The sequence below is a fragment of the Brachyhypopomus gauderio genome, unplaced genomic scaffold, assembly GCF_052324685.1.
Source record: "Brachyhypopomus gauderio isolate BG-103 unplaced genomic scaffold, BGAUD_0.2 sc57, whole genome shotgun sequence".
Taxonomy (NCBI): Eukaryota; Metazoa; Chordata; class Actinopteri; order Gymnotiformes; family Hypopomidae; genus Brachyhypopomus; species Brachyhypopomus gauderio.
The window spans coordinates 1,275,812-1,336,759 of NW_027506880.1; the positions used below are offsets into that span (position 1 = coordinate 1,275,812).

Genomic DNA, 60,948 nt, shown 5'->3' on the forward strand with positions numbered 1-60,948 from the left:
TTTGGGACATCTGACTGGCCATAGACGCCTTCCTGTCAGCTAGCATCTGCAAATGATAATCAAGAACATCATTAGTGGGAGAGAATACAAGATAAAGAAGTGATATGAACAGATGTGAACATTGCTCTACGCTGTAAAGGTTCTCTGAGTGGCTGTACACTGTTCTGGTGCTGTAGTGTGTCTCCATGGCGCTGTAGTCACCTGACCTGTTGCTGTTGGGTCTTTAGCTGTTCCAGCATTCTCTGAAACTCTTCCTCTTTCGCTTGAGCTTCAGCCATTGTCGCCTGGTTCTGCTCGTCATACGCTAAGGCAACTACAGCCAAGATCAAGTTGATGAGGTAGAAGGATCCCAGGAATATGATGACAATGAAAAAGGTCATGTACGCCTTCCCAGCAGCACGAAGAGTCTAAAGAAAATGCACACAAGTGACTGCTAGAATTACCCCTTTTATACCTCATGATCAGGTTAATTACTGAACCTATCATATAATGTTATAATTACAGCAACATGTGAACTGTAATAATGATAGGCTATATTATTTTTTGGGAGGAATTTTTCTTGGACTCAGTATTTCACAGTCTACTCTGTGGTTGCATGTATTTACACACAATCATTGCACAGCTCAACAGGCACTGCATTTTAAATATATATTAGTACAGATATTAACAAAGTACGTAATATATAGAAAGTCCATATGCATTTTTAGAATCGTTATATCAAAATCACTTTATTGAATTCAAAATAAATGTAAAATTAGTCTTAAACCCATGAAACACAGAGACTAGTGTGTTAAACCCACAGAACACAGAGACTCTAATAAATAGGATCTTGTTGGGAGAGGACAGTTGGTTAACACATGGACTTGAGGTACAGACCATCTGGTAGAGGTTCTCCCAGTAGTCCTGGGTCATGAGCCTGAAGAGGGACAAGAATGCCCAGGCAAAGTTGTCGTAGTTGGTGTAGCCGTAATTAGGGTTCCTCCCGGCCTTTATACATGTGTAGCTTTCAGGGCACTTCCTGTCAAATCAGCAGCAATGGAGAATGCATCTGAACCCTGACCTACACTTGATTACTATTTATCATTTCTTCTTTAGCCTGGTGTTAAATTGTAACATTCCAAAAGAATAGTTGTTCATTTTAATCAGGTTGCAAATGTTATATTAATTTATCAAATCGCATTTCGAAATCTGCATTTGGATGGTAAACTCACCCAGCATCAGAGCTGTTGCCACATAGCAAGGCATCCAAACTGCCATCGAGAAAATATTGATTTTCTGCAAAAACAGGGATAATCATGTAGAAAGCACCTGATACACTGTTCAGTAAAACATGCATTACGGCAAAGCTGTTTTAGTAACCACAATAAGAAAAACCTGTTCAACACTTGAACCTGAAGTCACCTTCATTTTCAATGTAGGCTATGAAGTCAAAAGTGGTATTGTAGTCAGAGGTGGCATCGTAGTCCAGGGTGTTGTTGGGGATAGGCCAGCGTATGCACTTGTGCCGCAGGTTCCCCATGAACAGCTGCAGGCCGATAAGGGTGAACACAGCTAGCGCAAAGACGGTCAGGATAACCACATCACCCATCTGCTTCACTGACTGGATCAGAGCTCGGACAATAGTTTTCAGTCCTGAGAGGATGGGAAGAGGAGTGGGTGGTTGTGGTGAGGGTTATATGACATACTGGGAGGTGGACATAAAAGTGGGCATGCGGTGGTGGGGTTGGCGCATGAGGAATCCAGTTTTAATCGGTTAAGGTTTGAAATGAATGGCAAACTGTAGAGGAGGATGGAAGAGGATGTAGGAGGAGGAAGGGAATGATGGGACACGGAGTACGTTGGTGGGTCAGGAGGAGTTTGAAGTTTCTACCGCTTTTTCCCTGACTGCCACGTTATAAGAAACCAAAAAGGCAGATATGGAACGTACCAGGAATAATGGTGACTGTCTTCAGAGCTCGGAGCACTCGGAACGTCCTGAGTGCTGACACATTGCCAAGATCAACAAACTCTGTGACATACCTAAAAGCAGCAGATGCACAAATATTCGTTGAAATCCAACAAAGTAGCCTAATGATGAGATGCAACTCATACAACACACTCGACACCCGACAACGAGGCACATCAACAGACACCAGGTGCTCCAACCCCAGATTAACTCTTTGCTCCTGTTTATTCATCCACATCTAATTTCTTTCATATTATAACAGGGGAAATTAGGTGTCATGGTGGATATTTGTAACAAATACATGTGGAGACAGAAACATTGGTGCAACCACTCCGCCTACTACTTCTAGCAGCACCACTGACTGACTAACATTTACATTTACATAGAAAGCAACATAACCAACATAACAGCATTTGGAAAGTGTGTTGTTTTAGTTTATGTAATTGCACTGGGGCCGTTGCTGATGTGACCATGCTTTAATGGGTGGTATATTTAGGGTGGTATATCTGTCTACCACGTCAGTAAAATGGAGGCGTTAGCTGACTATCATCGAGAAGGTGTCTGAATAGTATTACCACCTGTTAACAGTTTTCATTTACACAAATAGCGGAAAAGACTGAATTCCCAAGATAAATCACATTTATCTCCAGGTCAGAGCTCTGAAGACTAAACTCACCAAAGTTTGTGTGCAAAATCCACCTTCTTGCCGACTAACTCAAGATTTAATTAGAGTAAGATGGATACATATACAGGCAAAGTGATCGGCTGAAAGACTCACGCCATGACGATCACTATGAAATCCAGCCAGTTCCATGGATCACGAAGGAATGTAAAGGATCCAATGCAAAAGCCTCTGGCCAACATCTTGACTATTGTTTCAAATGTATATATAGCAGTAAAGACATACCTAGAAACAGATGGACAACAGATATTATCAGTACATGTGTGCTATGAAAAATATAATATTAATAATAATAATGTAGAAAGGGAACACACTGTGTTTATAGATGCAACATCCAGCTCAGGTGTAGCAACTCTAGTGACCTGAACATTTTAACGGGAGTTAATTTAAGCCTGGCATTAATAAACTATGCAGGCTGTTCTGGTTGTATTTGCAGCATGGCCCCAGATCTTGCTGCAGTTTACTTTGCACATCTGTTTAGAAACTTTCCCCTGGTGCAGTGTGAAACCTTAAGCATCTTCTGTTTAAAAGGAAAGTGAACTAAGTGAATTAAGTTAAAAAGCTACACCTGGTGTAATGGAGAGAGCTACACTAGGTGTAAAGGTGGGAGTTACACCTGGTGAAATGGTGAGAGCTACACCTGGTGAAATGGTGACCGCTACACCTGGTGTAATGGAGAATGCTACACCTGGTGTAAAGGTGAGAGCTACACCTGGTGTAATGGTGAGCACTATACCTGGTGTAAAGGTGAGAGCTACACCTGGTGAAATGGTGAGTGCTACATCTGGTGTAATAGTGAGAGCTGCACCTGGTGTAATACATCTGGTATAATAGTGAGAGCTGCACCTGGTGAAATGGTGAGTGCTACATCTGGTGTAATAGTGAGAGCTGCACCTGGTGAAATGGTGAGTGCTACATCTGGTGTAATAGTGAGAGCTGCACCTGGTGAAATGGTGAGTGCTACATCTGGTGTAATAGTGAGAGCTGCACCCGGTGTAATTTTGAGTGCTACACCTGGTGTAATAGTGAGAGCTGCACCTGGTGTAATGGTGAGTACTACATCTGGTATATTAGTGAGAGCTGCACCTGGTGAAATGGTGAGTGCTACATCTGGTGTAATAGTGAGAGCTGCACCTGGTGAAATGGTGAGTGCTACATCTGGTGTAATAGTGAGAGCTGCACCCGGTGTAATTTTGAGTGCTACACCTGGTGTAATAGTGAAAGCTATACCTAGTGTAATGGTGAGAGTTACACCTGGTGTAATGGTGAGAGCTACACTTGGTGTAATGGTGAGAGCTACACCTGGTGTAATAGTGAGATCTATGCCTGGTGTAATAGTGAAAGCTATACCTAGTGTAATGGTGAGAGTTACACCTGGTGTAATGGTGAGAGCTACACCTGGTGTAATGGTGAGAGTTACACCTGGTGTAATGGTGAGAGTTACACCCGGTGTAATTTTGAGTGCTACACCTGGTGTAATAGTGAGATCTATGCCTGGTGTAATAGTGAAAGCTATACCTAGTGTAATGGTGAGAGTTACACCTGGTGTAATGGTGAGAGTTACACCTGGTGTAATGGTGAGAGCTACACTTGGTGTAATGGTGAGAGCTACACCTGGTGTAATGGTGAGAGTTACACCTGGTGTAATGGTGAGTGCTACACCTGGTGTAATGGTGAGTGCTACACCTGTCATTTCTCATTTTGTGAGGGATGTGTAAATCAGCACTTACTCCACGATGCCGCTCCAGGAGGGCGGCTCACTCAGAGTCATCAGTATGCAGTTGGAGAAGATGGTAAACATGATCATGAAATTAAACGATGTAATAAAGGGTCAAGGACACACATGAGTACAAATGAATATTATTTACATAAATAAGAGTCTTAAAATTATATTTAAAAGAGAAAACAAAGCTGTTTTGTGAAAAAGGATATGAATTGACAAGAACTCGAATGGCTGCCCTTCTGATAGGATTAAATGCGCTGAAAATGAAGAAAGCTGGATCTGCATTGAACCTGCTGATTGCATTTCCCTTGTCAATCACAATAAATGTCTGCAAAAATAATTATATAGTCAAATAAACAAAAACAGACTGGTGAAAAACATATATTTTAAAGCATGCCTGTAGCTGATTTCAAGGTCTGTAGACTTCAGAATGCTTTAGTTTTCTTGGGTACTAACTTTCTGTGCTTTGTAGAAAGGGTCGAGATCCTCCAGAGGGATGCTGAGCATATCTTCAGGTGGCTCTCCATAGATCATTGGCAGGTTCTTCCCTGCCTCCAGATCAGAGCTGGGCTCTGCTGGTTCAGTCTCCGCCTCTTCATCCTCCACTACATCCTTCTTGCTTTTCTGAAGTTCAGCGAGTCTCTCGATCTCCGCCAACGAGTCCGAGGTAAAGCGATGGAAGACTTCAGGGCCTGAAGGAGGGACAAGGCGAGCCATCCTCGCCTCGTGGAGAGATATCACCTCAGAGCGGGGTCTCTATCTGAAGCTGGGGGCAGAGCAAGATCCTAGCATGTCAGAGACAAACATGACCAAGAGATTTGACAGGAAAGCAAACACTGTCACAAAGAGCAACACATTGCCCAGCTGGGGCCCGAAAGTGAGACTTAATCCTGCACTACACCTTTTACTCAAAGGACAAGAGCCACCACAGAGAAATGTCCCCAGCAACTTATAGTGTTTTATTGTACCTAATTTAAGTTCTGGAATATAATAGGTGCTATTTTAATGTTGTAGATGTTCATTTACAGTTTTTGACGACTGCTAACGTGCATTTGTCCAATCTGTAGTCACATTTTCAAAACTCCAAACACAGTGAACACAACATCAGTTTTCAGTGGCTATACTATTAGTTCAATTTATGCTGTTATGGCACAAAATGCAGTCATTTTACATGTTTTTATAATGCTTAAATTTTCTATACACACAAGGTTATCCAATAACAAAATTCTGGATCGTTTTTGTCTTATTTACAATTGCTTGTACACAGCATGCCAAAAATGAAAACCTAAGGTTCAAAACCTTAAATATCGTATAAAATGCCAAGTTCTGCTAAAACAAAGGCAGCTGAAAAGTTATTACTGTTGTACACATTTTTTGCACATATAGATCAATGAAATGAAGTACAGTAATGTACCAGGTCAGAGAGGAGCAATTATAACAATTTGTCCTGCAATCTCAAGTGCTGGTTTGGTCCTTCACAAATGCCAGATTGGTCCCTATAACAGTGACCTCCTTCTTTCATTTTTGAATAAACTCTACCAACAACTGGTTCCAGAAGCAGAAATGGAACAGGTGGGAGGAAACACCAGGACATTTGTGATGGGACAATGTAGCATTCTGTCATTCTCATGTCATCACAAACTGGTTTATAGACCATCCAAGAGTGATGTCCCTTTTCCTCCCACCCTACTCGCCTTTCCTCAACCCCACTAAGGAACTTTTTTCAGTCTGGAGGTGGAAGGTGTATGATCATCGGCCCCATGACCAAATGTCCCTCCTGGATGCAATGGATCCCGGCTGCAGAGACATTTCAGCCGAAGACTGCCAGGGGTGAATAAGACATACCAAGCTTTTCTTTCCCAGGTCCATGGCAAGGGCCAACATCAGATGTGATGTGGATGAAAACATGTAGCCAACTGCTGAAGGCCATTTAGATTAGACCTAACAAGACTGTTCAGTTTTGTATTCTGTTTTCCCCCTTGTGTGGCTTTTTTTGTATATGTGTATTTTTACACATATGGGACCATGGCTAATTATGTTTACAATTTTTATGTTCTAATTATGTTTAAAATTTACAGTAATGTCCCTAATACAGTAAAATATAACCTTTACTGCAAAACTGTTACTGACTCCTTTTTTGTCTAATCTACATTCCATATAGTACCTAACAGTAAATATCACTCATTGTGTAGACAGTATGTTGCCAAAAATGCACACATTTGAAAAAAAAAGTCCAAATAGAGCGGATTACAGTAAAAATGAACTGACTAAGAAAACAACAGATGTTACTGTAAAATGTCTGTTGTTTGCTGGGAGAGGGTAAAATATTACATGTAATACTGTTTCTGTATTGCCATCAAATGTTAGTTTTTTTACAGTGGTTGTGCAGTGATTGACTATGTTCATCTCGAAAAGAGAATATGTGCTACTGTTTGAAAGAATGATTGGATACTGAACCAGGTTTGCTGTGTTTTAACAAAGTTGTTTGCATTGTGAAATGCAGAGTTGTTATTTAGTTAAGAAAATGCACTTTTGAACACGATATTAACTATTTGGCTATTTGTGTGAGGTCAATGTGTTGCTGTGTTTAGAGTTTTGACAATGTATCACAAGTATTGGGACGTTAGCAGTCGTCAAAAACTGTAATCCTTGGGTTACTACTATGCAGTGTTCTAGTCTTTGTGTTCAAATTCAATAAAAAATATATCTAACAGTTACCCTGGTGATTTCAGCAATTATAAAAGGTCCATGACTGCCTTTTAAAACAGCATCCATGGGTTTAATGGGTTTAACAGGGACGCACAGGGTGAGTCTTAGCCAAATATGGCAAAGTCAACATCACAGTCAGGCAGGGTTGACTGCTATAAAAGGATTATGCCCGTCCTTTCTACTAATACAGACAACATAGTGATCGATCCTGTTTATGTCATCTACGGTGTCTTATTTGCTGTTAACAAATGCCTTGAAGCACAGTTTGGACTTCTGTAGAACTAAGAACAATAGCATTACCTATAGGTCATAAGAAAAATATGATCTAGCCCCAAGCTATAGATTTGCCAATATGGCATGTATTCATGTATTTACATGCATTGCCCCTTTGATTAGAGTCCCATCATTCAGTACCATCTGAAGCAGATAGAAAGTTATTAAAAGTAACACGCTGACTCTGAATATTAGAATACATGCTGGACCCAAGCATAGCTGTGAGCACCTTTGTAACACATAAGCACTGGCCCCAGGCTGCCTCTCCAGCCATAGCACTCTGGCATTTATTGTGCTATATTAAGTGTTTCACTCCTCTTACATTTCAGCATACACCAATGAAACACTCGAGGTCTGAAAAAATATTTCTACATAACATGCATGGATTCTAATATGTGTTTATGGGAAACCTTTGGAAGCTTAATTTCTCTGTAAAATAAAAAAAACTGAGTTGTAAATATGAGACAGAGGCATTTAAAGAATGGATTGTCTGCCTTCCAAGACCCTATCACACTGTTCTGCAACACCCCTTGGTCCAGTCTCTGACCACACAGACCAATATAAAGAGTTGATATATTGCTGTGAGCTTGGACAGGGAACGCAGCACACACGGCAACACACATGTCACACCTTCCTGAGGTTCCACAACTTGCCGGGGCCCTCATGACTACTAGGGCTGAGGTTACCGGGCATCTACTGTCAAATCACTTTAAAGGTATTTGTGTTAACAGCCCATTAAACACAAATGTAGCCTGTGCTCCTTCAGAATCTCTATGACTTAGATTGCTTTTAGTTCTTTCAGGAGCGGTATATCAGCACTACACTGAACAATACCAAAGTATTTTACTGTAATTTCTGACACAATAAAGTTCATAAAAGGAAAATCATATTCTGAATTTGAGAAATTCATAGCCTGTGCTGAAGAATTTCACTGACACAGGGACAGTTTCAGATGCATGCGTAAAACCTGGCGTCCAGGGTCTGAAGGCACAATGCCGTCCACACCCAGACAAGCAGGGATGCCTACATGTTCGTTCTCTTGCCTCGTATACCCACAACCCCCTACCCATACAGCAACCTGACGCCATAAGCCATCATGCTGTGGCCACAGGCCTCCTGTCTGAACCAACCCTCCCACACCACCAAGTAACATTTTAAAAGCCCCTTGATTCTTCCTTGACGATCTCCTGCTCTATCTGCTTCATCAGTGCCAGCTGGCGAGATCCCCTCTCTGGTGTCTTGTGCCTCCCCCACATTCAGATGCCATTTTCCCAGCACTATTAGACTTTACCATGCCATTCTTGGAAGGACATCTAGGTTCTCTTTGCTGCATGGGCTAGATAAGCCTGACTGGAGACCAGAGGCCTCACTCTCCCACCATCTTAAAATAAACGTCCTGCCAACGGCTTTAACATCTTTTTAATACCTTAATGATTTATTGCAGGCAGTTCTGTTTATTGGGTACATTGGAAACATGATGGGATTATTCTAATACATCAAATTAAATCCTCTGCTAATCATTCTGCTCAAGTTAAACATCTCAGAAGTTGTGGGATTTGTGGATGTTCTAAAAACAGTGTCCTTAATTCTAATTGTGGGAAGGGTTGTCAGGTTGCTAACTGCAGATGTGGCAACATAAGAAGTGGTGATGCCCTTTTCATATATTACATCTTACAGATGTCTTACTGATGTCACACTATTAAATTAAATGCAAATCATATGGTTGTTCTTTTTGAAAACTAAGGAGAGATCTCCTTTTGCCACCATGCCCTTTTAAATGTGTCAGCCCTGTGAATTTTTGCCTAGAGCCCCAACAGTCTCTAGAATGGCCACTGCATTTGGTGGAGTTTGTGTGCTCCCAGTTCCTCACAGGGTCACATGCCATGCCTCTGTTTGCTCTCTCAGTGTTCAGTGTTCGCCTCTATGTGGAACCGCCAAAACAAACAACCCCTCCACCCCCGGGGAATTTAGTCACATAAAACAATGAAAACACAGCATGTGGTTTAATTGTTGGTGTAATAATTGAGTTTCTATAAATCCATGGGTATTACAAAACTGAATCGCTGTGACCAAATCATATGTGCTGAAAAAGCTGATTATTGGTTTATTGTTAGTCATTTGTCCCTGTTATGTTGCGTACACATATTTAGACATTGACTTGAATATTGGTAGGTCCACATAGACTTATAATGCATGACTACTGCATTAAAAGTAGAATGGTACTTAGAATATTAATTCCATGTCATTCATAACCATTTTTAAATAAATTACTCTGGACTGAAGCTATAAGATGAAGAGTATAAATATTTTAAAGCAAAGCATAATCTTCATGGTTTAACATGTTTCGTCAGTAAGTGCCGAAAAAAAACATTTGCACTATCTATAAACCCTGAAATAGCAGTCCCTTCCTGAACATGTATCCAGACAACCGAGAGGATGTAAACATCACCCCTTAGATCATGTGTCACTGCCAGTATCCAGATGGTAATCAGTCCGATTACTGAATTTTACTTTGGAATGAAATATAGCGCTATATGGTAAGTTGTGATGGAAACAACTTTTCGTCTGATCTAAACTTTGAGCACCCAAATGTCTGTTCTGGCCAAGCTGCAAGATGGCTAAACATTTTAAGACAATGAAAACCCATTTTACACCACTTTTTTATTGTCTCTATATAAATATTTCATTGAGTCACACCTGTTGTGAAACAGCAAGCATTGCAGAGTACCTACGATAGACCATACTCAGTGTAGTGTTTCAGGCGTAAAACAAGCTTTTAAAACCTTTTTTAAGGTTTTAACCATCAGGATGAAATTAACTGTAACATGTATGTCACCTAAATGGCGTGTTGTCACGTAGGGCAACGCCCCTCTCGTGGCTGCCACTCTGGGTTCCCTCGTGTCTGTGTTCCGTGCCTGTTTACCCTGCCCCGCTCGTTGTCTCTGAGATTCCCTGACTGTCCGCCACGCCCCTGTCATAATCATCCCCACCTGTTCCTAGTTTAGTTCAGTGTTCATATAGTCCCTGTATTTCCCCAGTCTGGTTGTCGGTTGTTTTGGATGTCTGACCGTTTATGTGTTTCTCAGTTTCGTGTTGCCCTGCTGTCGTTTGTTGCTGCCTGTATCGTTATCGCCCTGGCCCTGTCCTGCCCCCCTGTGTCCCGTGTCATGCCGTTCCCCAGGTCCCATGTCCTGTTCTGCCCGGTCCTGTCCCTCTGGTCTGTCCTGTGTCTGCTGTTCCTGTCCCTCGTCATGTGCCGTAGTTCCCTGTCCTGTCCTAGTCGGTGTCCCTGTCCTGTCTGCCCTTGCGTGCCCCGGAGTGGCACGCTTTGAGGGGGGGTTATGTCACGTAGGGCAACGCCCCCTCTCGTGGCTGCCACTCTGGGTTCCCTCGTGTCTGTGTTCCGTGCCTGTTTACCCTGCCCCGCTCGTTGTCTCTGAGATTCCCTGACTGTCCGCCACGCCCCTGTCATAATCATCCCCACCTGTTCCTAGTTTAGTTCAGTGTTCATATAGTCCCTGTATTTCCCCAGTCTGGTTGTCGGTTGTTTTGGATGTCTGACCGTTTATGTGTTTCTCAGTTTCGTGTTGCCCTGCTGTCGTTTGTTGCTGCCTGTATCGTTATCGCCCTGGCCCTGTCCTGCCCCCCTGTGTCCCGTGTCATGCCGTGCCCCAGGTCCCATGTCCTGTTCTGCCCGGTCCTGTCCCTCTGGTCTGTCCTGTGTCTGCTGTTCCTGTCCCTCGCCATGTGCCGTAGTTCCCTGTCCTGTCCTAGTCGGTGTCCCTGTCCTGTCTGCCCTTGCGTGCCCCGGAGTGGCACGCTTTGAGGGGGGGTTATGTCACGTAGGGCAACGCCCCCTCTCGTGGCTGCCACTCTGGGTTCCCTCGTGTCTGTGTTCCGTGCCTGTTTACCCTGCCCCGCTCGTTGTCTCTGAGATTCCCTGACTGTCCGCCACGCCCCTGTCATAATCATCCCCACCTGTTCCTAGTTTAGTTCAGTGTTCATATAGTCCCTGTATTTCCCCAGTCTGGTTGTCGGTTGTTTTGGATGTCTGACCGTTTATGTGTTTCTCAGTTTCGTGTTGCCCTGCTGTCGTTTGTTGCTGCCTGTATCGTTATCGCCCTGGCCCTGTCCTGCCCCCCTGTGTCCCGTGTCATGCCGTGCCCCAGGTCCCATGTCCTGTTCTGCCCGGTCCTGTCCCTCTGGTCTGTCCTGTGTCTGCTGTTCCTGTCCCTCGCCATGTGCCGTAGTTCCCTGTCCTGTCCTAGTCGGTGTCCCTGTCCTGTCTGCCCTTGCGTGCCCCGGAGTGGCACGCTTTGAGGGGGGGTTATGTCACGTAGGGCAACGCCCCCTCTCGTGGCTGCCACTCTGGGTTCCCTCGTGTCTGTGTTCCGTGCCTGTTTACCCTGCCCCGCTCGTTGTCTCTGAGATTCCCTGACTGTCCGCCACGCCCCTGTCATAATCATCCCCACCTGTTCCTAGTTTAGTTCAGTGTTCATATAGTCCCTGTATTTCCCCAGTCTGGTTGTCGGTTGTTTTGGATGTCTGACCGTTTATGTGTTTCTCAGTTTCGTGTTGCCCTGCTGTCGTTTGTTGCTGCCTGTATCGTTATGCCCCTGTACCTGTCCAACCTTGATGGCTCTCCTGTTATGACCCCTGCCTGCCACTACGATGACGAATATGGAATGCCCTGCAATAAATCTCGCTCTTCTCAGCGATTGTGTCCGTCTCCTCGCTCCGTGGCGCGAGCCACGTTACACGTGTAAAGGGCAAATTGGAGTCTGTTCATTCACAGGCATTGTGTAATAGGTATTTAATGGACTTTCGTGAAACGTACGTAATTACATTTATTTTAGCCATATCCTGCCCGATTTGTAAGTATAACGATTTTACAAAGCAACGGTGAGGTGCGGTTGGTAACGCACAAGTGGCAGACTCATTGAATTTGAGCGTATAAATATATAAATAAAATGCGAGATATCGGTCTGATTCTTAAGTAACTAGCTCTAGTACCCGTAACCCTCACCGCTGTTACTTCACTGCCGATTACTTCATATAGCCTATAACCTACTACTATTTTCCGTTATTTTTCAAGATGTAAATATGGGTCCTACCAACTAACAAGCCAAATACACGCGAATCGTTTTCATTGGTAATATATAAATAATTATATAGGAGCCACATATTAAAGCCACATCTGGGCAAGTATGCTATGCCCAGATCACATCTTTAACCTAACCATAGCATGGTTGAAATTGCACGTTGTTCTGGATATGTATGCTTGCGAAATGTAAATGAATTTATGCTGGAATGGTACGTGAGATTATTTTTTATGTCACATAATCTACCAGTGCCTACTTCTAGGAAATCTTGAAAATCAATAATCTAAAATGAATAATCTGTGTGTGTGTGTGTGTGTGTGTGTGTGTGTGTGTGTGTGTGTGTGTGTGTGTGTGTGTGTGTGTGTGTGTGTGCGCGCGTGTGTGTGTGTGTGTGTGTGTGTGTGATCCTATATATTGGTTATAGGCCTATCATGCATATCAAATATATCTGAATATACCAGGTGAGTGTACTGTGGAGGTAATCAGTTGCCATAATAATCCACTTCCATAGACACTATTCGGTAGTTCTGATGTAGTTCCTGAAACTCAACCTGTTTCACATACAAAAATACAATTTTAACCAGATAATCCACACATGGGAATCTCCTCTAATACAGTCTTGCACACAAACTCTGACCACTTTACATCTATAATTCAGCCAGATTAGGTACTGAATTTCTGTTGTATTAAACTTCCAAGCCATTTATTTTGAGTGTAGGTGGTGGAGTGAAATCATAAAGAGTCTGATTTTTGTCAGATTATTCTGTCACACAGACAAAAGCGACATAGCAAAGAATCGTTATCAGCAGTAAGTTTGGACAGTTTTAGGCCTTTTTAAGGCAGTATACAAAAGATCATTTAGCACTTCATGTGTCCACTTTGGCAATATACTTCCAGTATACAGATATGTGAACAAATGTAATTTTGGTTGTGAAAAATATTATTTGTAGATAATATATTAGCAGATTAGGTGAAGCTAGCTAGTTACTTTCAATAGTACGATTCTGAGCAGTATGTTTCTACTGTCTTATATGCATTTTACCAATCACAGTGATCATCAGTTATACCACCTCGTAACTGGTAAAAAAAATACATCTTATCTTTAGCATTTAATTCATCCATCCATCCATCCATCCATCCATTCATCCATACATTTTCATCCCCCCTTATCCAGGTCCGGGTTGGTGGGTGGGGGGGTAGTATGTCTACTCCCGGATGACTGTATTCCGCACCTTATCTCTAAGAGAGACCCTAGACACACTGTGGAGAAAATTAAAAACTTCGGCTGCATTCTCAGTCTTTTGGTCAGTACCCAGAGCTCATGACCGTAGGTGAGAGTTGGAATGTAGATTGACCAGTAAATCGAGAGCTTTGCCTTCTGGCACAGCTCTCTCTGCACCACCATGGTCCGATACCATGTCCACAACACTGCAGCCACCACATCGAGCCATCTGTCAACCTCTTGTTCCTTCCTTCCCTCACTTGTGAACAAGAACCCGAGATACTTGAACTCAACTGTGTGAGTGTATGTGTGTGATTGTATGTGTGTGGGTGTGAGTGAAGGTGTGTGAGTTTATGCATGTAAGTGTAGGTGCGTGGGTTTGTATAAAAGTGCTTACAATGTCTTTCATGTCATGTGCAACTGTAATGTAACATTTGATCCAGCAAGATGAGAAATGTTTTCTCTGTGTGTGTGTGTGTGTGTGTGTGTGTGTGTGTGTGTGTGTGTGTGTGTGTGTGTGTGTGTGTGTGTGTGTGTGAGTGTGTGTGTGTGTGTGTGTAATATAGATATATATCCTACCTTCTTACCTTATGATTCAACAAAAAGTACAGAAACGTCACAGTGAAGTCCTGTACCTGCATGTTAATCTGACATATTGCTTGTAGTACACTTTCCATTGCATGTTACCGTAGGTTTTTTTTCTCTTGCACATAGACAACATGTCCACCAGATGGCGCTATCAGTTATGACTGAAACATGGATTTTGACAGTAGCACCAGTTCAAAGTAACGGGTAACACTTAACATTGAGTGTTGACTAACTAACGTGAAGTAATGCATTAGTTAACATGAAAAACACATGAAATAACACATTAACAATAAATAACTAATGTTAAGCAAACATAACAGTTGCGGCTCCTGTTTTGGCTCTTTGTTGCTTGCACCTTTTTAGAGCTTTAGTGTTTTAGTTTGGAGCCAAAGGGACTAAAGAGCTAAAAACAGTATGGACACACTTCAGTTCCTATGCTGATAGATTCTGGATATTTCCAATTTACCCATTACTTATGTAGGTAAATCAGTACAATGTAATATATTCCTTTAAGGTCTAACCCCCTTTTGCCCAAGGAGAAGGCCAACAATGGCCTATAAAGTGACACTTTTGCTTCATTACAGCTCTGGCCTTTGTTGACTTCCTCTCCTTTGAGGGGAAATCCCTATTACAAGTGATGATATAGATCAGCTCAAATGACGTGTTAGATGGGCCCTTGCTGGGATAGACCAAACGTCAAGAACACGACGTCAGGAACACGACGTCAGGAACACGACGTCAGGAACACGACGTCAAGAACAAAACTTGCTAAAAAGGGACTATAATATGATGCAGTTTCCTTTTTTAAAACAGGGCAGACTGAAGGTAAAAGGTTGAAATTTTAAGAGTGCAAGCATGAGAAATAACTGCTGCTAAATCAAATTGGATTTTATGTGGCAGCTCACCAAGACAGTCACTAAAACTGGATACATTGCACTGGCTGCCAAGACTGGGTATGTTTGTGTTCCTGAAGTGTGACACGCCCTTCCATCTTATAAATGCCAAAGTTTGAAATCAGCGACAAAGTAACGATTGAAATAATAAAGTCTGTAAGCATAGTATGTTCCAAACATGTTCCAGACTGCAAATCTATGAAAGTGTGCCATTGGTCAGGTGGAGGTGCGATGTATAGAATCTGGTTATACAGTATATGGTAACCTGGGTAATGACTAGCACGAAGACCAGAAAGTAAGTGAAATGGTCCCTACAGCTGGCTGAATATTGTTGCAGGTTTGTGTTTAATAATTCACATTTCATTAGCCCACTGACTGGTCTCGCTTAAAAGGGTCTCCAGAACCGTGGATGGACCAGTGTCATTAAATTAGGCTTTTAGATGGAAATAGTGCTTTTTAGCACTGTTGCTTCTCGGTTCTGTGTTTGATTCCTGGTTGTTCTGTGTGGAGTTTGCATGTTCTCCCTGTGCTTGTGTGGGGTTTTCCCTGGGTTTTTCCCAATCCAAAGACATGTGTGTTAGGTTGATTGGCCACTCTAAATTGTGTGTGTGTGTGTGTGTGTGTGTGTGTGTGTGTGTGTGTGTGTGTGTGTGTGTGTGTGTGTTGGCCACGTGATGGACTGGTGACCTGCCCATGGTGTACCCTGAATGGTACCCTGAATTGTTACCTAAGTAACCATTAAAGAGCCCCCTGAGTACAAGGTAATGGCTTGATAAATGCTCCTTATCAAAGAAGTACTGTGTGTTATGGTGGATCACTGTATTGTTGTACCTGTAGGGGTGCTAGAGGAGTATGGGTAGCCCAGAAACAAAAGAGGTCATGTTACCTACTTGGTGCAGGAACCAAGTTGGGAAGTGGGTACTCATACAGTAGACGCAACCCATTTAGAAACAGTAGTGGCACAGTGCTTGTGTACATGAGAGATGTGGTGGAGAAAGAGAAGGTGCAATGGTATATGCAACCTAACCAGGCACAAAGGGTTTATGGTCTGATCCTCCACGAGAATGGAAAAAGATGAGTCAAGAGTTCCACTGACCCACCAGACATGGGAGTCAAACTGGGGACATACAGAATAGACAGACAGAGCTTCAGCAGCTGAGTCACAAGGAATGAGTGGCACTGACGTTGGCACTGAGTGGCACTGACGTTGGCACTGAGTGGCACTGATATCACTTCTGTTGAAGTCAAAGTGAGACGAAAAACAAGAGGGGAAGAGGCACAGGGCAGGAAACTATGAAATAATAGAGGGTGAACAGCCTCCCACAGAAATCCAGAGAGATGAAATACTCTCACAGGGAACAAGAAGCAAGGAGGTTAACATGTTGCACACACGAAAACTTCACAAAGGGCAACCTTTGCGAAACCATTATATTAGCAGGTGGCCTTGTAGACATTAATGCTGCTGACTGCTAGTTCCTTTATAGTGCATGTTCTGCCCCTGGTGGAACCGTGGCAGTGCTGCAGATTGCATATCTGCCTTCACCATTTGTAGGGCAAATAGATTATTTGGCTTCTGGAACTGGGGGAGCTCTGTCTCAAATATAAGCTTCACCACCAAAGCTTCATCCTTGTGTGTTCAGGTCCTTGTGAGTACTGCGGAAAGTCATTGTGATGTGGGGAAATCATGTGGGGATTTTTATGGCTGTGAAGAATGGAGACATTTGCCGGGGGGTACTCTTCATCCAACTCTTGTACTGGCAAACCACCACAACTTAGAATTTCTTAGGTCTGCAAAAGGTTTAAACCATAGACAAGCACAATGGTTCTGTTTTTCTCATTTCAGTTTCACAGTCACATACTATCCTGGCTCCAAAAACAAGAAACCAGATGCAGTCTCACGGAGCTAGGAAAGGAACCTAATGAACAGGTCAGTGATCCCATTACTTACCCAGCACTTATTGTAGCTTCCATTATATTAATGATAATGGATGAACACAGAGAGATAAATCAATCTGTCTCTGCCAAAATGCCCTCCTAATGAGGAATTCATTCCTCCTTTTGTGAGACAAAGAGTGAGTAAATTCAGCAGATACATTTATGAATTTATCAAAACCTATAATATATGTGCACATTATTGGCAGCTCCTAGCAGGGTGTTCAGAGCCATTACAGATTCACTAACATCTGAGGTCACAGCTCACTATTGACTTTATCACAGACCTCCCAAACTCATAAGAATTCACCCCCATTTCAATAATAATTGACAATTTAAAGACTGGATACTGAATCCTGTGATTAAATCAAGATCTGTTCCATCACATATTCTGGTTTTCTGTAATACTAGAAGGTGTCTCCAATTTACTTCTCATGTGTGGAAGGCTTTATGTGCTCAAGCTAAACCTGAGTGGATGTACATGTGAGGTTTCAAAGGTCTGTTTGCAGGCTGCCTATACAAGCAAACTGGCAATGTGAAATTTTCTTGTAAAATCTATTGCCCCTTTCAAGGTCTTAAAGTAAGTCACATCTGTTCCTTGTAGAATACAGCTTATAGTTTTGTATTGTGCATCACCAACTTTCCATGTTTCCCTACTGAAGCCATCATTTGCCTCCTCTCAGGTGGGAACTCAGGCTCTACCACAAATATAGTGATCACATTCCGGGATTCCCGGCACCACTCTGGCCGTATGTGCTACATGATCGACTGTGGAGGGGGCAGAAACTAGCCTGATTTTACCAAATGGTCCTCATTATCAGCTTTATTTGTAATTTATTTAATCTGTTTAATTTTGCCTGTTTGGTCATGCCTTGAAATCATCAGTGACTTTTCGTGTTTGTTTTGAGTCCAGTGTTGAGTCTTTGTTTTGGATTTCGGTTAATGAACTTCACTCTTTGATTTTGTACTGTTTCTCTGCTTGGATTCTTGTATTGTCACTGATCTTGCCTGTTTTCAGCTATATTATAATAAATAATATTAATATCAATTACTATATATCATATACTGTATACTGGCCATTGTGGAACTGAAAATGAATGATAATTACACTAATGCTCATCGTCACTGACCTCATCAAGCACATCAGACATCTAATATTAGTGAAGATTATTATTCTTAGCTGTAACCCACCCATGTAGCTACTTTCATATGAGATAAATGAGATGGCAGTCAATCCTGCCAAGCACCAAGGTGTAGTGTCTATACTGCTAACTGCTAACTTAGCTAGATAGCGCGTTAGTTAGATAATGTACAGAGGTACTAAGAACTCAATCAGTTAGACAGTGAGTGAAAATGTCTCTTCATGACCAGCCTGCTATGATGTCTGGAAAACATTTATTTTATTTAGCACAAAATTATATAAAAATTAAATGAATATAAATGCCTTCCAGCCTATCAATTGTTTTGCTGGTAGACACAGTATGCATACAGAAAGTTAGGCTACACACTAAACATGCATGAGATTGGAGGGAAGGCCTTTGGAGTTCACAGAAAGGACAGGAGGAGGTGGACTCCTTCAGCAGGAGTTAGAAACAAAACAAAACTGTAATATCTAGAAATGTTATGTGGCAACGGTCAAGTCTTACCCTACAGACTATCGCTCTGATCCAGCAGGCTATTAAAACAGGGCAAACCTGTGTATAATTCTGGGTTGCATATTTAGTATATCTGGTGAAGAGTTGACTACTGATTGGTGTCTGATTGGTGATTGGATGCCTCTAAGTTTATTTCCCCCAAAAGATTGTAATCATACTGTGACCCGAAACTGGTGCTTCTTGGTTGATCTTTTATTTTTTTGTATTTAAATTGTTTTGTTTTGTTTGTTCCGCCATTAATAAACATAACTCTAAAAAACCTCCTCTCAAAAAAAGGCTTCAGTGAGCATCGTCTCATTAATTTATTTTAGCGTTATGGTGTATTGGTAGGAAAAACCCAAGAAAAAAGAGTATAATTGAGCAAATAAATGTTCAGATGTGAGCTGGCAGAAAAATGTGACCTACCTTGAAGTACAGAAGATCAGCGTTGTAGACTAGCAATAATCCAGAGTCCAAACAGCAATAGTCCACAACCAACACAGGAGATTAGTATCACCAGCACGACCGTAAATCTTTTTGCCTGCCTCAAAAGAAAAGAACTTGTACTTAAGGAAAGGTACTTGTATTTAAGCTCATAGACACAGGAGTACTTGTAGTAATCAGAAATCAAACCAAGAACAGCATACAGAGATTCACTTCAGTGAGGTAATAAGATTGGATTTCTGGTATTCGACACCCAGCAGAATCGCACACTGAAGAGTCCTCAAAGTCCACCCTCTCCTCAGCAAGAGAAAACTTATCATTAGCAAAGGCTTCTATTCCTGACTTCACTCATAACAAGCCTCGGCAATGTTCTCATTTGACGACGTCTAAGCAAATCACGGACTCGTAAAGCAACAAGTTTCAGTACAGGGACATCAAGGCCATATATGAGAAGTATACAGGAGCCTCACAAGCAGGCAAGCACCTCTCATAAAGCCTTAGATGCATCTACCATCAAGGATGGCAGTGCCAAAGTGTTCCACATGCTTATGATAAGATTAAAATCCTTGTTGTTAGTATAACAGCACTCTGTTAGTCTTGAATGAAGAACATGTTTGTTTCAGGCATAAACTGCCCATGCCCCCCTAATCTGATGATTCAGCACTCTGTGTTCTATCTGTAGAACTACTGCCCTCTCTGAATCCATGTTTTACTTGTCATGTTGTGTTGTAAAAGAAGATTTCCCTAGAATTAGTAGGACTTACGACAACCGGAAGTAGCTGGCTAAGCTCCAACTGCACCCAAGCAGCCCTATTCTTATACTTAGCCCTGTTCCTATTATCACACACACACACATGCATGCATGCACGCACACACACACACACACACACACACACACACACACACAAACATGCACACACACACACACACATACACACACCCTGATTTCCCCTCCTTGCACCACTTCCCTCTTCCTCACACACACCTCGGCCCTTCAAATATCTTCCCTCCTCTGACTACAATTGACTCTTGTCTCGTTATGTGGGATCCGTGTCCGAGCTTGTAGAGGAATTGGACTGGACAAAAAGGAGGATTACTGCACTTCAACAAACTAAAGAACCATACAATTCTGGTGCCAAATCTGCCCTGTAGGAGGTGAGTAACATTTTATTGTACATTGTGATCGACCTCACCATTGGCATTCCATTAATATTCATAATTGTTCAGGTAGTGGTGTGGTAGGGTGGGAGACCATCTTCCGGCAGAATGAATTCCTTTTACCTCCAAACCACAAATAGAAAGTGTCAAGGAAGTATTGTAAAACTTGAGCCGGGCAAAACACCCCGTGCCTGGATGGATTAAAACAGTTATGAGAAATCATCCGTGCCATGGGTGGATAATTTAGCTGGGTGGACAGAACCACGTATCTCTTATTTCGGCTGTGTATATCCAAGTGAAGGGTTATTCTAGAACATACGCCTGCGCTTGACCGCAGCGTGTGTCCTGGGTGGACACGGAGATTATGCAATCAACTTTAGCAGCTTAGACTAAAATGTACAAATAGAATGCGATATGTCTACAAAACCAAAGAAAATAAATAAACCCACAACCACACTGCCACCACCATTTAATACAAACACGTCTAAGTAGGGAACAAAAAAGTATTCCTGGCCTCAAATTACGATGAAGAGGAATTTATTAGAGAAGCTCCCCAATTAAACTATGAGTATGATCTCCTGCCAAAACAGATCCAAAAGAAGATTTCTGATCATGAGTGCAAGCGGAACATGACCACTGAGGATGACACGTAAACTCATTGTTGGTCACGTAAAGGTTTTATCAACACATTCCATAAAAAGCTCAATGTGTACATACAGAGATGTAATCAGCAAAGCACTGATGTGCCCTCTAGGTGACATATACCAAACAACAGCAAGACGAAGGGCACTCGTTAAACATTTTGAGATAGTGTGGACCGATGAGGCAGACCGAAGAGGCAGGCCTCAGAAGCAATGACTTTAAACGTTTAGTGAACACCCTAGTAGCTAACATCATCCTGGAACATGCTGCTGTCATTAACCTTCACACTGCCAAACTATATGACAGCTCGTTGAAAGACACTGTGACTCGTATTTGTGACTTGGAGGCCGCCAAGAAAAGAAGGATAAAACAACTTCCCAGCAAGGGCTCAGAAAAAGGGCCCTCACATGAGTGAGTGTCTTTACAGGAAAAAGAGAGGACACTGAAAAAGAGTGTAGCATGCGTGTTCAACTCGTATGACAGCACCAGGGTTCATGCGTGTTCAACTCGTATGACAGCACCAGGGTTCATGTGTGTTCAATATGTATGACAGCACCAGGGTTCATGCGTGTTCGGCATGTACAACAGTACCAGCGTTCATGTGTGTTCAGCATGTATGACAACACCAGGGTTCTTGTGAGTTTGACATGTACGACAGCATGAGGGTTCTGCTGGAAATGGACCTACCACATGACGGTAAACCCGTGGTATTGTCCGAACCTGAACAAGGACACCCTGCAGACACAGGAGTATGGTAAGAGGCCTGTGGAATACTTTTTGAAAACGTAAGACCATTTGGCACAAGGCCTCCGTGTACTACATACTGTGGCTGCTACTGCTGTTGTGGTATAGGACACTGAAAGAATCATTCACCATATTTCGACGCCACATTCTAGTCATCGGATCAATGATGAAAGACATTTCTCAGTACATCTGCCACAAAACACATGACATCTCAGAGGCCTTGCAACTATGGAAACATTTTGACCTGCTCCTGATCCATCACTAAGGTCTTACTGCATCAAGTGTCTCTCCCAAATTCAGCACAGACGCTGGAGGAACCAACAACTATCTTCACACAGTCATGCTGCTGGCCTGATTTAGCACCTGCTTCCTTGGAGCAGGGGTCACATGTTCTTGTTAACCCATGCTCCAAACCGAGTTATGGCTTACATCTATGTGGCTGTGCCACGTGCGCTTGCCATCTGCAGTTCCCCCAGAGCCCTCTCTCCCATGCTCCACGGCTCCAGCAGGATTCACTAATGTACCCTGTACACTGCTTTGGCATGAGCTCAGTGACCTTGGTGACCTTGCTGACCTTGGTGTGGTCCAGGTGTCTGTTTCAGGTGAAGACAAGGCATTTCGGGCATGGACACGATTATCAAATGCCCACAGGGGTTCGCCCTGCCTAAATCCTGTCTCACTTTTCTCATGTAACATTTTCATCAAGTGTCTGATGTTGCATGAAGGGGGGGGGGGGGGGGGGGAGAACACTGAAAAGTGCTTTTGCATTATGGACATATGAAAAACAACAAATACGATCCCATATTCATTTTTAATTTGTGAACAACATAATGTGGCAATAAAAATAACTAAACATGATGCTCCCCACCTCCTACTGACCATTTTCAGTCTGCAAATTGATTTCGCACATGTGCCTGCATGTGGGCCAGTGAAATAAATATTGTAATCATTGTTCAATATTCTGTTATTGATCAATTTTCAAAATGGCCAGAGAGCTAGGGAAAAATGAAAACAGTAGTAAAAGGTTTGGCAAAGGAAATCATCCTGAGAATAGCAGCATTACTAAAGAGCAACCCTGCCCTGTCCTCATGTCAAACGTTACGCAGCAGCTAAGAGTCGCGGAGAGAGAGAGAGAGAGAGAGAGAGAGAGAGAGAGAGAGAGAGAGAGAGAGAGAGAGATGAAGAGGATGATGGCAGAGGAAGAGGAAGCTTTTTAATGTCCATACTTCAGTAACAAGAAACAAGGTCTGACTGTCTGAGGAGAGAACTCCGATAAGCACAGTGCGTAATGTTTAAAGATATTAGCGATACTCAAAGTCAATAAAGCAAGTGATCGTTGGTCGTGCAGTCAGGCTTTAAATGTGTAGAGCAAGCTAGTCAAGGCTATAGCACAGCACTGAGGGCATGGACCTAAATGGAGGAGAGATGATGAGAAATTAATGAATGAGAGGTCAGCCTCCCAGAACACTAAATAAACACACTGACTGAAACTGAGTACTGACTGGATGTTCCACGCTCTTCATCACCATGAATCCTCAGGTGTCGTAGAGCACACTAATCACTAAAGAAAAGAGAGAGCAGTGTGACTCAAGAAATGGAAAAGAAACAGATGACTTGTGTCTGCTGACCTCTGTGAAAGATGCAGGACCCCCAGTGCCACTGCAAAACTGTCCCATTTGTAGTTTTGATTGGAAATTTTGATTGGCTATGGGTAAAGTATCAACCAGGCCCAATACTAGATAGTGATTTAGATACAGTTTTCTCTGATTATATTTCAAGTGCTTTTTGAAAACTCACTAATGCTCAAGACAATGTTGCTACTTGTCTCCCCTTACCAACAGGAAAACCAAAGCACCAGGTGGAGACAAGGTGTTCATCAAGGAAATTCGGCAAGGCCCTTTGTAAACTTTCCCACTGCTGTTGCAATAGGATGCCTCTTGGGATGCATGCTAGTAGATTCAAGGGGCCCCAATTTGGACATGCTGTTAGAGAGGGGTTTTTTTGCTTTTCTCTCTCTCTCCCCCATCTCCATCATTCAAATCTGACACTAAGCTCACCCGATGCTGCCCAAGATCTGGTGAAACGGCAGAGCTGGGAGTGGTGGAGAGAAATCTCAGTGGTACAAAAGGTAGGAACATTAGGAATATTTCCCACAAGACTTGGGTTTTTGCCCTGGAGGAATTTTACTAGAGGGTAATGTAAGAATAAAAGTCTTATTGTTACGATAAAACTGTTAATTAAGAATAGAATGTGTTTGTTTCAGACATGGACTGCTCCCCCCCCCCCCCCCCCCCAACCACACTCCACCACACTCCTCCACACTTCACCCAAGTCTAATAATTCATCACTCTGTTATCTGTAGAACCAACGTTCACATTGCACTTTTTATAAAAGACGATTTCTCTTGTCTCTTACAAGTACTTATGACAGCCGGAAGCAGTTGGCTAATCTCCAGCTGCTCCCAAACAGCACTCTTCCGTATCACCCCATGACTTTCTCACACCCTGATTTCCCCTCCCTGCACTACATCCCTCTTCCTCACACACACCTCAGCCCTACAAATACCTTCCCTCTACTGCTAATAAACTAGAGCTGCTCTGACTACAATTGACTCTGGTCTTTGATTTGAGGTCCCTGTCAGAGCTCGTAGAGGGATAAGACTGGACAGAAAAGTGGACTGCTACACTTGAACAAACTAAAGAATATTAAAATTCTGGGGCTCCATCTGGGGATCGGCAGCTAGAGGTGAGTAACATTTTATTTTACTATACTTTTTGTTGTCCACCTCTCAACTGTCGATACATTAGTTTTCGTTAGTTTTGTAACTGTTTGGATAGATCCGTGGTGGAAAGAATATGTCTATCTCCAAACCATAAATAGGATGCCTCAAACATCCTTGGTGGGAGATCTTTTGAACCATTTTCATGGTGGAAAGAATGTGTCTATCTACGCATCATAGGGTGGGAGATCCTCTTCCGGTGGAACGAATTCTTTTTATCTCCAAACCACAAATAGAAAGTTTCATTCTATGGGGGAGGATTTCTTTTGCAATTTACATTTGTGCACAAATCCCACTTGTTCTCTTTGATCTTTCAAATTGGGGGAAGTATTGTAAATCCGGACTCAGACAGAACACCGCATGCCTGCAGGGATTACAAATAGTTACTGGAAATAATCTACAAGGTGTGGGTAATTTAGCACCTTCCTTTCTCTGGTGCACCTGTTTGACCACAGTACACATGATTGCATCCACCGCACAAAGTGCCACTCCTAGTACCATGCAAATAGTATCTTTTGTCAAGCTATTTCAGTGGGCCACAAACACTTCCCCAATCATCACACATCAAAAACCTCCATCATCAACCATAGGCCAAAGAACTCAACATATAGTTCACAAAACATCAAGAGTGAATATTTGGATCACTGTAGAGACACTATGCCACACAAGCTTCAGCAATTAAAGAACCTGCATTCACCTTGGGCAACATTTACCAGATCTTGTCAGGCTAATACCAATTACATTTGCTCATCTCATACATTGAAAGTACTAATATATTGGTGCAGTATCTCTGAAAAAAAACAAGAAATTGGAAACAAGAGATTCCTCACAGCTTTGATAGTTATTTGGGTCGTTCTCCTCCCCTGTTCCCACTGGTCAACCAATGGTGATTGTAGATAATCTTAGAACTGCATCTAAAGATTTATTTCAGTTATGTCACAAGTTTGGGTGTCAGTTATCCAACACCTCCACAACACCCAGAAAAAAGAGATTTTAAAATGTTTTAAGTTTTAAGATATCAGTCAACCCAGAATGTGAGAAGAGTTAGATTTCTGTTGATTTTTGTTGATGCCAGTTAGGTTGGCTGTGGCTGAAGTTGACCATAAATGCCATTGGACGAGCTCGACACTGTATGAGGTGAGTTTTGCACTGTATGAGGTGAGTTTTGCACTGTATGAGGTGAGTTTGGGACTGTATGAGGTGAGTTTGGGACTGTATGAGGTGAGCTTGTCACTGGATGAGGTGAGTTTTGCACGTTATGAGGTGAGCTTGTCACTGGATGAGGTGAGCTTGTCACTGGATGAGGTAAGCTTGTCACTGGATGATGTGAGCATAGCACTGGAGGTGGCCATTGACGCACAGCCTCCTCCACACCAAGACAAGCCAACAGTTTATACCGTCCCACTCAACCAGACAGAATCAGACATGACTTCTGTATTACACTAGGATCATATTTGCAGATTAAATCAATTTAATTAAATGTTATTAATTTGTATAGTGTCTGATGTTTACTACTTTATTAAGTCCAATAATGCACCTTGTCTTATACAGAAAAATGACCTCAGAAATGCACCATGTATTTGAAGATATATTGACTTTGAAGCTGTGAACTAATCAGAAGTTTCCTATTCTAGTGCTAGTCTAATAATATTCACACCAAACTATTAATAATTTTTTTTTACTTAAATAAAAAAAATTGAGTGATTATAAGATTACAAAATGCTTCAAAATGAGTAGATTTTTTAATCCCAACATTCTAAACAAAAAAGTTTGTTCAGAATGATTAAAAGTAATATATAGAATTGTTCAATATTGGTTGGCAGAAATGAAAATTTCCTTAAGTGCCTTGTATTATCTTAAAATGAAACCTGATAAACATGTTTCTGGCTTTAGAAGAGCATTGAGATCACTTCTGCTTTAGAAGGGCATTGTGATGACCTCCTCTGCTTTAGAAGGGCATTGAGATGACCTCCTCTGTTTTAGAAGGGAATTGTGATGACCTCCTCTGCTTTAGAAGGTCTCTGTGATCTCCTCTGCTTTCTAAACTGACAGCTTTTTTCTCTTGAACATGCAGCTCAGTAAAAAGCTCTAAATGAGTCACCCTTACATGAAATAAACTCCCTCAAGCTCACACACACACACACACACACACACACACACACACACACACACACACCAAATTTGTGTGTCTACCTCAATTACTGGGAAACCCCATATTTCTGTATGCTCCACATCTCTGTGGAGTCTAAATTATGCTTTTACAATAAATAAAATAAACAGTTATTTATGGATTGCATCATTCCCAAATTTGCAAATGCAAATGAACTTTCAGATGCAAACTCCAGCAGAAATGCAACTGGATATTGGTGGAGACTCTGAGAGAGGCGTGAGAGGGAGTAAAATGGTAAACAGGAGCGAATCCCACTCCTGAATAGCAGAACCAAACATTGCATGGTGTCATGTAGATAAACATTTAAATTGATCTAACAGCCACGAGTCAGCTGATGATAGCGTATGATTGTGTATGAGACAATAGTAAAAGATTTCAAGGTCAAACCTCTTCCAAATATTGTTCTGTTCTCTCCTGGGAACAATGCTATGGCAAAGAAACCTTCAGAAAGATCAAGTTTACCTAGCAGAATTCATTTGGAGAACAGTAATGTAGAAAGGTTCTGTTTATACTAAGAGACGGACAGTATATTTAAAGGTGGAAACACAATTATTTAGCCATGGTATGACAAAGGTCAGTAGAGGCAAGAGAAATTATAAAGATAGATATTTGTAGACCTGTAACACTTAAGGATTAAATCAGTCAGCAAGATGTAAGTTGGTGCTTAAGCTTCCTGTTTCTAACACTGATGATGATTTAAACTCCTTGGTCAGACCGAAGAGGTTAAGGAGATTGTTTTTTTTTTTTGGTGTGTTTTTTTTTTACATTTGCAATAAAATGTCAATATGTTGGCAAAAATCTGGCCCAGATCACCCACAACTGTTTTGAGTTGCGAAAAGCTGCAGTATGATTGTCTACCAAAATATATTGCATAATCCAGCATCCATACCCCATATCATACCCCACACCCACACCCACACACATACCCCATACCCCATCTCTCTTGTTTAGATTTCGGTTCTGCCTACAACTCAATATATTTCGTCCATTCCAGGCAGAAGAGTTAAGCAATGGATGGGAGAAGTAGAAGACAAGGGTCCATCTGAAGGTGAATAAAGCACAGTGGGGAGATGATAATATGGACAGCAGTGGTGTAGTCCTAAAAAATTAAGTGGGGGGTCTTTTTTGGTGTGGCGTTGTAGCGATTCTAAATTGTTGAGCGGGGGGTGGTGGGTGGCGAATTATCATTCATTCACATGGCCTTCCACCTTTACAGGCAGGTAGCTTGATGAGCTTCTGCTTCTGTTGTTTCTTTCTGATCATCGACGTGCTCATGGCCACAAAGACGGAGGTCTCAGCACCAGCAGCAGAGAAGGAGCATGGACCCGCTCCTGTAGCATCGTCTCTAGAACCGACATCCACAGCGCCAGCTACAGCCACAGCAGCTGTGAAACTGACTGCAGATTGGACCCTGCGGTCGGAGTGAGTTCACTGGATGGTGTCTGTGCGCTTTACTGCAATAGTCTGCACACATATTCTCCATCACCTGAAATCTGTTCATTTGTCATGATGATGTATTTTAATTGTTGCTGTTGTAAGAACAATAAGAGTAGCAAAATGTATTGATTATTTTACATTGTATGTTATGTGTGTTTCTCTTCAGAGAACTTTGCTTTCATCCTGACTCTTACTTCTAATTTTACATTTACATTTACATTGACGGCATTTAGCAGACAATCTTATCCAGAGAAACTTACAAAGTGCTTTGCATCTGATCACAGAATTCATCCTAGGTAATAGTACGGATAGGCCAGAATTCAAGATACCATTGAGTCAGACTACTACTAAACTACAGGAGTCAATGTCATTACCTAGTGTTTTGCAAGTTAGATGTTTGCCAAGAAGCACAAATAACCATAGACAGACATACAATTTAAGAACAACGGCAAGTGGTATCAGCTGAGTTAGTGCTCTGGTAAGAACTCAACAAACAGGTGGGTCTTCAGTCTACGCTTGAAGATAGCAATAGACTCTGCAGTCCTAGCAGCTAAGGGAAGATCGTTCCACCATCTTGGAGCCAGGATGGAGAATAGTCTGGAGCTTTGTCTTCCATGAGACTTTAAGCATGGAGTTTCGATGTGAAAGAGATTGCTGTAGCATTCTGAATTAGTTGTAGAGGTCTGATGACCCGTAGAGGAAGACCTGCAAGTAGTAGGAAATTGCAGTAGTCCAGCTTAGAGATTACTAGAGACTGCACAAGCACTTGTGTAGCTTCCTGTGAAAGGAAGGGTTGTATTCTCCGTATGTTGCAGAGGAGAAATCTGGTTCTGGTTATTAGGGGTCCAAGCACCGAAGGTGCTGGAGACCTATTGTATTTTAACGTTATGTTTTTTTTGTCAGTAAATGTCACCGTGGTGTTGTCTGCTTGCTTCCAAACCGGTTTTTCAGAATAACTCGTACCGAAGAAGGTGTGCACGAGAGCTTGTAAAGAACCAGGATGGAGAGTTGTGCACGCAAGGACACTGCGTGGCTAACTCACGAAGTTAAACCCATAGTAGACCGTATACAATTGTGTATTCAGATTTTATTTAAATCGTAGAGCAGTACCGTGAGTGACGACGCAACAGTTCCAGAAGCTCGTGGCCTGTGTGGTTTGATATTGTGCCTGATTCAGCCTTATGTAGAATATGTAAAATACATGCTCAAACTCACTGATTTTAAATGCAGCACGCATGAGCATCTCAGTGCGCTGATGGCTGTTGAGTCAGACCTTGTTGGAGACTGGCTTTGATGATGTCATTACAAAGTTTGCAAATAAGAAAAAGCCAAGAAGAAGTCTCGAGAGCGGCATCTGCATATCAGTGTATGGCCAGCGTTGACCCTGTTGGTAAGCTTGCATTACATTACTGCTGAATTTCATATATAATAAAATTAACCATACCATACAAATGTTGGAGCTTATTGAACCGTTGTGCCCATAATTTGCATCTGCCTATAGGTCCAAGTGTAGCAAACGTAGGTAATCCACAACATGGCAACTTAACTAGGCAAGCATGTGTTTATTTGTGCCATGCAGTGGGAATCCAGAGTAACACACAATGCTAAAGATCGATGATCCACTGCAGCTGAGGAAAACAAGTCAGGACACCTTCATCTGTCTTTTGAATCTGCCTGCGAGTATTACTTAAACCTTTCAACAACATCAGATCATCCTCTAACTGGTGATTTTGTTCAGAAAGGTAACATTATTGAATGAATAATGTGAAACAATGAAAAAGCAAAGAGTAACGTTAAGAGACAAAATTTCTGATTTCAGGTAGGCTATTTAATGCATGTCTGGTAATTTAAACCCTTGTCTTTGATGTCTTAGTGTATTACCCACAGTAACCTTGAAAAGAGTGGTGCAAGCTCTCTTCATGTCATTGACCAGCTCCTCCTGTGTAGTTCTAGGCTGATAGTGTTCCCATAATAGGAATTATAAAAATGGGATTATAAAAAAATCAGACATTGTGATTTCCAGATTTATTTTTTTTAGATTATGTCTCTCACAGTGGAAAATTTCAGACCCCTCCATGATTTCTAAGTGGGAGAACTTGCAAAGTACACAGTATATACACACAAATTATATTGCCAAAAATATTCACTCACCTTCCTTGACTCAATTATGAGCATAAATGAGATCCCATTCCTAATCCATAGGGTTCAATATGACGTTGGTCCACCCTTTGCAGCTAGAACAGCTTCTGGGAAGGCTGTCTACAAGGTTTAGGAGTGTGTTTATGGCAATTTTTCACCATTCTTCCAGAAGCGCATTTTTGAGGTCACATACTGATGTTGGATGAGAAGGCCTGGCTCTCATTCTCTGCTCTAGTCATCCCAAAGGTGTTCTATCGGGTTGAGGTCAGGACTCTGTGCAGGCCAGTGAAATTCCACACCAGACTCTGCCATCCATGTCTTTATGCACCTTGCTTTGTGCACTGGTGCACCATCATGTTGGAAGAGGAAGGGGCCAGCTCCAAACTGTTCACACAAAGTTGGAAGAATGGAATTGTCCAAAATGTCTTGGTATGATGAAGCATTCAGATTTCCTTTCACTGGAACTAAGGGGCCAAGCCCAGCTCCTGAAAAACAACCCCATACCATAACCCCCCTCCACCAAACTTTACACTTGGCACAGTGCTGTCAGACAAGTACCATTCTCTTGGCAACCGCCCATCAGATTGCCAGATGGAGAAGAGCAATTAGTCCGTTGAAGTTTGAATGTCTGTAGTGACTCTGCAGAAGTGATGTCTTCAGAAAGTTGCCGATCTCGCTTCAGCATCTGCTGACCCTGCTCCATCAGTTTATGTGACCTACCACTTGTGGCTGAGTTGCTGTCGTTCCCAAACATTTCCATTTTCCAGCTGACAGTTGACTGTGGGATATTTAGGAGTGTGTAAATGTCACGACTGGTATATATATGGCCATATATGTATATGGCCCAGACACTCCAACACAAAAAACATATAGTCATTGCAATCTCATGGCAATATATCCCAATGACCGTTTTTTCTCTCCGTGTTGTTCTTTGGCTGCTGTTCTGCAGGTGAGAAGTTGATGTTGGGAGAAGTGGATCAGGTCCTTGCTGGGCAGGAGGATCCAAGTGTCTGAATCAACTACGAAGGTACGATCAGGCCTGCCTTCTGCACGTGCAGGTCCTACAGCCTTGTTTAAATGACATCTGTTTTTGGGCACTTTCCCCTGTTCTTTCTTTTTCTGTTACAGCTTTTGTAAGACACATCATGGCGGGATGACTAACTGATGAAGGTAAATGGACTGGAATGCTTTTGTTGAGGTCCCTGTTTAAGGTTGTTGTAAAATGTTTGTAAAGGATGAGAACATTATGCAGTCTTATGAATCTTTTGTTAAATGCCAGTTTTGTGCTACTTTGTTCCTGACACAGAAATTTACAACAGACTCTTTGCTGTCTACATTTCTGAGAATCACTCCAGATGCCTGGAAAATGTTCACCAGTCGAAGAGTAGCTATTTAAAAAAGACAAGTGTGGGCACTGAAATCCATCAGGACAGAATTACACATTCTGATTCTTTACAGATCTAATCAGCTCTGGATCAGTATGAGCAGAAATCTGGATGAATGGATCAAAGTTCCCCATTAACTTGTCATAAATGTGCACAATGTAAATGCAGAATTTCAAAAATTAAAATACATTTTTGTTTTTAAACTCCTCCTACTGTCTTTTAGTGTTTTTTTTGTTTTTTCAGCAAAGACAAAACCTCCAGGTGATTAGTCAGTTAGTGTCACTGTTGGTAACAAACAATGAACTACGAGCAACTTCTCAAACACACCCATGTGAGCAGGCTTTACACAGGATCATCTCTGGGGTGTGGGAGATGTAATTGAGAACAGTTAGTGTTTAGAGGGGGTGGAGCCTTGGAGTATTGAGGATGCTGTGAGTATGATTACAGTAGCCGTCCCCCTGACACCCACGAGAGGAAAACGACCAGAGATCTCAGAGGATGAAACTGTGGCTATGAAGGCTTGGGCTATATACGGTCAGTTCTAAGCCATGATATCAAGACCTTTCAGCAGATGAGGATTCTGAAGTCTGACATGTCTGGCCCCAATCTCAGGCTACCATTAGAGGAAAAAAATGCTTGCACTGTTTCCGCCACTTGCCATTCTGTTTGCCAAAAGCAAATCACTGCTGTGCTAATTTGAAACCCTCACACAATTAGAATGGTTCGTATTTCTGTGTTTAGGGCTTTCTTTTAACCTCATAGTGCACTGATATTTTTCCAGAGAAAAAAGAGCTCCTGTTTAAATTCCAGGCCTGTGCAAGGTTAGCATATGCAGCATAGAGATGACGCTCCTTTGTCTTAACCTCGAGAGAAGTTTGGTGCCAGTTGGCAGTTGCTAAGCTGCCCAGAGTGACAGAAACAGGAATGTCAGTCTAAGATGCAGGAAAAGCCTACATCCAACAGTTTTGCCACACAAGCTCAGACATCCCCATTCTCTCTTTCTTCCTTGCTTCCTTTAATAATTTACTACATTTTCTGGTATATTTCTGTTTCCTGCACTTAATTATACCCCAAAGGCGAAAGGAAACAATCCTATATAATGATGTTATGGAAAGATCTATTCAAAACAATTTATATGTTGAAATTATTATTCTAAATCGAGAAAAGAAAGAAGTATTGCCGTGAATACGAATTGTAATCATGCATAGCATCGCCTGTAAGATGTAAATAAAAACATGTCAAGTGGTTGAAAACCTGTAGGAAATTAGTTGATAAGGAAAGCATAATTAAACAATATCTTTAAAAGGAGATCAAAAGCTAGATTTCTGTATGGTAATGCTCTCGTGTAACATCTTCTACTCAATAACACTTAGTACTCTTTATTTCTAGATTTTAGCTTTCTCGTGTGTTTTGTTGTCTGCGTTTCTGTCATAGAAGCATATGCTGTTCTCCACTGTCCTCTACTGGCCAATCATTGTGTTTTTTTAGATTTTTACTGCAGAATCCTATGAAGCAGAGCGTGTACAAAGATAACTCTTTTTCACATCTTAGACCATTTATATGAGCATGTATTTTCTCTGTATCGTAGGTTTCATTTTAGCACAGCCTTACTTTGAATGGTATAACTTTAGAGTGACAGAATAAACTAGTGCAAAAAAAACAACACAAAACAATAAACGTAGTTGTATATTGCTCCAATAGCAAAAAGCACAATATCAATAAAGATTCAAAAGCAACAGGTGGGCAGCACCGGTCCCGTAATTCTGGATGGTCGACACTGGCCAAGGGCAGAAGAAGGACCTACTGTAGAGCTCTAGACTGGACACACACACAGAATAAGGACCTACTGTAGAGCTCTAGACTGGACACACACAGAAGAAGGACCTACTGTAGAGCTCTAGACTGGACACACACAGAAGAAGGACCTACTGTAGAGCCCTAGACTGGACACACACAGAAGAAGAACCTACTGTAGAGCTCTAGACTGGACACACACACAGAATAAGGACCTACTGTAGAGCCCCAGGCTGGACACACACACAGAATAAGGACCTACTGTAGAGCCCTAGGCTGGACACACACACAGACCGGTCAAAGCGGAGGACAACATAGGACATATCTCTCTCCTCATCTGTGAGAAAAAGCAATTGGCATGTTTTGCTGGACTCCTTTACAAAAGGAAAGAGATTAATAGAGAGAGGGGCGGGGTTCAACTGACAGTTATCAGTTGCCAGGGAAAAGCTGGTGGTCCCCGTTAGTCTTATGGCGATCTAGAAATCTCCTGGAAATTTATGGCTGTGGTATATTTATCAGGTCAGCAAAGCCTTATAAATTAAGATATTCAGGACGGAAATGTTTTATAAAAAATGTCCCACACTGGTTACCCTCATTGACTGGAACATTAAGCACCTGTTCCGTATTTTTATCGAACTACATTTCAGTGCAAACCTGTCCAAGTTACCTCGTTTTTTTTCGTCTACAAAAAAAACTATTGGTAGCTGATGACTGTTATTCATTTTAGTGGTGATATCAGCAATTCATGATTTCCAGCTCCAATTTGTTCTAGTTAACAGTGACAGTGACACAGTAACAACAAGGCATTGTTAGACAAGAGAGCTCACATTTTTTATTGTAGCAACGTAAAAGTAAATGGCATGTCTCTTCGGCGCCCCTGTACACCATCAGGTAGCTTTGGGAACTGCATTACGAGACAGTGCGCTGCGCTCAGCGAGCGATTGCAGCTGGAGAGACAATAACACTGTCGGCAACACAGGTAAGTAAAGCTTCTAAATTCTGTTATTTTCGCGGTCTATTCCAAAATTATTTACAAAGCTCGGAAATATATTATTAGTTGCATTCGTCGTAGAGGTGGACGACACTGTGGTGATATTGTGACCTTGTCAGAATTTAATATCGGTGTTCGTCATGTTATATTTTGCATGAAGTGGGAGAGGTTGGGCCTGCGCTACTTACGCATAAATAAACCACCGTTGAGTATAGCTTACACCAGACAGTCGAATATTTAATACGACTGCAGCGTGTAAAACGCCTTAGGAAAAACGCCTTACATGACGTCTAACACCAGCAAGATTCAGATAATCTCTGCAACGGTATTTGCGGGGCTTCCAATCACAGCATTATTAGTCAATTTTATGTTTCCAAAATCCAAGAACTTTCTGCATGCATAAAAATACGCAATCTTTAACATTCACATTGCCTACATTGTAAACATTACCGACTCATATGGTAATTTGCATTGTTGTCTCTGTAATTAAAAAGCCCCATACGCATAACAGGCTACAAAGCCTTGACATCACAAATTATCATAATGCAAACACCTTTAGTTTTTATCTTCACATAAAGGTTTCTACGCGGAGGTCGTTTTTAATAGAAGAAAACTCTCTAGGCTATCTTGATATCTGACCGTTCTTGCATATGCCTAATAGCATTTTAATTCTACGGGAAGCTTGCTTCGCTGGAATGGTCTTCTCTAAAAGAATGGTACTGATGGAGCGGCCATGATTCGCACTCCATGCCGCCGTCTGCATGTGCGTCTTCTACTGTGAACACTGATCTCCCATTATATAGCCTAGACCGCGCTAACGTCGCTGAAAATAGAACGCCTAAAAATGTCCTGTCTCATTCGACTTCTTGACTCCAGGTAAAATTAAATCTTGAGGCTCGCGTATGTAGAGCTTATTATAGCCTTGTTATCTTGCATCCACACGAACGATAAACCGATTTGGGATGGGGGAGAAGGGGGGTCAGTACGGACACGCAACCAACCATGCTGTCTTCGCCTTCGTCTGAATGGACAGCATCCCTAAAGATTTGCTGCAATTCTCTCTATTGGTAGACGATGGTTTTATTAGTCCTTTGCTGCAGTTATCACTTAATTATCACAAGGCGTCTTTACCTATTGTTATAGGCTATTTTAAATCGATGATAGATGTGTCTTGGAGAACAGGGGACATGGGTATTGTGCATCTCTCGCCCAGTTCCAACCAGAGACACACCCCTCTCAGCGATTCTCCACCCACTGATCTAATTTAGAGACACAGAGAACTGAGCTACAACATTGCATGGCTTTACAGCTGAATTTGCATGTGTTATTAGAGACGCTCTTGTAGCTTTAGATTTAATGTGACCGAACGTGCAAATCTCCGACAAAGCTGACGGTCAAAGCTGAGACAATCTCATTTAAATGACCCAGACAGAGACATAAATGAATTAAAACCGAAGAGGAGGTTTGTCCAAGCACAAGAAATGCCTTGTGACATGTAATCTTGCCTGTTATGTCTGAGCAATATAAATGTATTAATTAATCAATTACAATGCAAAATTATCTTTTTGCCAAATCGCTTTGACTTGATTTTTTTAAACTTTATTTAGTTACATTAAGTTGGCCAACAACAAAATGTATTGTATTTTTTTTTTCTATTTTACATAACTTTTACGGACAGTGCAGTGAGAAAAAGCAATATGTTCCCGGTAAAGTTTAGTTTAAGTAGGTCATAGTCTATATGAGTCCATGTGTTCCTAGAAACAGAGGTAAGTTTTCATAGACACTACAGTACGCAGATTTCTGCAGGTTTGAGGGGAGGTGTTTGAGGTTGTGGGTGGATCCTGGCGTCATGTATGTGAAGTCTTACAATATTTTATCATTTTAATGCACACTGTCAAACTTGTATTAGTATAATAGTAGACAAAAATATATATTTTGAAAATATAATCTTCCATTAATTTCTATAACTGAATAATCTAATCATCAGTATCAGTGGTACTTTTTTGGAAAGGCAAAGGCAGCTTAATTAACTTAATTTAATTAACTTAAGCTTAATTAATGTACTTAATGGAAAGCACCGAATCCTTATTGTACCCTGAAACCTTGCAGGATTTCTGATTGGCTGGTAAACTGGTTACAAAATTCAGCCTTCTCAAATAAATGTCTCGTTGCGATTCAGGACGATTCTTTCCAGTAGCGATTATTAGCCATGTTGGTCCTCCTGCTCAGAGCCCACTCCCACCCTAATTAATTTTCATTCTCTTACTATCAAACCAATGTTAAGACCTGCCTCTCCATGCAGGTGCACATAAATGACTAATTAGTGTTTTTAAAATGTAAATGTGCCATATTTGTCAATTGTGATCAAATCGAAATTTGTCCTCCGCTTTTTTACCCATTTGTGCAGTTAGAACACATACACACACACACACACACACACTGATTACTAGGGGGCTGTGGTGCATACATGCCCAGAGCGGTGGGCAGCCCGGCGCCCGGGGAGCAGATGGGGTTAGGTGCCTTGCTCAAGGGATTGCTCAAGGGATTTTCCGACCTGCTTTCCTGGATGAGCGCTTAACTGGAACAATAGTCAGCCATAAAGAGGTTAAGCTCGCTGCGATACCAGTCTCTTCACACAAGCCCCCTCAGCCGGCGGGCGTGCCGTTTTACCAGCAGCAGCGGGGCCATTACCCCTTCCAGTGGAACCATGACGAGCAGAATTCCGGAATTCCACGTTTATGGGATTCCACGTGATCCCAGAGTGTCCAGCTGGGACGTTTTAGGAACGCTCCTTCACTCCTTTATTATTATCCTTCCCTCTGACTTCTTTATTGCAGTAAAACACAATAAAAATATATTTTTTAAAGTCATTCCATATCAAATTACTACCTCTACTTTATAAAACCTTAACAACCATGCAGACCGATGTTGTAATATGGGCAGAAGCATATTACAACATAGCTATTTGCAATTTGATTTGGAGATTAAAATTACATTTTGAACTTCCTGTTATACCCTTAAAATGAGCCATATTGTTTTGTTTATTTAGTGTCATAAAAATGTCAGTAATGGTATAAAGTAACAGAACCAATTTCACCAACAAGTACTGTGCGTTACAAAACGTAACTACAACATTGATTTGGTCACTATGCATCCGTTCCTTTATGTGCACAGTCTGAACAGTTTCATCATGAGTAGTCCTGTTGTTGTAACTGGTATATGAATGGTATGTAACTGGTATAAGCATTTGGAGACCTTCGATCAGGTCTGTCACTTTCTGACTGTAAAGCCATCTGACAACTTGTAGAAGCCCAACATGCAAATAAACATTTAGGCATTTCTGCCATCTATCTGTGGATTTATATGTGATTGTCAGGGGTCTTGTATGCAATCAACCAGAAGGGCCAGAGTGTGTAAAGAAGAGAGAGAGAGAGAGAGAGAGAGAGAGAGAGAGAGAGAGAGAGAATACAGTGTGTGTATCAGAAAAAAGGCCCAAGAGATGGAGAAGAGAGTATGAAAAGCTGACTAAATCTAGGTCAGGAATACTTAGGAAGTCAGCCATGGAGAATGCATGCTGGACGCTATACACGCACACACACACACACACACACACACACACACACACACACACACACACACACACACTCACACACACACACACACACACACACACACACACACACACACACACACACACACACACACACACACACACACAACACACATTCACATATATGCAATCCCCCAACAGAGAGGAATGTTTTGCAGTGTAACACTGGCTAAACAAACAGATACCAGCTCGAAGGGTGCCCTGTGAATCTCCTGTGCCATCTTATACAGGATTTATAATCATCATTACACATGAGCCATATTAGCCTTTCTTTAAGGTGACACAGCAGCCCCGTTAATGTAAGAACAATGATATACAGTGTATTTAATAATAACATAAACCTCCAGAGTAGACACGGAATGGATCATGCATTTAGTGATAATTATTATTGTGGTTTATCACCAGTAGTATGACAGTTTTATGTAATCTCTTTTCAAATAGAAAGCTTTGTGTTCAATCTATTTGAATTACTTCAGATTGAAATTCACATGTACACTCAGTTAGGGAGCACATATCTTACATTGTTACACGTCATCAACATATCATATATATTAATGTGGCACTGTGTGCTGGAAATTGTGAACCTATAAACCAAACCAAGGCATCAGTTTCCTTTAGTCTTTTTGAAGAATGTCCCTTAGGCAACAAAACTGGTGAGACACACCTTTACAGTAACATGGGCTTCACGTAAAACGAAGCATCGCTGCATCCACTCATACATTAAAGTTCATATCAACCCAGGACTTGCATTTCATGGTCTTGGCTGGTTTTCTTCAGTTACAGACGCGATGGATGTCTAGACTTGGGCGTGTGAGCATGTGCGATGACTCTCATGCTCTATTTGCCTTTGAATGCTTCTCCAGTGCTATGTCAATATCCTTGTTGATCCTGCACTTTCTGTCATCATGTACCCCCCCCAAGCGCGTGCACAGACACACACACACACACACACACACACACACACACACACACACACACACACACACACACACACACACACACACACACACACACACACTCACCTTCCCTCACCTACTGTTTGGATTTGTACAAAAAACAGCCACTCTGCCTGGTTCTCATTCCCAGCCCATACCCATACATATGCACACTTGGAGCTCTTAAAGTTTACTTTAGTTCCCTCCCCCTGCAACAAAATACTAGAAAATACAGCACACCTCCCCAAGTAGCTATCAGATGCTTGTGGACTGCCTGTGGAGATGGAACTCTTGTAGCACTAACTGGACGGCCATTTTTCAACCCAAGACGGGCTTCTCCTGCCCCGCCTGAGTGTTTGCATGATTGATGACCTATTAAACTGTTAGGGTGCTGAAAACCTCTCACAGTGCCACACAGAAGCAAGGGTTGCCAGGGTAGGCTGTTGGTGAGGGAGGAGGGGAGGTTCTCCCGAAGCTGCCGGATACTTGTGCAAACATCTGCAGGCACTGTGTGCCATAGCAGCACTCTGACCAGGTGAGAATTTTCCCACCAGATACCGGAATGTCCTTTCAAAACCAGGATGGACCCACAGTATCTCTCATTTATTTTAGTCTGTCTGTCTCTCTCTCTCATTTTCTGTGCGGCTCTCACATTTTGTGTTTGGTTCACAATAATATAAGGATCAGAAAAGCAATTTATTACAGAATCTTGCTTCATTTGCTGGTAATGAGAATAACTATAAATGCATTCTTAGATCTTATGTCAATTCATTCTTAGGTACAGTTTACTGTTGCACGGTGGGCCAATTTTCATGATTTCCCATAATTGTTGGGGACAAAAGAAGTCTGGGCTCCCATATCTTGTATGTCTAGACAGATGTTTGTACAGGAACCCATTGAGGTCAATAAGTTATAGATGAGAGCATGGTCTTTTTCCCTTGTGTCACGTAGCATCTCTAAGCATATGCCCATGGGGTAGATTCTTTCTAATGGATGAAATGCTCCAGCCTCCACATTTCTTATTGCATGTCTGAACTTGGAGGCTAGGGCCCTGGGGAACATGCAGAAAGGGAAGACTGTTGGTACTGAGGGTGAAGGGATGTCAGAATTTGCCTTGAGGGCTGGGCTGTTCTTGTAACATACTCGTGGACACGTGTGTATGTATACGTGTGCCTGTGGATGACGTGTCAGAGAAACAGAGAGGTTACAAGTTAAAAGTTGATATTTGTGGAGGAGCAGATCTCTTATAATAATAGCAGACATTCATAATCACCTGGCAAACTCAACCCGAGTCTGAACAAATGTTGTCAAATGTTAAATGTAAACATTACTCAGATGCATTCCTCAAAAATATTTTTGCACCCTTAAAAACATCAGCCCTGTAATTAAGAGGGTTTAGATCAGATGAGCTACGGAGTCATGAGGAAAATCCAAACAAATGCTGTACCATGTTAGTTTATGTTGGTCTATTGCCTCCCTTAATGTCCAGAATCTAGAGTAGAACTGTCTTTCCACGTTTCTGCTTTTAAATACGACTTACAAGTTTTGAATATATAGAACTTTCATACAGCTACATCGATTCTTAGTCAAATGTAAATTATGTGATTTGCATACTGAAGTGGTCTTTTAGTAGTCTGGACTGCACCATCCTTAAATAAACATATTTTTTGCGACCAATCTTCAAGAGGAAGACTATTCACAAAAAATCACTAAGTTAAATCTGGTTGTGTCTGCATGGGCCTTTGGTACTACAATAAAATAGGTGGTCTCAGTCAGGAGTAACTGCTAGCTTGTTGGCTGTCAGCGTTAGAGATGAGACTGGACTGCACTATTTTGGTTAGCGTGTTTGTAACCCTAAGCTAGGTCTAGATATTTGCACTTATAAATATCCTGGTGAGCACATGTCTCCCTAGCTCTGTTTACATTGAGTTAGCGTTAGGCTGCCGAACAGGAGGCGGAAACAGATGATCTTTGTGAATGATTCGTGTTGACCATAAAGGACTGACACTCTGAAAGGTAGGCGGCTCATTACCAATGCATGCCATTACACAGTGGCTTATTGCTGGTGTAGGGGGTTCTTCCTGTTTGGAAATCAGGGCGTGTATAGATTTTCCTGCCTGCTTTGAGATCAGATGAAGCTGGAAACTGACCTCTTCTTTTTTGCATTAATCTCTTTCGCACTTAGAATGTGAACTGGTGCCAAGCGAACCATTAACATATTGACTAATCTGTCCATATTCTCATTTCTGTCTCCCTATTGCCTCTTTTTTGTCTTTGGCTCCACCCCCCCACCCCCAACAGCCCAATCCAAACATGGACCAGCAGCATGAGCTACTTGGCTCTTCGCCCAATAGCCATGGCGTCCTCCACAACGACCATATCCATGGCAACCAATTCCATAAGGAGAATGGCGTCGCGGTGGGCCACATGGGAGACGGCCCAGTGAAAGGTGAGGAAAATGCCAGAAAATTCAGCTCTTGCTTTGTTCCAGACGAACAGGAGCTCGACCTGAAATGACTACTTGGTCATTCTGTCACTGCCTAATTCTCATTTAAGAGTAGTAGTGTATTTTGGATGCTAGGTCTGAGGCATATTTTTACCACAGGCTAAATAAAGAGGAAGGACAAATGTAATTGTCTCTGAAGGGGACACGGGCATGAACAAGCTACCAGAATAGCACTAAGTTTGAGACAGACCTGGATTAATTGAATCGGAGAGCAGAAACTGCTGATATTCAGAACAAGCATTATGTGGCAGTATGATGTAATAGGGGAGCTGTGATAGGTACAATCAGACAGCCCATATCTCTCCTACTGTATCTGGAGATGGGTGAAGAAATGGTTTGGTTCTCAAAATGACCTCCAGACACATTAGTGCAGAATTAATTGTTGGATGTCTAATGTCATGACACCCCATGTAGGCGATTGCTCTAAAGCCCTAATTAGTACAGCTACCTCCCACTACTTCCACTAGAAACCTCTTAGCTGGACTAAATGTACTTTAAAGTAGGAGTATGAAGATCGGAATACTTGTCCCATTTTTCTCAGGGATATCAATTCTCGCATTGTGACTCAGCTGAAGTGACAGCAGCTTCCTGGGATGGCCTTTTATTTTAATCTCTTCACACAAAGACAACAAGGGCATGCTTAATCGGGCACTCAATCCAGGCTTTGTGGCTGCATGCGTTGTCCCATAATCCAGGCGTCTGGGTCAAAAGCGTTCTCATGCTGTGTCTGGTGCCGATTCACAATTCACTGTTATAAACTTGTATCTGTGCGTATTTCTGTGGTATAGTGTGTTATTGTTCACAGGGACATTTGGCCTTTGAGAAATCCACAGCAATGCAACTTGTTTTCAATGGCCCTGGGAGATTGAAAGACAACTTTCTGCAACAAGCAGGGTCATCAAGTAAACTCGAAGCTTTCCAGGAAATGTAAATCCCTGGTTGTATAAACTTTATTTAAATTCACCACTGCCATCTCTTTCAGTCGCAAGCATTAATAACAGCACTCTTTATCTGTTTAGATGAGCCGTTGTAAGAAGAGCCTTCTACAACCATTGGCTTGCTTCTGCTAGGGCCAAATATGCTATCCAGTGCTAAAAACATTGAATCATTTATGGGCGTCCAACCTCAGTGGCATGAAGCTAAGGGTGGAGATAATAATACGATCAGTAAAAGCTGGAGCTTTGTCTTAAGTATGGCCATTTTAGATCATAGATAACGTCGTAAATCCTCTGCCTCTCTGCCACTGACACCATCGAAAGACAAAGGAAGGGGCAAGTCATGGAGTCATGGTACGGACCCACAGTCCGTTGCAGCAGGGTCGACTCACACATAATGCTGTCCGTTGTGTTACACACATTCACTTGCTATGAGCACGGCCATAATGTCAACAACACAGAACAGATGCAACGAATGGTCGCACTGTTAAAATTTCAGGAGTAAATGGTGCTCCTGTCCTTTTATTAAAGGATTATCTTTTGTAGATGTGATAGGGCTTGCTTGAGTTCTTAGAAAGGAATTATTGAACTGAGGCTGGCAATTATTGAACTGACCATTTTTTAAATTAAATATGTTATTCTGGGGAATATTATATGTTGTTTGCCTTAAAATTGACATTTTTAGGGCTGCTGAGAAGATCATGTTGTACATTTTGCTCCATGTTGTCTTTTCTTACAGAGATGTCCCAAAACAATCCAGCCAAACTAAGAGATGCTTTAATAGCAGAGAATGAGATCTCTAGAAATAAGAGTGCCCCTTCTGGTGTGGAGGTGCAGGCTGGTGTAAACTGTATAAACTATATATAAGACTATATGAAAACCAATACATGTATAAATGTCTGAATCTTATTAATTTGCACTACTAAACAAATGTGAGTTTTGTTTCATGTTCAAAAAGTCTTTCATGTTTCAGTAGAATTTATATGTGAATTATTTGATTATTTGGGTGAAGACAGTGGAAAAGTGCAAACTTGGATTTTCCATGTCAAGCAAAATAATAATAATAATAATAATAATAATAAATAATAATAATAATAATAATTTATACAGTGCATTTATTTATAAATTTATACAATTTATACAGGCTGCCTTTAAAATGTACTTGCTATTTATTCTTCATTTGGCTAGTTTACTTGCCTTCTATGAAATAGCAGCTTTACCAAGCCTGCACATAGGCAGAAAGCTTTGGCTATAAGACTGCAGTGTTGGCTTCCCTGAAGTAGTTTTCTAGAGACTAGTGAAGCATCTAAGACCTGCTCTGGTGGTTACCTAGAGATTTTAAAACCGATTGGTTTGTCCTTTGGGAATTTTCAGAGGAGCAGGTCGATGAAGAAGCCAATTTAGCCCACAATCATGATCAGGGTGAGAGCACCATCTGTGGTGAGGAGGAAAATTGCGGTATGCACATAAAACCCTGCCTACTCTGTAGCAGTCTTTGATTATGCTACTCTAATTTAAATGTTTGTTTAAACATCTAATTTAAAATCATTTTTGACTACTTACATATTTTCCTCTACAGCTAGAGGTTTTGTTTTGTTTCCTTTTCCAAATTTCAAAGATGGTTTATGTAAATGTAAATGTAAATAATTCATGGGTGTGCTTCTTACAGGCATCCCAACCTGACCTGCACTGTCATTTCCTTCAGTCTTTTAGCCTTCCCTAGTTTTGTAAATGACCATTGGAATTAAAAAGATGATTATGATGTGAAGTGCCATCCTGACCATGAAGTTACAATTGCCTAATTGTACTTTCCCCCCTGAATGAGTTAAACTACAACTTAACATGAGCACCAGCTGTCTGGAGTCTCTAACTGAGTTTCAGTAATTCTCTAATAGAGGGGTCGCTGGATTATACAGAAACATGCAGAGGATCTCAGCCAGAGACTGCTCCTGGTGATCCAGAGACTGCTCCTGGTGATTCAGAGACTGCTCCTGGTGATTCTAGTTTGCAGTGTGGTAGGCACAGGCAGCAATGCCGTGTTTCATGATTGTACTTTGTATTGTGCTGGAATGCTTTGGTTTAATCTTGGGTTGGTTATTAACTGCAGCAGTTAACAGCTTTTTGGTTCTGTCTGCAGACTGCCCCCTCCCCTCCTCAATCTGCCCCTCCTCCTCTTCAATCCATCCCTGACCCTCCTCAATCTATCTCTCACTCTCCTCAATCCGCCCCTCCCCCTCCAGTGCCTGGAAGGTTCTCTTATATATACACAGCCTGCTTGGTTTGCGGTAATGCTGCTTTGCGTTGTCAAACATTTATTTCTTCAGTGTTTTCTGGGCCTGGGTCTATTTCATCCACCCACACTGAAATAAATAAATCAATGGATGATGGTTGAAAGTAGAATCATGATCCATCCATTCTTTATTTGTTTTAAACAGAATTAGTAACTATACTTGATTGTAAGTATTATGCACATTCCAAAATATTCCAAATATTGTTTAATTTTATAAAATAAGAAAATAAACTGGTCTAAAATCAATGTGGTCTAAAATCAAATTCACTTTGTTATGTTTGTTAATGTTACTGGTGCGTTAACTAAGATATAGCATGTGTTTGCTATATCATGCAAACACAGAATACATTGTACATGGTACTTTAACATGGCTGTTAAAGTACTTTTAACAACACCAAAACATTTGTTTAACATCAGCTGTATCTGCACTGCATTTTAAATATGCTTGGAGAATTGTAAAGATATATGGCAGAAGATTATGGTTATTGAAATACAATTTTAATTACAACACTAATGATAGCAGTACATGTTATTTCATGGGGAAAATCCTGCTTTTACTTTTACAGTATTTGCCAACCTCTTATCCACAATTTATTTATAATTTAATATTTATGATTTCTTTATTTGTGTATTTCCTGTAAACATTTGTGTTTCATAGGTGAACTTCTGAATGTTGAATGCTTTGACCCTTTGGCAATTGCGCTTTTCTTTGCTGGTGTGACTTTAACAAAATGTTTTCAGTGCATTGGTGAAATAAGGAGGTTTGAGATGTGATTCTCTAATATCCATGTCTTCTTTCGCCCTTTGACACCTGCCATATCATGACCATGTGGGTGGATCCACAGCCCCATCTTCAACAGGTATTTTTAACCTTTAACCTTTTTAACCATTTTTCTTAATGATAAAGCACATTCTTTTTTTATAAATGTATTGGTGAATTAAGCATTTTTCAAATCTGCTATATCAAACCTGTCTCAGAGTAATTTTACTGTTTATTGTGAGGTAGTTGACTAGTGCAAGGTAAAGGTTTAAGGTTTTACGGTCACTGTTACTTTTGTCATTACCGTGAACTGCAAGGTGCATTTGATGCAAACTATAAATTAGTGTTTGTAACTTAGTGTCTTAAATGAACACAAGTCTCAAACTACCCTCCTTTTGCACCTGTCAAAATAATTGCTCTTCTGTATGTTTATACTAAAGAGCAATTTCATAAGTACTGTTTGTTATTTTATCAAGACCAGCAAACGGCTTTGTGATGTTTGTTCTTGTTTGTATCATTCCACTGTATCTCCCCTCTTGTCTGTGATGTCTGACTGAGTACTGTTCATGTTCAGTTTGCCCTCTCTTGCTACAGCAAGGGGGCATGAGGGGTTTGTATGTTATTTAACAGGCAGTAGTTTGACCTATGATGCCTGTGATGACATCAGCATAAAGGAGCTAAAATGAAGGGGCCGTTTTTGGTGAGTTCAAGTAGACCATATTGGACCCTACTGGACATCACTGAACAAATGGTGGCTATGTTTCTAGATTTAGCAGTGGGCTTCACTTCTCGGAGTTATGAAGAACACTGGCTACTATCAGGTCGAAGGTTTCTAGGCCACAGGATAACAGAAGAAGAAGAAGAAGTAGAAGAAGAAGAAGTAGAAGAAGAAGAAGAAGACGACGTTCTAAAGAGAAGCTGGGCTGGGCGAGGGAAGCCACCACACCATGGGTCCGTCAGTCCCGATCGGACCCGAAGCCTGTCCTTGGAGAATGGCCTGCCTGTTTCCTTTTTAATACGTAGTTCTGCCCTGGAAGATCTCACAACTGTTGGAGACAGGCTCAAAGAAAATGAGGAGGCCTCAGCTTCCACTGGATGTCCTGAACAAATTTTGTCCCAAGTTTCCATCGACTCTTCTGAGAGTTATCATGACGATGTACCACAGGCCACAACTTGTCAACCTCAGCTTCTACCGCAAAGACATGTGCAGAAAGAAGTCAGATTTGAACCAGTAAGGGGCCCTTCCTTGACAGCTACTATGGGTGCTAGCATTGCCTCGGCTGAGGCCAAGGGAACTCTAGGGCCACATGACCCCAAAAACCTGGACTCGAAAAGAGGACCCAGTCAGCCTTCTGAGGACTCAGCTGGGACTCCAGGCTCCACCCATGGTTCACCGGCTAGAAAATCTCTCATGCCCGTGGCTCAGTTCAAAGGTCTGTGCTGCCATGTTTTACCCACAAATCCCAGTGAAGTCCCTCCTGCTTTGTGCCCCTCCATATTTGCTTCAGTGAGCAGCTTAGCGGTGCAGCACTGTCTTTCTCCCCTAAAAGAGTGTCCCGTGAGAAATAACATGACATTGAAGGAAATCACCTGTTGTCACACAAATGTTTTGTTTTTCTTTTTTCTGTCACCCTCTCTTGCTTTTGTTGCTCTTGGCTGGTGGTCTTGCAGCCCATTCTTGCACTGACTGAACAAAGCTGTCTTTGCTGGCCAAATTGTCACGAATGCCGTTTAGCATGTCACGGTTGCATGAGTGTGTTTCCGTGTTTTTTTTGTCAATGTTCATAGACAAGCTGTTACAAGGACAGGACTACAGGAATCCTTCACGCATGCTCATATGCAGTGCACTGAACACAGGGAAACCTTAATAAATATGAATTCACCATGGTACATGTATCCACTGTGGTATAGGACAACTCCTAGGCTGGGTGCACACTACACGATTTTAGCCCTGATTTATAGGCTGCAGACAAATTTTAGGGCTTGGTGACGAAACCCCTCAACTTAGCAGCAGAACGCTGAAGGTGCCCACCACGAAATGGTGCTACACCATTTGTGTAATATGAACAGTTTAGCGTTTCACTAATTTTCCTGGTCTGAGAATTGAAACATACCATAAAGTATTTCAAACATGTTTGAAATTCTTGTCAAATCTTGTAGTGTGAGTAACTCTGTCACGTCATAGGCAGTAATAAGCTGGAGCCAAAGGGAATATGAGAGAGTGTATACCTTAAGAAATGCTCAAATTATTAGACAGATATCTTGTTTTTGTGAATACCATTTGGAGAAGCATTTGTGAAAGAGAGAGATTAATTGTATTTTTAGGAATGACAGTGTTTTTAGACTGAGCTGCACGTGGTACTCCAGGTTTCACTTTTTAATAATTCTCAACAGTTGAATGATGAGAAGAAATAGACTAAATTGAACTTAGTCAAAAAGATCTGGACCCTTCTTTATGTAATTAATTAGCAATCTGCAATATACAACATTTTGCTCTAAGGTAATGTCTCTTCTCATTCAAACAGTGACACACACTAATATACATATTAATATACAGGGGATGGGACATGGCATATGGTGCAGTGGCATCAGTGACACACAAGTCATAAACGACTTGTGAATCTCAAGTAACGGCAAAACATTTCTATAAAATAGCGTCTAATATTACCTCAACTGTTAGCATTAGCTAGCGCTAAATTGGGAACAGAAACACACCGCATATTTTTAAATATTTACTCGTTTGCAATTTTACCAGATATAGATGTTATCATTTAGTTAACCTTTGGTAACCTGACCCAAGGAGGTCAGCACACAAGTACAGATTTTTGCTGACTGTAGCTAGGATGTTGACATCCAAAATTAACTTTATCGACTCAGCTCTCCCGTTCTGACACTGGGGACTGATTTTTGTGTAGTTTTGTGATGGCCTCTGCAGCCAACAACAGAACAATACCCATTACTATACTATACAATACTATACTATACCCATTGCTATACATTAATTCTAATGAGTTCACTACAGACATAGAAAGGGGAGGGAACTTGTTGAATCCCATGTTTTCTGACCTAAGTAGCAAAGAAATTCACAGCTTGTTGGTTGGTAGCCACTTAAGATATCTAAATGTGACACTTAAAAATAAATGGCCCTTGTTTTTCTAGTACTACAGCCAATTATTCATGTGCCATCATGGCCAAATGTAGTTCTCATGTGTATTTTCGGGAAAGCAATATTTGTACACAAGCTGCTCTTCACTGGTGATGCCAGTTGGCAGATCATGTAGTGCGTGAACCTCATCAATGTTCGTGTAGTGAACAATCCTCCATGTAGACACAACAGCAGGTGATATACATGGTGTAAGTATGAGCAGTCTAGTGATTCTGAGATTTTGAAAGTCGTGTAGTGTCCATTTGGCTTTAGGGAAAACAATGATGCCCTTTTCAAAAACCTGTTTTGATGCAAAGTTCTCCATCCTGCAGCTCAACCCAAGACTGACAATGATGTGGAGAAACGGGTATGTAGTGCTTCAGTGTTGTTCTGCTTTAGGGCCCATCCCACACTGTGGCACTTCATTATTTCACTCTCCATCTGTACCCCTTTGATTTCTCATCTTTGCTCCATTTTCCCCTTATGGTATAAAGACCACCAAAGCACCTCCTGCAAAAACTAGACCCTCCTCCCTAAAAAGACCTTCCACTATTGTGAAAAAGTCCCCAGCTTGCAGTAGCTCTCCCTCAGCACCTGTCAGTACAGTGCCCAGGGAATCCCACACAAGGGTGAGTTCCCCTTGCTCCCACTGATAATGGTTTAATCCACACCAACATTTTGATAATGGTTTATTTTTCAGCTTTGACTAACAACAGAACGCTAACCCTACCCAAACCCCTTTATTCAGTTGTATATTTCCATCTCATTTGCATAGAGGAATGACCTATATGCTTTATGTAATTTTGGCATAATAAAATTAACCCTGACCATGGATTTACACCAGTTATACATCTGCATCGAGGAGTGACCTATATGCTTACATGACCTATATACATACATATATGCTTAAATGCTTTCATCATGCATTCTGAGTACTCCGTAGCAGAGGGTTCTTCAGAACAGAACAGTTCACCACTCATTTTATCCACTCACAAAATGCAGTAAACAAGACTTGTGTGTCACATCAGCAGTGATCTTCTGTGTTTTCTTTTGGCCGTCAGGCTCCGGGCAGCGGCCGGCCTCATGCAGCAGGAACCAAAATCCCTGCTATGACTCCTCCCCAGTCAGGTGAGTGACCCAACCAGCCCGCAGCTCAGTATGAGCCACAGCCGTCCACGCAGTCATTACCGATGGTGGCCAAAGCCATGTTATTGTTGAGTTTCCAGAAAAAGCCCCAGCACCCTGCCTTACTGCCCCTGCCTTACTGCCCCTGCCTTACTGCCCCTGCTTTACTGCCCCTGCTTTACTGCCCCTGCTTTACTGCCTCTGCTTTACTGCCTCTGCCCTATTGCTCCTGCCTTACTCCTCCTGACTTTGGCTCATATTGCTTCAATACAGTGAAAGTGGATCCGAAGAAAGCATCCAAAAATGGAAAAGGTAAAGGAATTCTTTGGGATTTAGGATTAAATGTCATGTATCTCATAATTATCTAATGTTTAATAATTATTTTAATTTATTCTGTATCATCAGAACACCCAGTATTGATCTGCCCCCAAAAATATGGTCATAAGACTGATATTATTAACCTTTATCTCACTTTAATAAGAAATATAAGAGTCTGTAATAACAGAATTTTAAGAAGTTGAGAGAAAACTAAAAGAAAAAAAGTCAAACAATGACAGAACACTCAATAACAATGTACGATTTCACATCTTTGGTGCTTTTAGACTCGCCTAAGACCCCTGAGGCCAGTGGGCAAAGCAGTCCTGGTACCCCCAAGTCCCCTGGCAGCAAAGCTCTGGGCAGCAAGCCCCCAGCGGGGAAGGAGGTGAAGAAAGTGGCGGTGATCCGCTCTACACCCAAGTCTCCTGGCTCACTGAAGGACCGCTCCCCGGCTCCGCTAGTGACTGCCACCACACCTATGCCCGACCTCAAGAGTGTGCGCTCCAAGGTCTGCTCCACGGACAACCTCAAACACCAGCCTGGAGGAGGCCGGGTAATCCCCACCGCCGTCACTTGCTTCCAACCTGGTGTGGTCTGGACTTCTGCACAAAGATCACATGAAGGGCATTGTGGAATGCACCATAATGCACCATAATGCAGACTTTATTGACTTCCATACAGTCCACTGCATGTAAGCACAGACAGCAAACACACCTGCAAACCCTGTCTTCTCTCTCTCTCTGTCTTTACCCATTTTCTACATTTACAGGTCCAAATCCTTGATCAGAAGTTGGACTTTAGTAGTGTTAGGGCTAAGTGTGGCTCTAAGGGTAACATGAAACATGTACCTGGGGGTGGCAATGTAAGTAACCACAAGTTGATTCATGGTCTTTGTTCTTCCTCCAGTTAAGATCACTAGAAACACATCAATCGACTGCATAAAAACTGATGAAAAATATAACTAAAAAAAATAACTTCCCAGCTGCCGGCTTTCTGTTTGCGATTATGTGACTTGTCATTCTTTGCTCATCTGTGCCTCCTTGTAGGTCCAGATCTTGGATAAGAAAGTGGACTTCAGCAATGTTCAGTCCAGATGTGGTTCTAAGGACAACATTAAGCACACTCCTGGAGGAGGAAAGGTACTGCAGTCAGAGGACACAAACCACTCACAGTACACTTCTGCTCTCAGTAGCCCTCTTGTTTTCAGTGTTTAAGCTATCAAAGAGCAAAGGATTGTGTTGACTATGGGTTTTTATGGGCAATATTGAGTAATAGTTTATTCATACAGCAAAGTTTCTGGAATTAAATGGACAACATCTGCCTTTGAAATACTGTTGTGCAGTCATAGGATACATAAGTGTACATAAGTGTACTTTAAGTATAAGAGATACATTTGGACTAGTTGAGTCCAAAAAAGTTTAAAACAAAAATTTCCTGTTAGTGGAAATAATGTACAGGAAAGCTTTGATTTTTTGTAATGAATGCTACCCTACGTTTATCTCATACAGATCCAAATTCTTGATCAGAAGCTGGACTTTAGTAATGTTGAGTCTAAGTGCGGCTCCAAAGACAATATCAAACACGCTCCCGGAGGTGGCAATGTGAGTAACTATGGGATGAACTCAACGCCTTCCAGTCTTGGTTCTTCCTGAAGTTATGACCATTTGTTCCTCACATGTTTGCCCCTTACCAAAAAAGAATGGTTAATATCACTGACCTGTCCCTACTGATGCAGTCTGTTTGTACCCAAATTAATCCTACCAATACTGACCTATTCATAAACAAGATTTGTCTTATCAGAGGCAGAAAAACAGTTTCTGTGGTTCTGTCTTGGTTTTCTCTGCTCTCTCTTCTTTATTTGGCCCTCCATTGCAGTTCTTGCTGCTTCCGACATCACAGAAGAGATCATTGTTTTATTTTTCTTCCTCCATTTGTGAACTCTTCCAGGTAAAAATTCTTGATCAGAAGCTGGACTTTAGTAATGTTGAGTCTAAGTGCGGCTCCAAAGACAATATCAAACACGCTCCCGGAGGTGGCAATGTGAGTAACTATGGGATGAACTCAACGCCTTCCAGTCTTGGTTCTTCCTGAAGTTATGACCATTTGTGAAAACCTTGTTAAAATAGTCTGAACTTGTGTATTTTCCATACCACTTTTCTGTCATTGGTAGTAAAAAAGCAACAGCTCAAAGTTCCACACATCTGTCTTGTTAGCCTTCTGCAGTGAGGAAGAGGATGGTTGTGTTTCATGATATAGCTAGTGGGCTGTGGCTTCCTTTTCTTCCCTCCTTTGGATTCTTCTCTGCTTCTCACTGGCAGTTCACTCTGTCCATCAGATTGTTAGAATGATAACTCCCCCCCTTCCCCAAACCTGTTCACTTTTCTAGGTTCAAATTCTTGATCAGAAGTTGGACTTAAGTAATGTGCAGTCTAGGTGTGGTTCCAAAGACAATATCAAACACGAACCCGGAGGTGGAAAAGTGAGTAAACAAGGGAGGAGGGGAATATCTTCAGCCCAATAATACCCTCTCCCAGAGATTACATTAATCCACTCACACTGATCAGCCTAATAATGCCCTCTCCCGAGTTTTCAGTAATTCACTCACACCGGTCAGCCTACTAATATCTTCTTCCTGAGGTTTCAGTAATCCAATCACTGATCAGCCTAATAATATCTTCTCCCAAAGGTTTTAGTAATCCACTCACACTGATCAGCACTTTTTCATACTGACTCTTTTCTCCCGCTAATGCTCATTAATCACTAGTCACTCATCACCTGACGTTTAGTACTTCCTGAGATGTGTCCGCACCATGTACTATATGAAGTAAACAGGTTATCGAATACTCCTGCAGGCTGTAGTAGCCCACACTGTTCTATATTAATATGCATGTTCTACATTAATATGCATGAGGTTTCTTGTAGGTGTCCATAACAATTTGTTACTCATTATATTATCTACACTGGTTTCAATAGGAATGTTATGCTCTTTGCCCCCTTTAATATATTAGCAGCTGGACTGAGCCAAATTATATTTTGTAGCATTACATCACTTCTTCACTATAGCCAAGAGGCCCTTTCACTATAGCCAAGAGGCCCGTTCACTATAGCCAAAGAGGCCCGTTCACTATAGCCAAAGAGGCCCGTTCACTGTAGCCAAGAGGCCACAAGCTCTTAACTCGTTGCGGCCTCGACTTAGAGCTCAGCAGCTGTCTGCTCGGCTCACACTCATACATCCTGGTGTTATTAAGCAGAAGGTTGTGAGGTGGACTAGCTCTTCCCTCAGGGTGAAGGACACTACTAGCCCCAGTGCTGCAGCTCCACACACTGAGCAATTGTGCAGGGCGAGTGACCTTTTGTAGCAAACAGTTGGCCAGAACAAGGAGGTGACCTCACCATGAGGACAAGGGCAGTTTTTTGTCCAGAAAACCCCCATGACCTTTGGCGGTTGTCTTGGTGATGAAGTCATCAGCTCTATTTCAGGACTCTGGGATGGTACATAGATGCTCTGTGCTGTTATTTTGGCTGTTTAGGGCATAATTGAGCACTTTGATCTAAATATGGGGAACATAATATATAAAATGATATACTAATTTTTTATATATATACAGAACATTTTATATATATATATATATATATATATATATATATATATATATATATATATATATATATATATATATATATTTATATATATATTTATATAAAATGTTTTGCCTTATTTATGTATGGTTATTTATGTATGTTCATTTGGGATGACATTGCAGCACTATATTATAGAATTGAGCCTTCAGATATTTACAAACTACAAAAAGTTTGGCTTGGTTATTGCTTCACTTCTAAAAATATTTTTTTCTTTTAATCTATTTAATGAGCCTCTGTAGAAAAAACCTGCTAGACTAACAGCTCGGCCCCTGCGCCTTTGCGTGTGTACTGCGTGTTGTGAAAACATGAAGCCCACCATGCATTGCCTGCACATCTGAAACCTCTGCTTTTCTGCTCTGTTCCCCAAAGATCCAGATCGTTCACAAAAAGATCGACCTGAGCAACGTGCAGTCGAAATGTGGCTCAAAGGATAACATCCACCACAGGCCAGGTAGCTGTGCTGCCATCTGTAATTTGTTTGGTATCTCATGTTCTCATATTTACATGTGATGTGGTTAAATACCAGACTGTGGTAATTATTAGCAAATCTAAAACTTTGTTCATTTGTCATACAAAACCAAGACTACCTGGTGTGTGCACAGTTTTCAAATGTTTTACCTGCATGTTGGAAGACCAAATTCTACAGATCAGTGCAGTGATAATGAGCCTTATATTGCTGTGAGAGCGGTACAGCGGTCCTGATGCTGTTTGCTTCATATCATTTCAATCCTTCTTTGCATTTCTCCCAGGTGGAGGGAACATCGAGATCAGGTCCGAGAAGGTGGATTTCAAGGCACAGTCCAAGATCCGCTCTCTAGACAACATCGGACATGTGGCTGGAGGAGGCCAGAAGAGGGTAAACAGATATTATAAATAAATAAATAAATAAATAAATAAATAGTCTCCACACACAAAAACTCACAAATGGACGATAGCAACTGAAACTGTATACCTAAAACGTACCTACAATATCCCAACAACAATATATTTTGAATATATTATCATTTTTATGTGGCAATTAAAATTCATTTACAATGTCATTATTATTATTTCAATGATATACTGTATACATTGAAAAACATTCATATACATCAACATTAACTATATATATATATATATATATATATATATATATATATATATATATATATATATATATATATATATATATATATATATATCTTAGAAGCAAACTGAAGCATAAACCATAAACCAGCTAAAAATACCCTAAGACTATGAATAACATACTTTCAGTCCGCTGTGTCCAAACGTATATATAGCTATATAAGACATTTCTGTAAGCTGTGAAATTGGAAAATGAAGGCATTTAGGAAAATCCCCTGTGTGAATGTTCCCCTCATGGCTAAAGGTGTTTGCTGTGCACCCTAATACAACCAATCACATAACCCCTTTGAGTCTGTATCTGTAGAAAACACACTTCCAGTACTCCAGTAAGGATTTCAAAGATCTAAAGTCACACCTGCACCAAAACCAGTTACTGTTCCTCCCTCAGAACGACTTCTGCATGCTCGCCATGACTGGTTTATACTAACTTCTTTCTACTTGATTCTTGCAACCATGCACAAATTAATGATGGAGGAGTTACGGATACAAAATATTTCGAAGGTTATGCAACTCTGCTGATCCATACCAACGCAGAATCTCTAACTGTAAACCCCATAGAACTGCTCCTTTTGTGTTTACATTTTTTTTGTTAGATGTAAATTTTTGTGGGATTATTTTGTGTATTACATTTAGTTTTTTGGTCCATCAAAAAATTATTTGCTCTTAGTGTATTTTTTTCCATCTGTCATTTTTCATTTCTGTGTCTTCTGTTGTGTCCATTTCAAATTTGTTCTTATGTTTCGGTCCTTATGTTGCTCATGTTGCTTTTCACTCACTACCATGGGGTTCATCCATAGAGAGAGCAGGATATGGGTGCCAGGACGCCCCAGAATGGGGGCTCTGTCTCCCCTGACTCCACTGACCCCCAAACCCCATCATCCAGCAGTCTCTCCCCGGAGCCCATCCATCTCACCAACCCCCAGATAAAGATTGAGAACTCCAGTAAGTATTAAGGAGGGTTGTGAGCATGAGTTCCACTCCAAGTGGTGTCGAGTGGTGCATAAAGCCTAACTGGGGAAATACATAAATACATACATAAATAGTCCGAATAAGAAGTTCTTTAAATACATTATATGTACTAAGCACACTGGGTATTTAAAGTAGCAACACTTTGGAAACCTTTTTTCAGACGACAAAACTATAACAACTTCAAATAACATTTTGTCCTGTGTGAGATTTATGTATTATATTTTAAGTGATAATAGAATATTTTTAGCTACTCAGTCACCTGGCGTGAAATAAGTGGAATAGTCGGATGAGAGTATAAGAGAATGACCTCTGTATTTCAGCAGACTTGTAAATCCACATCAGAACATCCTGAGCGAACTTCTCACTTGTTTTCATTTCTGCAAACATGAAGCCTCATTTCAGTTCCTATACACGATTTTCAAGCTGTTGTTAAAGAAACAACTTTACAATGTTAAACTCAGACTGTCAACTCAACTAATTTTTAGAATTACAAATGAACGCAAGCCTTCTTATTCTAAATGTATTAATTAAAATGCTACGAATTCATGTTTTCGTGATATCCAGCAAAGTTATTTTTTTTTTCATTCATATTTAGTACTGTATTTAAATTAGAACCCAAGATCTTTGAAATTGTTGAAACTGTTCTAAACATTTTAGCCACAAGATGGCACCAAACATATCATTTTATACAACTCGTCATCGTCTTGTATAAAAGAGGGACATTGCACTTATCTATACGGGATAAAACATGCCAACAGACCATTCACGTGTTCCCATATATAGGCCTAAATAAATAGTACTTTTTAAAAAATACTAAATATTAGGTTTTTAATAACTCAGGATAATATTTAACCCTTTAATATCAAGGAACTGATGAGTTTTCAAAAAAGCATTTCTGAATCATAGCACAACACGTGTTTGTGTCGGGCCGCCACGTTCGTGCCCATCGGGCCAAACGCTAAAGAGATTCTCCTTTTCCTCACCCGAGTTTTCCTTCTTCCCCTGTTCTTGCTCCTCTAGATTGAATCGCACAAGCTATCGTTTCGCGAGCAGGCGAAGGCGCGGACCGACCACGGCGCCGAGATCGTCTCCCTGGAGGAGTCTCCCCAGCAACTCAGCAACGTCTCCTCCTCCGGCAGCATCAACATGGCCGACCCCCCGCAGCTCTCCACGCTCGCGGACCAGGTGACCGCCTCGCTGGCTAAGCAAGGCTTGTGATCTCCCCGACTTCACCCACGCAACCCGGTCATGGTACTTAAAGACATCCAAAAGTCGCCATCCCCCAAAACACCCCACCCCCACCCGACTCCGCTTCGTCGCAGAAGGACGCCAGTTTCCTATGCTGAGTACCCCTGGTCATCACTGTTAAGATTTTGTACAACATAATTTGTAAAAGGCCTGCAAGTGTCCTGATCGTCACTTACTTGTGGTTACAAAAACTGTCCATTTAGCTAATACCTCTTAAGGTGAAAGAGCTCGCCACGCTACCTTCTTCCTTTGATACACGTACATATTTTCTGAAACGGTACTACATATTTGTATGTTTTTTATTCAACATTACGTACAAGAGTCCCTTTGAATCTTCATTTGAAGCGTTTTTTTCGGTGTCTTTGTGAACTATGTTCATTTTTAGCAGTAACTGGTAGCGGTTATTTTTTTGGGCGGGGGGGGGGGGCGTAATGTGAGAATTGAATATGGAATTTGGAGATGTAATGTAAGACCAGGTTTGTTTCTGGAAGAGCAAGCTGTCTAAAGAAAATGTAACAGTGACAGTCTGTCCTGATTTTTCTAAGAAGTTTGAAAGCATATCAAAGAGTTTTGCATTGATAGGAATATGTTTCACTTCAAAAGCCAAAGGCTTTTTAAAATAAAATTTTGTGTCTCACAGCAAACATCACTGCTAAATTGCACCTATATTTCCTTAGATCACGTCAGACTTGGCGAACGTATTGTAGAAAAAATGGTGTATTATCAGGCACTTCTTCCAGTATTATTTCGCGGATATGAGATGTATTTGATATGAAAAACACGATTATTGTTTTAAGTTATTTTTGTCTGTGCTTCATTGTTGATGTCTCTCCTGAGTTGTTTTTAACAGATTACTCACATGTGTTCTTGAACAGTAACATGAAGCATACTTACAATATTACAGTGTTGTTGCTGAAAGTCTGGGGATTAAGGTCGTTTGTGTTGTAGGCAAGCATTTTGTAGCAGATTTGACACATAACAGATTCGACCAAAAACATTCTCAATTACATTTTGTGGCCATGTTAATTGTTAACCATAAGCTGACGTCTGTTCTCTAGAGCTGTGTTTTGGTGGTAATTCAATTGTAGAAATGATTTTAGTAAAAGAAAAAAAGATTCACTTAAAATAATTGGTTATGTTGTACAACTGTGTTGTCAAATGGTGAATGCGGTCAAAGTAGATGTCCGGAGTGTCTCTAGGAGCCACGTTTTTACTTAGTTCATGCGTGCAAACCCTTCTAATGTGGCAAGTCCAAAAACCACTGAACCATTGCCAAACTCATGAACTTCTTCATTGCCAAACTCATTAACTAATTCTTCTTAAAGTCACAATTGAAGTTCTGTCATCATGTCAAATGTCAACGTCGTGAATTTTTATAATGTTCCTCAGATCCTCATGAAATTGCACGGAAGGTGCGTGGACACTACTCCTTAAACGTATTACCCGTTGAATAAAACATCCATTTCGGTTTTAAATAACCGACCCCGTTCAAAAATTGTCATTAGCACTTGTTCATTCGGCTATCCTGAAAACGGTCCCTCAACCAGCAGTGCGGCTTTAGGAGTCTGCCCCTGGCTGCGAGGTCGCAGTAGTTACTTCTAATGCACTTCAGGCCACTCTTATCTCTTATCTATGCGCCTTGCATGCGTTCCATATGAGCGACTTGACACTGCATCCTTTTACATCAACGTTCTTTTCGCTGTGTATCCTGTAATCCGGATTACGCTTTCTAGTACGCCGATAGTAGCTAGAGGGAATACACCATTTAGCAAGGGAACTCCTTGTCTTTGTTATGGAGAAAGGGATTTATAGATAGCATTAGCTATATAATGTATGTGTATTATATGTTTATTCATTTGATCTGTTTCACAAGGAATATGAGGGCCGGGCGATAAAACTAGCAAGGGCAGTTCAGCAGATGCTTGTACCAGAATAATCTGCATGCTAAATTGTTTGATCTTTTTTGTTCTTCTTCACATGGACCGGCAGTGTGTTTTTGAACGTCCTCCTCGGATGGGGTTTGTGTACTGTAAGTGGTGTGTGGGCTGCTGGATTTTTTTTTGCCTCGGGTGGAAAGTTGCCTTCCGCGTGTGAGAGCATGACGAGGAAAAGGGTACTGCGATCCAGACGTGACTGGGCAGGTTGTTGGGGCCCAAGGTCTGGGTCCTCATTACCCCCCACGTCAGGACAGAGGAAGCGCATGCGCCGTTCTGTTGTCGCTCACCTCGCTCACCTGTTTCTGCGGTTGTACATTTTAGCTTGGGAACTGTGATTGTCAGTATTGTTCTTGTGTGTTTTATTAATAACTGATTCTTGTTCATGTACATGTGAATTTGGAAATAAAGTATGTAAAGGATATTATTTCAGTTTTTTTTTCATTAAAATTACCTCACCTATTGACAAGTCCCACCATTAATCTGTGTATGCTATTATTAGCACTCTAAAATATCCTCATTAAACACCAGAAATTATTTACACATGATATACTGTACATATTCTAAGCAAACACCTTATGTGCTTTTAAATGGTAATTGTTTTATGTATCAAGAAAGTAGTTGTGTGGGTTAACTTTTTCAAGCCTAAAAAAATAAATCATAACATAGAAATAATATAAGCAAGTGTAAAATGCACAAAAACAACACCCTGGGGTCGAGGCGTAGGAGTACATAAGTAGTATGTACACAGGAGTATATGCTCATGTGGTGATGGAAAAACCAGATTAGTCCAGTTATGTGAGGGAGAGGCAGTGGTATATGTAAGCAGTCTGACAGCCTCTGTATAGATGATCATGTGGAGACTTGCAATGGTGTCATGGATGCTCCAGTATCTTCTGCCAGAGGGCAAGAGGATGCTTCTGGATGCAATACATGTGGTAGGAGGCAGTGGATAGAGAAACCCAGAAGAGCTTCTCAGCTGTCCTTGCAATTCATGGAAGGTCTTGCAGTCTGAGTTCATTTCCCATACCAGACCATGTGAGACAGATGGACAGGACACTATTATCAGGTGAGGATAGAAGGACACACGTTTGCTCTTGCTGTTTGCTCACCACAGGACATGAAGGTGCTGCTGAGCTTTCTTGGCTCCACAGCTCCGTGTTCGTCGGGAGCGGAATATGTAAACAACGCGCACGAGGGCATCAAAGGAATGAATCGAAACTAGCTAGCGGTGGTACGCTAACGACAGCTAGCGTCGCCACAGCGGGCGGAAATTATCATACAGTTAAGCCCGCCTATTACAGTTTTTTTCGATTGGTTTGGCTCATTTATTGAAACTGAAATTACATTCTCAAAACTGTCTTACAGATCAGCACAACAAAAGAGCTCACTTACAAAAGTGTATTTCTGTCCCAAAACTCTTCACTTATGCTTCAACGCTAAACCCCTTTTTCATTTAAAGAGTCAGTGGCACTAAAATAGTAAAGATTGGCATGAAATTGCTTTGGCCCCTCTCTCGAAACAGACTGGACATCCTCAAGCATTTGGTGCTTTTATCAAAATAACCTGGATGGTTCAGCACAACACCATGGTTTGCCTTCAGAAGCCCATATCCTTTCAAAAACTGTGCTGCCCCCAGGGCTTTTTCCCTAAATAACAATTCTTATTGGTTTAAATGGAGAATGTAAAATGTTAGGTTATGTATTTTACATTCAAATAATAACAGTCGTGGGGAACATTCTGATCTCGCGACCACATTGAAATAATAACGGTCGGTTTTTCTGGCGTGCGCAAGTAGCGGTATGCGAGCATAATCTGATATATAATCTGATACAGTTTTTCTCAGTCGCTTTGGAGCATTTCTCAGATCAGAATTGGATTTCTTAAAACTACTCGTTCAATTTGCATATCATCTAGTCACTTGTGCACATCAAATCGTCATTTCTCACTCCTTTATACAAACAGCAAATTATGTCGAGCACTATAGCAAATGATTCTGTACAACTGTCGGCTGTTTCCC

The 60,948-nt window shown here is 41.4% G+C and overlaps 3 protein-coding genes and 1 long non-coding RNA gene across 21 annotated transcripts in view; 2 read left to right on the forward strand and 2 right to left on the reverse strand.

The window, feature by feature from the left end:
• Positions 1–19,798, reverse strand: part of scn4aa (sodium channel, voltage-gated, type IV, alpha, a) — a 33,242-nt gene extending 13,444 nt beyond the window's left edge. Inside the window, exons 1-11 of the mRNA XM_076987892.1 lie at positions 19,130–19,798; positions 4,807–5,116; positions 4,558–4,678; positions 4,358–4,445; positions 2,724–2,852; positions 1,928–2,019; positions 1,402–1,632; positions 1,212–1,275; positions 877–1,018; positions 207–407; positions 1–46 (exon numbers count right to left, since the gene is read on the reverse strand). The exon at positions 1–46 is cut by the window's left edge and continues 101 nt beyond it. Coding sequence (XP_076844007.1) covers positions 1–46; positions 207–407; positions 877–1,018; positions 1,212–1,275; positions 1,402–1,632; positions 1,928–2,019; positions 2,724–2,852; positions 4,358–4,445; positions 4,558–4,678; positions 4,807–5,067 — 1,375 coding nt within the window. The 5' untranslated portion in view covers positions 5,068–5,116; positions 19,130–19,798. The remainder of the gene's footprint in view (positions 47–206; positions 408–876; positions 1,019–1,211; positions 1,276–1,401; positions 1,633–1,927; positions 2,020–2,723; positions 2,853–4,357; positions 4,446–4,557; positions 4,679–4,806; positions 5,117–19,129) is intronic.
• Positions 19,799–24,011: 4,213 nt separating this feature from the next.
• mapta (microtubule-associated protein tau a) lies at positions 24,012–59,352 on the forward strand. Of its 17 annotated transcripts, XM_076987979.1 has the most exons (23): positions 24,012–24,436; positions 25,546–25,607; positions 27,635–27,688; positions 27,926–29,467; positions 31,166–31,243; positions 31,345–31,386; positions 34,287–34,374; positions 41,233–41,380; positions 44,268–44,387; positions 45,508–45,522; positions 48,900–48,934; positions 49,062–49,196; positions 49,629–49,695; positions 49,966–50,004; positions 50,295–50,563; positions 50,780–50,872; positions 51,057–51,149; positions 51,519–51,611; positions 51,958–52,050; positions 52,397–52,489; positions 54,022–54,103; positions 54,402–54,508; positions 56,767–59,352. In XM_076987979.1, the coding sequence occupies exons 8-23, from the start codon at positions 41,245–41,247 to the stop codon at positions 56,962–56,964; spliced, it is 1,668 nt and encodes a 555-aa protein (XP_076844094.1). In that variant the 5' UTR covers positions 24,012–24,436; positions 25,546–25,607; positions 27,635–27,688; positions 27,926–29,467; positions 31,166–31,243; positions 31,345–31,386; positions 34,287–34,374; positions 41,233–41,244; the 3' UTR covers positions 56,965–59,352. The 17 variants fall into 17 exon arrangements, with proteins under 17 accessions (XP_076844094.1, XP_076844093.1, XP_076844092.1 ...); XM_076987978.1 differs by having other exon boundaries at positions 27,926–31,243; XM_076987977.1 differs by having other exon boundaries at positions 27,926–31,386.
• Positions 45,535–48,893, forward strand: LOC143488971 (uncharacterized). The gene has a single exon (XM_076987995.1). It carries the CDS (start codon positions 46,105–46,107, stop codon positions 47,107–47,109), a length of 1,005 nt encoding a protein of 334 aa, XP_076844110.1. The 5' UTR covers positions 45,535–46,104; the 3' UTR covers positions 47,110–48,893.
• LOC143488972 (uncharacterized) lies at positions 50,486–56,868 on the reverse strand. Of its 2 annotated transcripts, none has more exons than XR_013124600.1 (4): positions 56,730–56,868; positions 56,054–56,123; positions 54,271–54,488; positions 50,486–50,612 (listed from the first exon to the last, which is right to left on the reverse strand). It is a non-coding gene; the product is annotated as an uncharacterized LOC143488972 (long non-coding RNA). The 2 variants fall into 2 exon arrangements; XR_013124601.1 differs by having other exon boundaries at positions 56,006–56,123.
• Positions 59,353–60,948: the final 1,596 nt, after the last annotated feature.

Excerpts from the sequence above, each read along its gene's own strand:
- mapta (XM_076987977.1), top strand. The coding sequence starts at position 41,245 with ATGGACCAGCAGCATGAGCTACTTGGCTCTTCGCCCAATAGCCATGGC. Across the intron at positions 50,873-51,056 it reads ATGTACCTGGGGGTGGCAAT|GTCCAGATCTTGGATAAGAA; the intron begins GTAAGTAACCAC and ends GCCTCCTTGTAG. Across the intron at positions 51,612-51,957 it reads ACGCTCCCGGAGGTGGCAAT|GTAAAAATTCTTGATCAGAA; the intron begins GTGAGTAACTAT and ends GAACTCTTCCAG.
- LOC143488971 (XM_076987995.1), top strand. The coding sequence starts at position 46,105 with ATGAAGGGGCCGTTTTTGGTGAGTTCAAGTAGACCATATTGGACCCTA.